Below are 70,888 nucleotides of genomic sequence, written 5' to 3'. Positions count from 1 at the left end.
CAGAGCTACAATAGGTTGTTAAAGATAACAACCCATTGTAGCTACAAACTTATAATAAAATATAATACTTTATTTCTTCTCTCCCTTCTTTTCTTTAAAAAATTATTTTTCTTTTCACTCTCTTTCTTCTCCCTCTATTTTTCTCTATTCAGTGCAATGCCATTTCTCTCTTCTTCTTCTACTTTTCTCTCTTTTCTTCTACTCTCATTCACTTCGTTCTCTCCTCTCTTCAGTGTGGGGAGTGGAGTTTTTGAGTTGTTAAAATCCAGTTGAGATAGTGGTTGATCCAGCATTTTGGATTCATGGGTTTGGTGGGTGGTGGAGTTTTGGATTCGGTTCAAATCGGCGTTGGTTTTTTGGATTTGGTTGAGATTGGCATTGGCATTGGATTTCGGCATTGCTAGGTTCATGGATTTGGTGGGTGGTGGAGGTTGTTGTTTGGTGGATTGTGGGTTTCAAGGGTTGTTTGGTGGAGACAGTGGGTTGATGTGGGTGATGGAGGCAATGGGTTGCTGTGGGTGTGTTTGTGAGTTGTGGTGGTTGGTGGAGGCAATGGTTTGCGGTGGGTGATGGTGGCAGTAGGTTGTGGTTTATTATATTTATTTTATTAGTTTGTTTATATTATTTTAATGTGGTATATGTTAAAATAGAAGCTTTGATGTTAGGTGTATTGTAAAGTGTGTTGTTAAACTAGATAAAGTAGCTTTTTAAGTTGCTAAATGCTAAAAAATTTACCTTCTTTGCTGTGAATGCTCTTAAAAGAATTAGTATTAGTGGTGTCAAATTGCTATATTGCCAAATTTAACAACCAATATAAGAAAAATAGGGATGCATCAATGGAGCTAAAGGTATAATTTTTGGCTCTTGAGCTATTATACTTAAAATATATATTTTATTTGTCCTTTTATTATTATAATGATTATTTCCTTTTGGTTGTGATTGTAGTTGCAATTATGGTTGTTTATTGTAATAGATATATTATTTTATTGTGTTATTTATATTATTTTAATGTGTTAAACGCTAAAATAAAATCATTGACATTAGGTGTTTTGTAAGGTGAAATGGTAAAATAAATAAAATAGTTTTTTGTAGTGCCAAAAGCTAAAATTTATGGCACCACCAATACTAATGCTAGCTAATTTCAAAAAATAGTCAAATTCAAATTATACAAGTGTGACTATGTACTAACTACTAACACCACTTTAGGTTTGTCCAAGACAACTGAGAACCCAACCCACCTAAAGGACCCAAGCTGAAACCAAACCGATCCAGTGAAGTGGCAACCAACGGCAAATTGGAGCCTTCAGAACTTGTTTTCCGTGGGTTGAGTCTTGGTTTCTCTCCTCCAAAATCTGATCAAATTGACCTCGCCCATTATCTAAGCAAACTCCAACTAGATCTCAACATATCCAGCAAAATCTCACCAAATCTGGTGAGCTTTCCACTGGATCTAGCAATATTTCAGCTTGTTAAGATTTCTCACTAGATTTAGGGAGATCTCACCAAATCTAATGAGATTTCTATTGAATCCGACCAGATCCGACCAAGATCAAAGAACTTTCTCCTAAATCTAATGAGTTCCAGCAAATTCTAGCAATCTTTACCATCGACCAAACTGATTGGCGTCCACCTAAGCCTTAAACTAACTTGAACCATTGGTGTAGGTGGTCAGCGACGGGTCTCTCTGCCTCCTGCCCGATGTGGGCGGGTCAGGTTTAGGTTGAGTCCAAATCTGAACCAACCTAAACTAAACTAACCCAACTCATGGACACCCTTACACCTAATTATTTAGATAGGTTAGGCTGGGTGGCGGATTGAGTTTTTTAAATCACCAAGACCCGACTCAGTCCACATATTTATACATTCATTTCTTGTTAGTCTATATATCATTTCAAATTTAAGTATTTTATTTTATTGACTCCATGATTTACATATGCTAAAATGGAAATGGTAATGGTAATATTTTTCCAACATATATATAAGCATACATAATGACATTGATATGTTTAAGATTATTTTGGGGAGAAAGTTAGAAAATTACACATACTATATGACGTATGTACTTTGATCTATGAAAAAGTGGACACTTCCTATAATTTCCTTTAATGGTTTATATTTTATTGCAAGTCCTTCAATGGTTAATAGGAAATGAATTTTAAATTATTCATAAATGATAAAATAATTTTGAAATTTAGTATATATACAACACAACTAAAATTAGCCTGTCTAATCCAACGAGTTGAAACCGCTCAAATTTTCAATCGACCTGCCATTTTTGTGGTTTGCTAGGTTGATGATGGGGTTTGGAATTTTTCCAACCTTCCAATAGTGGATTAGTTAAAAATTTTCCCCTCAACCTATCCAATCCAACCCACAAATGGTGAATAAGTTGCTGACATGTCTTTTTATTTTTTGTTTTTTTTTTTAAGATGTCATATGGTAGTGCTCCATCAGCCAAGTTATATTACTCTATATTATATAGTTTTAATAATAATCAGGATCAATTAAAAGCACCTTTGCACTCTGAGTTCTTTTGAAAACAATTTCCAAATTGTTTTAAAAACAAAAACACAAATATTCTTAGTAAGTGTGCGTTTGACATGACTTAAAAAGTCAGTTTTTTTTTATTATTTAACTTATTTTTGTTACTATTCATAGGTCTCATTGTATATTTTAGTATTATTCATGGGTCTCATTATACTATTTCAACTACCTTTTAGCTTTATCTGCAGTACTTTTAGCTTTATCTGCAGTACTTTCAGCAAAACAATTTCAGTTTTAACTAAATAAGCTGTTCCTAAACAGACACTAAATGGGCTGATATTTTTAAATACCTAATTAATCATTCATGTGTTTGTAATTTGCACACCACACTCGCATTCTTTGTTGGAGTTGCAATTTTTTTTGGGTAAATTGCAACGTATACCCCTAACGTTTGGGGATGATTGGATTTTACACCACAATGTTTGGTCCCGTTAGCAAATCACCCCCCAGTTAGTTTCTGGTGTTAACTGCCATGTCATCTTGCTGACATGTTTTTTTTTTTTTTTTTTTTTTTGCTAAATAAGCTCAAAATGACACAGTTGTAAAGGAAAATCGGCAGATGACTTGGACCATTGCTAAACGCCACCGTTTTGCCCAATAAGAAAATAATCAAAATTTTGTTTGCAACAATCCAAGAATGAACTCAAATCCTAAAAACTAAACCCACGAACCCAGCCCTTAACTAAACCCAGACCTCAATGCGGTGGTGATTAGTAATTTATTTTAATTTTTTAACAAAAGAAAGTTAATTTGGAAGTGGGTTTTTGGTTTTATGAGCCAAAACAAAAAATGCGTGAAGCACTATTGTGTGATGAGCCGAACGACATCGTATCGACCACTACGAAGAAGAAGAAATCCGACAAAGTGATATTAACAGTCGCGCATAGTCAATCCCAAGCTGGTAGCACAAGAAGGGTAACGCCAACGACCTTAACTAGCTCTCCTTCGCTAACTGCCGCCGTAAACATGGCCGTAAACTGTGGTGGAGAAGTCACTCGCAAACGGAGATTTGTACATCAGGGGTTTGTCAGGGAACATGCCGCACGGATATGGGAAGTACTTGTGGACGAATGGGTGCATGTACGAAGGCGAGTGGCGACGTGGCAAAGCGTACTGAAAGGGAAAATTCTCGTGGCCATCTAGGGCAACCTACGAGGGGGACTTTAAGTCGGGTCGGATGGAAGGGTTCGGTACTTTCATCGGATCTGACGGGGACACCTACCGCGGGTCGTGGAGCACAACTAAACAAAGAAAGGTCTGAGTTCATAAGGGTTAGGGATTTTGAGATCTGGGTTTAGTTAAGGGCTGGGTTCGTGGGTTATTTTTAGGATTTGAGTTCATTCTTGGATTGTCATAAAATAAAATTTTGATTGCTTTCTCATTGGGCAAAACGGTGCTGTTTAGCAATGGTCCAAGTCATCTGCTGATTTTCCTTAGCAACTGTGTCGTTTTGAGCTTATTTGGCAAACAAAAAAAAACACGTCAGCAAGATGACGTGGCAGTTAACACCAGAAACTAACTGGGGGTGATTTGCTAACGGGACCAAACGTTGGGGTGTAAAATCCAATCACTCCCAAAATTTAAGGGTATACTCTTCAATTTACCTTTTTTTTTTTTTACATCTTGATGGGACTGACAAAATCAACTACCGACGAGTTCAGTAGGACAAACGAGACCGCTCTCTAAGATGAGCCTAAGCAAGTATCCACGTCACCGACAAGGATATCAGGATCATTCAATGCCACCAATAATACCACAGACAGTTACAGAACCAGCTGGACAAACCGTTGAAGGCATATTAAAACCCCATTACTCAGCAAGAAGCGTTACCAAAAAAAGGCATTAACATCACAATATCAACCTCAACAGCTAGAATCCAGAGCAACATATATAAAGCCTTCACATTGCCAACAGGAGGTACGAACACAGTTACAAAATATCTCTAATCATTCTTATAGTCTATTATTATAAACTCCCTTGTACTAACTTTGGTATCGGATGCGTTGTGGCAGGCACCACACCGGTGACCATTTCGGAGAATTTCTTCTTCCGTTGCGACACAAGCAGACCTCTGGTCCCGTCTGGACGACCTCACTACAACTGACGAACCCGTGATTCATCAGTTTGGTGCCATCTGTGGGAAATGACATTTTCGTACTCAAGTTTGAAAGCGTAGTTTCTACCAACTTCGATATTCAGATGGAGACCAACCAGAATTTAGCGACCCTAGCTCAGCAAGTCCAAGCTCATGTGGCCATTATTGAAGAACTCACCAGGCAGAATCAAGAGATGAGGCAACGGCTTCAACAAGAGGAGAACCGGTCCAAAGCCGGCCAGGAGGATGAGGTGGGCAACCATGGAAGAAGTGACCGACGAAGGCCCACTACTCCGGACGAACAAGGCTCTGACCTCCTTCAAGAGATGAGGAAGGAGATGGACGAGCTGAGGAATGCCATTAAGGAGAAGATGGATCGAAGCCTAGATAGGATGGTCAGGGCAACAGACTCTCCTTTCACCACGGCGGTCTTTGAACGCCCCATACTGGCGAAATTTCGGTTGCCTCAGCTTGAGCCGTTTGACGGGCTTAAGAACCCCTAGGATCATCTTAACACCTTCAAGACAACATTAGGCCTCTAACAACCTCCTGACGAAATATTGTATCGTTCTTTTCCTACCACCCTTAAAGGAGCTACAAGAAAGTGGTTCACAAAGCTACCAACTTCGTCAATTGACAACTTCGAGCAGTTAAGTAACGCCTTTCTGCGTCACTTCGTCTGTGGGCAACGTCCTAAAAGACCAGCAGACCACCTACTCACCATTAGACAGGGAGAGAAAGAAACATTGCGATCCTATGTGAAACGCTTCACCCGAGAAACCCTGGAGGTAGATGACACTGACGACAAGGTGCAATTGACAACCTTTAAAGCAGGGCTGAAGTCTAGAGAGTTTGTGGTTTCTCTTGCAAAGAATCCACCTAAGACAATGACAGAAATGCTCCTGAAGGCACAGAAGTATATGAATGTTGAAGATGCATTAGTAGCCATAACAGATGAAGAAAAGCAAAGAAAGGAGGGAAGGAGAGAAGACGATCGTAGGGGACAAAAAAGGGAGCGTCCAGGTCATCGAAACAGTGACGGGGACAGGCGAAAGGACGACGAAGCCAAAAGATCATCAAAAATGGCTAGGTAATAAGATTCTGCCTTGACGGATGTACATTACTGACGAAGCCAAAAGATCATCGAAAATGGCTAGGTAATAAGATTCCGACTTGACGGATGTACATTACTGACGAAGCCAAAAGATCATCCGCCTTGACGGATGTACATTATTGACGAAGCCAAGAGATCATCGAAAATGGCTAGGTAATAAGATTCCGCCTTGACGGATGTACATTACTGAGGAAGCCAAAAGATCATAAAAAATGGCTAGGTAATAAGATTCCGCCTTGACGGATGTACATTACTGACGAAGCCAAAAGATCATCGAAAATGGCTAGGTAATAAGATTCCGCCTTGACGGATGTACATTACTGACGAAGCCAAAAGATCATCGAAAATGGCTAGGTAATAAGATTCTGCCTTGACGGATGTAAATTACTGACAAAGCCAAAAGATCATAAAAAAAATGGCTAGGTAATAAGATTCCACCTTGACGGATGTACATTACTGACGAAGCCTCAAAAGTGGCTAAGTAATAAGGACGGATGTACATTATTGACGTAGCCAAAAGATTATTTAAAAACAAAAAAAAAAAAAACCTTTCATCTTCTATGGTCGTCATGGCACGTCATGACGACCACAAAATCCGGAGGCATCTGATGGGACTGACGAAATCAACTACCGACGAGTTCAGTAGGACAGACGAGACCACTCTCTGAGACGAGCCTAAGCAAGTATCCACGTCACCAACGAGGATATCAGGATCATTCAATGCCACCAATAATAACACGGACGGTTACAGAACCAGCTGGACAAACCGTTGAAGGCATATTAAAACCCCATTACTCAGCAAGAAGCGTTACCAAAAAAAAGGCATTAACATCACAATATCAACCTCAACAGCTAGAATCCAGAGCAAAATATATAAAGCCTTCACATTGTCAACAGGAGGTACGAACACAGTTACAAGATATCTCTAATCATTCTTATAGTCTATTATTATAAACTCCCTTGTACTAACTTTGGCATCGGAGGTGTTGTGGCAAGCACCACACCGGTGACCATTCCGGAGAATTTCTTCTTCCGTCGCGACACAAGCAGACCTCTGGTCCCGTCTGGACGACCTCACTACAACTGACGAACCTGTGATTCATCACATCTTGTTACTGACAAAGTCCATTTATGTACAAGTCTTTCCATAAAATTCGTAGAGAAAACTTTACAATTTCGTCCAAAAATCTGTAATTAGACACTAGTTCCCCCTGAGAGAGAGAGAGAGAGAGAGAGAGAGTCGAAAACTATTAGAACACCTTACATTAGTTTCAAGTACTCTTTAAAACATTTGACTATTTTCTTATATCGGCTCTTCGGAGTTGCAATTTACCAAGTCCTATTCATGACAAAGTTATTTCATTTGCAAGACTTGTCCATAAAATTTGTAAAGAAAACATTACAATTTGATTCGAATCTCGTTGATTAGTGACGCTAGTCCTGCCATTTAATCCAAAAGGGTCAAGAATAAAGCTTATTACTATTAGTATTAGAAGGAAAGTTTATTACAATTAGACGACCCCCACCTTGAATAAAGCTTTCCCTCCAATTTCACTCCATTGATCATAACCCCAACCAACATGGCTTCCTACACCTCCAACTACCTACGTCTCCTTTCCTTCACCAAGCTTTTGTCATCACACGTGAACCAAGGTCGTCATGACCAAGCCCTTTCTCTTTTCCACCACATACAAGCCTCACTTGCCCTTGCTCTCGACCCCCATGTCTTCTCTCTCGTCCTAAAGTCCTGCGCAGCCATTCACCGCCCACAACTTGGCACCGCTATCCATGCCCATAGCGCCAAATCATCCTTCCTCTCAAACCCATTTGTCGCATCTGCTCTTGTTGACATGTATGGTAAATGCGTCTCAATTTTGCCCGCACGCAACTTGTTTGATGAAATTCCTCAGAGAAATGTTGTGGTGTGGAATGCCATGATATCTCTTTATACACATTCTAATCATGTTCCTGATGCTTTGAAATTATTCCAAGTCATGGACATTGCGCCAAGTGTGTCAACTTATAATTCAATTATAGCGGGTTTGGCAGAGTTGGATGATGGGTCATTTAAGGCGATTGCTCTTTATCGGAAAATGAGGGAAATGGGGTTGATTCCAAATGTAATTACGCTTCTTGCTCTATTACCCGCTTGCATAGGTGTGGCGGCTTTGAATTTAATTAAGGAAATTCATAGTTATGCAATTAGAAATTACATTGATTCCCATCCTCAGTTGAGTAGTGGCCTAGTAGAGGCCTATGGGCGATGTGGGTGTCTTGTAAATGCACATAGTGTGTTCTGGGGTATGAAGGAAAGAGATGTGGTTGCATGGAGCAGCATAATATCAGCATATGCACTTCATGGGAAGGCAAGAACTGCACTGGAAATGTTTCAGCAAATGGAATTGGCAAAAGTGCAGCCTGATGGAATCACTTTCCTTGGGGTATTAAAAGCTTGTAGCCATGCAGGATTAGCTGACGAAGCAATGGATTACTTTGCTAGAATGCATACAGATTATGGCGTGGAAGCAAGTAGTGATCACTATTCATGTTTAGTAGATGTGTTGAGCAGAGCCGGGAGACTATTTGAGGCATATCAGGTGATACGAGAAATGCCAGTTAAGGTGACTGCAAAAGCTTGGGGTGCTCTTCTTGGGGCATGTCGGACTTATGGAGAGTTAGAGCTTGCCGAGATTGCAGGGAAAGCTTTGTCTGAGATTGAACCTGATAATCCTGCCAACTATGTGCTGTTGGCTAGAATATATTCTAGTCAAGGGAGACATGAGGAAGCTGAAAGAATGAGAAGTGAAATGAAGGAGAAGGGAGTGAAGGCTGCCCCTGGTAGTAGTTGGATAGTTTATCAGGATTGATGACAGTGACTTTTGAACTACTTTTTTTTTCCTGCTGAAGAGGGATAAACGTGCAAGATATATTAATTACTTCACAGTTCAGACAGTGTGCAAAAGCCTCCACTTGATATAATCATGCAGAGCCGAAACCATCCCAACAATGACTATTATATGGCGTTATGGTGTGAGAATCAGTTTTGCCACAGTTTTTATGGTACCTCCTCCATCACAAATTTATTAAAATCTTACTCATCTTTTCGAAATGAATGAATTGAATTTTATCACATCATCAATAATTTTAGTTGACATTAAATAATAATAGTCACCATTTGTTCAAATATTGATGATGTAATAAAATTTAATCCACTCATTAAAATGTTGAGAGTTATCACATATGAATAATGTTATACAATAGGTACACTCAATATCATGCTACATATTTTCTAGAATACTGGTTGTCACCATGTGGTCTATGTGGTGTCATAGAAATCAGGTCACATTTGATGGTGTTTGTCTATCTTCCCAGGCTTTTGTAGATAGGGTGCGGTGTCTACAAGTAGCTTACTAGAATGCCAAGATCAAGGTGTGCAGGACAGACAAATTTTGCTTTTATCGCCAAGTCATCAAGAGAGGGTCAGCATTTTCTCGTTCACTGCTACAGCTCTCCATATCAAAATCAACAAATGAATCAATGTTTAGGGGTAAGATAAGCATTAAGGAAGGCCAAACTGCTTGGTTTGCAGGTTTATTATCCTAACTAGCAGCAAATAGGCAGAGGTTGTGCGCAAACTCCAGCATTTATGCACAACAAGGCTTACAATTTTTTGTCTATACAGCCCATAGGAAATCTTGACTGAAACATATTTGGTGGCTTATTAGTATCTGAGTCTTCGAAGAGCATTAACATTAGACTGGACCAAATTTTAGTCATGTAACCCAAAAGGAAATTTTTTCTATTTTAACTAGTCCAGTTTTTCACTTCCAGTAGACTCTATTTTTCTTTTACTACTCTACTTTTTTTTTTTTTTTCCGGTAAGGCACTATTCTACTTTAAATTTTAATACTATTCATTTATTCTATTTTATTTATTAAAAAATGTATATTTCTTATTTAACTATCAAATGCTTCAACAATTGAGCTAACTGGAACAATGAAATCCACGGCTCTAACATCTCTTAAACAAGAATCTTTACACTATTTTTAATATATCTAACATTTGGTGTACTGCATGTCTCTATTTTTTATGTTATGTATAAAAAAAAAATAGATGTTATCAATTGGTTACCAATTATTCAATTAATGAAACATCAAACGAAAGTATGGATAATTTAAAATAATAATAATAACCCCCCCCCCCCCCCTAAAAAAAAAATTACCCCCTCCCATAATTTGACAAGTTATAACAGCAGATGAAGAATTAAAACCCTAAATGTCATGGATACACCAAGAGATACCAGCCAATTGCGTTACAAGACTTTTGGTACATGTTTTATTTTACTTTACTTAAAGGATTTATCCACATAGAAAGAAGTAAATAAATAATAATAAAAAGACTTAAATGATTCCTCTGATTATCATTTTGAAACATGCTTGTAATTGCAAAGCTGAAGTGGGGAAGGGATTCTAAATTTCAAATAATGTCAAATTTTACTAGCAATTTGAGATGCGTAATGCTACATTTACAATTTTTACAATAATTTCATAACAAATATTAGATAGCAAGTTATACTGGTTATAATCTGAACTCATCACTAAAATTACATTTTTGCGTAATAGTGATAGTTAATAACAACTTGCTACCTAGCATTTATTGTGAAATTGTTGTGGATGTAACTAAATGATACCATGTTAATCCACTCTTCCTAATTAATAGAAACGTAGATTTTCAACAAGGAACCTTGTTGTTCAAGACTTCAAGTGATTGGCATCTCTTGGTGGTTTTAACTTGAGCTCATTACTAAAATTACTTTTTTGCTCAATGGTAATCTATATTACTTATAATGGAATTCTCTCTTTGATCCGGACTTTTTCTAAGGTAAAAAATATTTCATCCATTAACCAATTACTTCTCCTACATCAATAACGTCACAAGATTCCCCATAAAATTTTGTTTTGAACTTTTATATGGTTCAAAACTACCCTAACATAACTTTTAGTGGGTTCTAATTAGCTCAACTAGTAAAGTCTCTAATGGTTGTATAAGAGATCTGGGGTTCAATCCTCGCCTACACCAGAAACTGATTGGTATTTTGGTCTAATGATAAAAAACTATCATCAGAAGCGGACGCCATAGGTTGAAACTCTCTCAAAATATATACACACATACACACACATACACACACACACACATTAAAAAATAAAAAAAAACATTCACCTCACAATCCATTCGAATTCAATATTTGTGTTCTATTTGAATTCAAATACTAGGCCTAGTCCTTTTAAAAAAGCAATATTCCTCTTTATCCCAATCTTTTCTCTCTATGACTTTTATTATTATTGCAGAGGGATAAATCTATGAATTATTATTTATTATTGTAGAAAGACGGATCTATAATTTTTTCTTGCAACAAGGACAATTTTAGTGTATTTAACAAGGAAGAGAATATCGTACCGTACTGGACGCTATGTACCATACCAGTCGGTATGTATCATACCGGTATGTGCACAAGTACCAAAACTCCAATGTTTTGTATTGATTAAAATACCAGCCGATTTCAGGCATTTTGGCCGGTACCAGGCGTATTGGCCGGTACCAAAAAAAAAAAAAAAGTTTTGCAATTTTCAAAATTTTGTAAGAGCAGAATGGTAACTTACTTATATTAACTTATTTGTATTATTTGTTTTCTAAGTATGCAATGAACAATTAAGTTTTCTGTTTTTTATAGCTTTTTTTTTATTTTAGTTGATGTTAAAGTCTAAAACCATGAATAATTTGTTCTAAATTGAGGTAATATTTCATGGTAAAATTATTATTATTATTATTATTATTATTATTATTATTATTATAATATAAATAGTGATAAACCCGAAACAATACACCGATACAAATTCCAGCACGAGATTGACTCTCTTGGTATTTAACTTTCTTGGATTAATGTATCTTGATTAATTTCAATTCCAAATCTGTTGCTTCATTCTTCTAACTCGATTACACTATATAAAAAACCACTGGGTAATTCTTTTTCTTTTCTTTTCTGGGTTTGTTGGTGAAAAAGCAAATCCTTGAAGCAGTCTAACTCCAAGAAGTAATAGTATGATGAATTATAGTTTTCACATTATTAAAATCTCTTTTAATTTTTTTTTTTTTTTCAAAATTAGTTGTTTTAATGGAATGCTTCTTTGGTTATTAAAGTAAAAAAGTGTAAAAGATTTAACAAGATCGAAGGGTTTCAATACTTGGGTTGGGATTTCATAGCCGCTGATTTGCTTTGGTCATAATGGTTTTTGTTGGAGGCTGCTTGGAGACTGCACAACTATGATGGTAGAACTTGAGATTTAGACAAGGGTAGTTAATTGACGGGGTGAGTGTTTGAAGGTATGGGTTTTTTATTTTTTTTATTTTAATTCAAAGAGATTTTGTGTGTCCTTTAAAAGCGGAGTTGATAATTTCTGTCTAGAGGTTTCAATTTTAAGTTCCAATTTAACCTTTTTTTTTTGGTCATGTGTGTCACATTTTTTAATACAAAATTGAAATATATGTATTCCAGAGAAAATGAATCTCTTTGCAATAAAGAGGTTCACTTATGAGATATCAAAGTCTTTTTTCCCCCATCCACAAGCTTCAATTTTTAGATCTAAATGTTTGAATGGTGTTAAGTTGGCTCATCAGTGAAAAATTTCTTTTACTTTGATTTTACAAGCATATAAAAGTTTAGAATGTATATCTTTTTTGAAGACTTGCCCAAGAAGTGCATTGGTTGAAATAAGTTAAGAATTCAGAGGGATTGAATTAAAAAAGTAGTATAAAATAAACTTTTATCTTTCCTGTGATCCTCTCATGCAGTCATTGAAGGGATTTGTAAACAAATTTGGCTACTTTTGAAATATGCTAAAAACACCCTAGCACAATATTTAGAACCCTTAACACAAATTTGTATGGCTAAGTTGATTTTAACACTAAATTAAACAATATAGTCCAAGTGTAAGTTACTAAGCAAATTTCCAAACTAACTAACTACACTACACAAACATGGCAATATAGAAAGATAGAGGAAATAAAGGCCAAGAAAGCAAACCACACATAACACCACAAAAGCGTTATGGAAGAGGAAAACCCAAGCCACGGGCATAAAAACCTCTCCCCTGACCACCCGTCAAAAAAAATTCACTAGAATGAATAGTTGTTGACGAGCATATGAGTAAATGGTCGTTTATCAACACGGACAACTGTAAGCACATGTTGATTGTCACTATGAAGACAAAGGCAGATGCATTAAAGGCAGAAATAAACTCCTTTAAACCTACTAATAATGTAGAAACGGCAAGATAGCTGTTGCGATGGCTTTAATGAGCCGCCTGGGCATTACAGACCCTTATTCAAAGGAGGACTTCATTGCCATCAATCCCTTAACTCACTTAGGTGCAACGGGCAAGTGCATTAACCCAAGGCTAGGCTATATAAAGCCAACAAGCCCAAGTAAGTAAGATCATGAGAAATCAGATTACATAAAATATACTTGAGATTATTCAACTAAGATAAGAGAGAGAGATTATCTGACTTAAGCATCGGAGGCCCTTTGGCTGGTGCCATTTCGGTGTCTTTCACTTTTATTCTTTGTTTTCTCAACAGGAACCGAAGCTCATCCATTGGCATTGACGAGGAACATACTGATGAGGCGATTCTATGCTTTATCAATTTGGCGCCGTCTATAGGGATGACGATCTGTAATACAATACAACAAGTTAATGTATCTCTACCAACAAAGTTCCTTACGATCAATGGACTCAACTACGAGAGCACCCCCGGATCTGGTGGTAATGGCCCAACAAATTCAAGCATTAACCGCTAATGTGCAAGAGCTAATGAAGCAAAATGAGAACATGAAGCGGCATCCACAACCTGAGGGTAGCAATACTTCCCTTCCACAACACAGCCACAGCAGACACGATGATGAAGCTAATAGCCTGGAAAACAGTAGGAACGGGGATACTTCTCAACATACCAGGCAGTCCATGCATGGTAATGACCAGATGATGAAATCCTTGAGAAGGGAGATGGACGAGGTGAAGAACGCTGTAAAAGGAAAAACGGCTTTAAACCTTGATGGCTTACTCAAGAGAACAGAGTCCCCTTTCACCACTAGCGTTTTGGAGTGCCCCTTGCCTGCGAAATTCCGCCTTCCGCAGCTGGAATTCTATGACAACACAAAAGATCCCCTCGACCACATGGGGGCCTTCAAGACAATCCTGAATCTACAACAAACCCCAGACGAGGTAATATGCAGATCTTTTTTTCTTGCCACACTAAGGGGAGCTGTAAGGGTGTGATTCAGCAAGTTGCTAGCATCCTTAATCTCAAACTTCGAACAGCTAAACGACTCACTCGACCGACATTTCATTGGAGACCAGCGCCATAAAAGGCCAACTTCCTACTTGTTAACCATAAAACAACAGGAAGGAGAAAGCTTGAGAGAACACGTGAAGCATTTCAATAAGGTTGTCCTCAAGATTGACGAAGCAGACGACCAAGTCATCATGACAACCTTCCAAGCTGGATTAATTAACCCAGATCTTGTCTTCTAGTTGGGAAAAGCACCGCTGACTTCTATAATGGATTTGCTATTTAAGGCTTAGAAGTACATGAATGGGGAAAACGCTCTGAGTGCGAAGGGCTTAACTGGAAAACAAAAGAAGGAAGCAACCAACGACTCCCAAAGCAAGAAGAAGGATCAACTGTCAAAAGCCAAGCCTAGTAAGAATAGCCCAGAGTCTTCAAAGAAAAGGTTGAACTTCACTCCGCTAGTAATGCCTGCAGACAAGATCTTGATGCAGATTTAAGATGAACCTGGCTTGAAATGGCAGAAGCCATTGAGCTTGTCTTCTAAAAAAAGGGACTTGAAGAAATACTATCGTTTCCACAAAGATCACAGTCATTACACTGATGAATGTCATGATTTAAAGGAGCAAATTGAGGAATTGATCTAAAAAGGGAAACTCCAGAGGTTTGTCAAAAGAGACCACCAATCTCGATCAAGGGTAGAAGACAAGCCTCACGATGACAATAAGGATGACGGACGAGATCACCCAAAGCAGGCAGTGAAGGAAATAAGGATGATAACCTGCAGACCAGCGTCAGGAGGATCATACAAGTCCTTGAGGTGGGCCTATCAGAGACAGGTTAACAGTGTCCACGTCAAGCATCCCTCTACAAAGTACCATCGTTCAAACAACGACAACATAATCTTTTCTGAACGAGACGCTAATGGAATCAAGTAGCCATATGACGGCCCCCTCATTATCATGATAAAAATAGAAGGCTTCAACACGTGAAGGGTATTGGTTGATAATGGGAGTTTGGCAGACATCATGTACATGATGGCATACCAACAGCTGAGATTAGACTCTAAACGTCTTCGGCCTTTCAAGTCACCATTGGTTAGTTTCAGCGGAGGTCAGATTTACCCAAAGGGCATCATTTCGCTCTCAGTCACAACAGGGACGCATCCAGCTCAAATAACAAAAAAGGTGGATTTCTTGATCGTCAATTGTCCCTCATCCTACAACATGATCCTTAGATGACCAACATTAAATCGACTCAAGGCGACGACCTCCACTTACTACCTCAAAGTGAAGTTCCCAACCCCACACGGGATTGGAGAAATATATGGGGATCAGTTGTTAGCCTGGGAATGCTACCAGCCAGTGTTAGCCTCCAAAGAAAACCATGCTTGGATGGTCGAAGAGGACCTCGAAAAGCCTACCACTGCTCTAAAATATGTAGAACTGATAGAGGGAGATCCTTCGATGATCACCAAGATAGGTGGGGAACTTAACCTATCAATAAAAGAGAAGATAGAGGAATTCTTGAAGAAGAACCTAAATGTTTTCTCTTGGACCCACGAGGATATGCAAGGAATAGACGACAAGGCGATAAAGCATCGATTGAATGTCGGTCTAACAAAGAAGCCCATCCAACAAAAGCAAAGGGTCTTTACCCCTAAGAGGAATAAAGCTGTCATGGAGGAAGTAGAAAAGCTCTTAACTGCTGGCTTTATCCGAGAAGTCTTGTATCCCGAATGGCTTGCCAATGTTGTCATGGTCAAGAAATCTAATGGGAAATGGGAAATGTGCGTCAATTTCACGGACCTCAATAACGCCTGCCCAAAGGATAGTTTCCCTCTTCCAAAGATTGATCAACTGGTAGATTCCATGGCTAGTCATGAATTGCTAACTTTCATGGATGCATTTTCAGGTTATAACCAGATTCGCATGAATAAGGAAGACCAAGAGAAAACAACATTTGTCACTAGCCAGGGGCTATACTACTACAAGGTCATGCCATTTGGACTAAAAAATGCAGGGGCTACCTACCAGAGGTTGGTGAATCAGATGTTCAGCAAATAGATAAGGCAAAATATGGAAGTTTATGTGGACGACATGCTCATCAAAAGCAAGAGGGTGGATTCACATTTGGATGATCTCAGGGAAACTTTTGACACTTTGAGGAAATATCAAATGCAACTAAACCCGACAAAATGCGTGTTTGGAGTTTCGTCGAGCAAGTTTCTTAGATTCATGGTTTCCCAACAAGGAATTGAAGCCAACCCAGAGAAAGTTAAGGCCATACTCGACATGACCTCGCCTAGAAACGTGAAGGAAGTACAAAGACTTACAAGACGAGTTGCAACCCTAAATAGGTTAGTCTCCAAGGAGACAAATAAGTGCCTCCCAATTTTCAAGACACTGAAGCAGGCTTTCCAGTGGACGGAAGACTGTGAAGCGGCTTTCCAAAGCCTCAAGGAGTATCTATCTAAATCACCGCTCCTAAGTCCGTCTATCGAAGGGGAAGACCTTTTTCCTTTACTTGGTTGTATCATAAACGACCGTCAGCTCAGCCTTAATCCATGAAGAGCTCAAAGTTTAGAGACTAGATTATTATACAAGCCAGGCCTTCCAAGGTGCTAAGGCGAGATACCAGAGGATAGAGAAGATGGTTTTCTCTTTAATCGTAGCATCTAGAAAGCTTCGTCCATACTTCCAAGCTCATACCATCTTGGTCATGACGGACCAACCCATTCAAAAAGCCATGAGCAGGCTCGACGCTGCGGGAGGGATGGTCCAATGGGCCGTCGAACTGAGTCAATTTAACATCGACTACAAGCCACGAACTTCTATCAAGGCCTAGGCATTCGCTAACTTCGTCACCGAGTTCAAGATGACGGAACCTAACCCAGAGGCAGAATATTGGACACTATACGTGAATGGGTCGTCAACTATAGGTGTTGGAGGTGTAGATGTGACTCTTCTTTCTCCTGATAAGGACATTCTCAAATATGGGGTTCAGTTTCAATTTCCAGCAACAAATAATGAAGCGGAATATGAGGCGGTGCTTACCGATTTAAGGGTAGCAAAGGCCCTGGGAGTTAGAAACTTGAAGCTAAATATAGATTCAAAGTTGGTGGTCAGGCAGATAACCAACAAGTATGAAGCAAAGGAAGACAGGATGAAAAGGTACTTAAAACTGACCAGTCAACTAGTTTCTAACTTTGACGATGTTAGGATCAGTGAAGTACCAAGGGAGGAGAATTTCACAGCAGACGAAGTGGCTAGACTAGCCTTGTCCAACAGTGACGCAGAGCGATCAAGGCTATACATGGAAATACAAACCATCCCAAGCATAGAAGGGCTGGATGTGGTTTATGTCCAATCAATGAGCAGCTAGATGGACCCAATTCTTGCCTACATCAGAGATGGGAAACTCCCACTAAACCTATCAGTGGCCAGGAAGTTCAGAGTAAGGTCATCCAGATTCATGATCTTGAATGACGAGTTGTACAAGAGAGGGTTTTCCCAACCCTACTTGAAGTGCCTGGATTCTGTGGATGCCATGTACGTGCTACAAGAAATCCATGAGGGAGTCTGTGGAAATCATTCGGGCCCACAATCACTTGTTGGGAAAGTAGTTCGAGCAAGGTATTTTTGGCCGACCATGCAAAAGGATGCTATCCAAGTCGTCCAGAGATGTGTCAATTGCCAGCGGTTTGGAAATGTGCAGCATGTTCCAACAAAGCATCTAACAAATATCTCGTCCCCATGGCCATTCTCAACATGGGAGATTGACATTGTAAGCCCCTTACCACCAGGTAAAAAGCAATTCAAATTCTTGGTTATTGCTATTGATAATTTCACAAAGTGGGTGGAAGCAGAGCCTTTGGCAGTAATCACAGAAGTCAAGATACAACACTTCGTCTAGAAGAACATCATCTGTCGTTTTGGGATCCCAAGGGTGATTATCCCTGACAACGGACAACAGTTTGATAGCAATAAGTTCAGAGATTTCTATAAAGAGCTAGGGATCAAGAACAATTATTCCTCCCCATGGCACTTGCAAGCTAGCGGCCAGGCAGAAGTCAAAAATTGAACTTTGCTTAAGCTGATCAAAGCTCAACTTGAGGGGGCAAAATGAGCATGGCCTGAAGAGCTCCCAAGAGTCTTGTGGGCTTACAGAATGACGGCAAGGACACCAACAGGAGAAACACCCTTCAAACTAGCATTTAGGACTAAAGTAGTGATTCCCGTCGAAGTTGGAATGTCAAGTCTCAGAGGGATGTATTATGACGACCATAGCAACAACGAGGGATTAAAGCTAGCTTTGGATTGCCTACCTAAGGTTAGAGACGATGCAGCCCAAAGGATGGCTTTGTACCATCAAAAGATGACGAAGTACCACAACCAAAGGGTGAAGCTGAGACGATTTGATCCTGGGGATATGATACTACGAAAAATCTCACAGGCCACCAAAGATCCAGTCTAGGGAAAGTTGGGCCCCAATTGGGAAGGTCCATATAAGGTCATTCGCTACTCCAAAGGGGAAGTTATTACTTGGAGGATCTCAACGGAAAATCCATGCCTCATCCATGGAATGCAAAGCACCTTAAAAAGTATTATCAGTAAAAGTAACAGCGTCCATGGAACACCTCGTCTTACTCTCTGGCAAATAAACGAGAATTTATTTCATTCACAAGCATTCCCTATTTCTAGCACTTTTTCACTTATTGAACTGGCATTTCTTTTGTTTTGTTAAGTTTTGCCTTTGTAATACTTCTATAAGCAAAGGTGAATAAAAGCAAATAAGGAATCTCTAAGCCATTTCATTTTTAAAGATTAAGTCCATAATCTGCAACAGGTCATCCAAAGCAAGCATGTCGGCAAAAGTGCTTTAAACGTATAATCCCCTGGTAAAAATTCAGTCTACCAAATGACGAGTTTAAATCATGAAACTTGTGATAAAAACTCAGTCTAACAAATGACGAGTTTAAATCATTAAAATTGTGGTAAAAACTCAGTCTACCAAATGACAAGTTTAATCATGAAACATGTGGTAAAAACTCGGTCAACCAATGACGAGTTTAAATCATAAACCCCTTGGTAAAAGCTCAATCTATCAACGATGAGTTAAATCATAAAAATTATGGTAAAAACTCGGTCCAATAATGATGAGTTAAATCATGTGAGTCATGGTAAAAATCTTGAGACTTATGATAAAAACCTTAGACTCACCGATAAAAAAAAAATAAAAAATTAAATAAAAACAAAAAGAGAGGAAGGAAGCTGCACGAGAGGAGAAGTGAAAAATTAAGAGATCACCATGATCAAAGGTGTAAGAACTTCTACCAAAAAAAAAAAATGGGTCCAACAATGACGAGTTAAATCATGTCAGTCATGGTAAAAATCATGAGACTTATGATAAAAACCTCAGACTCACCAATTAAAAAAATAGAAAAAAATTTAAAAAAAAAAAAAAAGGAGAGGAAGGAAACTGCACTAGAAGAGAAGTGAAAAAGTAAGAGATCACCAAGATCAAAGGTGTAAGAACTTCTACAAAAAAAAAGACCTTAATCATGTGGGAAGGCACTGAAAAACAAAAAATCATGTGAGTCATGGTAAAAATCATGAGACTTATGATAAAAACCTTAGATTCACCGACAAAAAAAAATTGAAAAAATTAATAAAAAAAAGAGGAAGGAAACTGCACGAGAGGAGAAGTGAAAAACTAAGAGATCACCACGATCAAAGGTGTAAGAACTTCTACAAAAAAGACCTTAATCATGTGGGAAGGCACTAACAAACAAAAAAGCTCGACTAGAGTAAACGTTTCAAAGTGCTAAAGCATTATAAACCTCAAAACAAAGAGGTAACCATTGTTCTTAAGAAAAAAAAAAGGCCTCAAAACAGGGAGGCAACCAGTGTTTAACAAGAAAAATAGAACTATACTAAGAAGGAGGGGTAACAGCTTTGTCCCCTCGGCCTAAGTCAATCCCTCCAGTGACAATAGCATCCTTCCTTCCAACAGCGTCAACATCTGCTTCCTCCTGCTCCTTGGCCTCGTCAACAAGAATTTCAGTATCTATCTTTTCAAAATTGAGGTTAGATAAATCCACAGCAAGGCTATGGTGCTTCATTGTCCACCTCCGCAGAAGCTCAAAACCCTTGAAATACTGGATGAACTTAAGGTCAGAAAATTTCTCAGATTGCATGAACTGCTAGACGACCTTTTCTCTCTCGATGTTAGTTCTCAGGAAAGAAGCCTAAATTTCTTCGTCTTTCTGGACTACAAGCATCTTCTCCACCTACAAGGCTTCGTTGAGCTCCTTAATTTTCTCATTTGCTTTGTTGGTCTCGTCTATGGCAGCAATCAAGTCCTTCCTTAATTTTGAGCTTTCGACCTTAACGGATTCCAACTTGGAGTTGGCCACCACGACCTTCTCTTCAATACTAAGATAATCCATAGTTAAGTGCAAAGACTCCCTGAGGACCTAGGAGGAGTGAGAAGAAAGTCTTTCAAAAAAAAAATATATATATATATATATACACACAAGTACAAATGGATGCTATGGAAAGAAAGGAGTATACCTACACCAACTTGTAAATGTGGCAACAAACCAGCTCATGGGATGGAATGGATGTCAGACTCTTGAGCTCGTCATCCGTAACCACGTTGTAAGCTCAACCAAGGATAGTGGCTAGATCACCCCAAACGCTCTTCCCAACTTTGCCTTTTTCCTTTTAAGCGAGTGGTGGGGGGAGTAAAAGCTGTAACCTCAAGAGACAGGGTTGGGGAAGACGAGGCATTTTGGACAAACGGAAGTACTACAATGTCACCTTTCTCATCACTCAATTTTCATTTTTTTGAGTCTGTGGCAAGGTTAGACAGAGGTTCGTTCTTCATCCCTTTGATGCAAGCATACTTTTCCTTACTTTACCTGGTGGCCATCTTTGTTAACCAAAAGAGGAGAATGAGTAACCATATAGAATAGCGAAGAGGATCACAAGGATAAGCTTACTTTGAGAATTGCAAGGATGAACTTACTTTTCTCTTCTCGGCGAATTTTTTCTAACACATATTTCCGAAGGTTCGGGTCCTAAAGAGCAGTCAAACAAATGACGAGGGTCAACTAAATTGTCAAAATCTTCAATCTCCCGAGCGAAAGCAAGAGCTGCACGGACTCATTTATGGTACTGGCTTTCCAACTCAGGACGATTAGAGACTACAAAGATCAGGAGATAAACAGTGTTATGCAAGCAATAGTTGAATAAAAAATAGTCTAGAAAGACAATAAAAGTACGCACCAAGTGCAGGAACTTCCCATTTCCGCAGTAATCTTGGGACTTCCCCCCAGAAGTCATCAGACATGATTTCCTAACCTGTACTAGAAATGAAAAAGTATTGTGATTTCCAGTCACGAAAGGATGAGGGGAATCCAGAGATGACCCTAGATTTTCTATTCCTGGGTAAAAGCTCAAAATACCCATAATGGGTGGAAGGTTTCAAGCGGTACAAGTGCAAAAACTTGTTCAATGTTATCATATCCCCATCACTGGAAGATACCCAGATGGACATACAACTTATGATTGTCCTCCAAGCGTTAGGGATGAGTTTACCAGGGGCAATTTGGAAATTATGAAGAAGTTGCATAATAAATAGATGGACGGGAAAGTGAAGACCACACAGAAAGTCCGCTTCGTAAAAGCACACTTCTCCATGGGAAAAGCTACAAGCTTTTTCGCTAGAGCAGGGCAATTGAATGGACGTACCTTTGGGAAACTGAAATCTTTTTCTAAACCCATTCAAATTCTTTTCTTTCAAGGAACATATTTCAGAAATGACATGCAAAGGAGGTGAGGAAGAAGATGATGGCAGTTTAGACGCAACAGTGTCAACCACCTTACACAAGGACTCAACATTTGATGATAACCTTGTCTCTAACTCACTCGACCTAACGTCATCCTCCCTATACTTTATGGTGGTATCTCTAGATGGTGTTTTATCAAGGAATGGTGAATCAAGGGATAAAGGGAGAGTAAAACAGGTTTGAGTGCAGTAAAACGAGACACAAACAAACCCACCTAGGGACGCCGATCAGAAGAATACTCAAGAAAAACTCCTAATTTGGCAAAGAAAAAGGAAATCGAGGGGCACTCTTGTCTAAAGAAATCAAAATCAACCATCAAGAAAACATGAAGAGGGACCTTACCAGGAAAAAGTTTGAAATTTGAAAATCCTCTGAAGCTTGCAAAGAAAATAAGGTAGAGGGAGAGGAAACGGTTTTTTCTAAAAAAGGGAAAACTGGAATTAAGGCGCTCCAAAACCGAGAGAAACTCACACACACCACATATGGAACAGGGACACATGTTCATCATCTGGCAAGAAGGTCAAATCACATTTATTGCAATAAAAGAACTTTGGGAAGCGAATAGATGTGAATCGTCACCTCTAATCATATTCCAATTCTCGTCCATGGCATAGACGTGATAATAGGGGGCAACTGACGAGCATGTGAGAAAATGGTCATCTATCAACATGGACGATGGTAAGCGCATGTTGATCGTCACTATGAAGGCAGAGGCAGACGCATTAAATGCATAAATAAACTCCATTAATCCTACTAATAATGGAGAAATGGCAAGATAGTTGTTGCAATGGCTTTAATGAGCCGCCTGAGCGTTACAGACCCCTATTCAAAGGAGGTCAAGTGCAACAGGCAAGTGCATTAACCCAAGGCTAGGCTTTATAAAGCCAACAAGCCCAAGTAAGTAAGATCATGAGAAATCGGATTACATAAAATATACTTGAGATTATTCAGCTAAGATAAGAGAGAGATTATCTGACTTAAGCATCAGAGACACTTTGGCTGGCGCCATCCCGATGTCTTTCACTTTTATTCTTTGTTTTCTCAACAGGTACCGAAGCTCGTCCATTGGCATCGACAAGGTACAAAGTGACGAGGCGATTTTGTGCTTCATCAGTTGTAGTACATGGATAAACATAAACCCTCCAAGCCTATATTTTCCTATGTATTTAAGTCCTCCAAGCTTCAGCTAGCAACCAACTCTACGAGTCTTTTCTTCACCAGCTTCCTATCATCGATGAGCCACCAATGGAAAGCCACCAAAGGATTTGGATTTGGATAAGGCTTCTCACGTTTGTAATGTCATTCTCTCACTCACAAGGTTTGTGTTTGTGGATGAGGAAGGTTTTACAAAATCTCTAACAATAGAAGAGATGGAAATGAAAGATGGGAACTTAGGTTTTTCTCAAGGAAAAGCTCTCTCTTTTCATACAAATGCTTAGCTTCAATAATCTTTTCTCTCTTGCATATTCTAGGATTTGTTCAACCCTTATTTGAAGCCCTTTGCCATGCCTCACAAATGTGTGTGCCAGCAGATGTGTAGTGGACAAGTACATAGCAAATTACAAAGATCGTGCATCTCGCAACTTGGTCACCCCCTAAGGTCGCAAGATGGTCGCAAGGTGCACGTCAGCACTCTCATCCAAGCTAGGTCACGAGAAGGTTGCCTCCAGGTCGTGAGATCACTGGCTAATATTGCTTCAATTCTTCAAGGAAAGGCTCAAGTACTCTACCCAAAAAATAGTACATCAACATTAAAAGCATTACAAACAAAATTTTGTCACTGAATTAAGCCAATACTAAACAAAGACTTCTCAACTTTCATGAATCGATGAAAAGTACTTAATGATTCCAATTAGTTTACTGATAATCCACAAATGTTTTAATGTGTTAGTTTAGGACAAATATAAAATGAATTTGGTATTTATAGAAACTAACCTATGCAAATTTTTTCTTAGCATCCGTTTGGGATGAGCAAAAAAATTCAGCTTATCTACTCTTTTAGCTTATTTTTGTTACTATTCATAGTTTCCATTGCACTTTTTGATACTATTCATGGGTTCCACATTACTATTTAGCTTATTTTTTAACATATTTTCTACACTTTCAACAAAAAGTTTTCAGTTTCAACTAAATAAGCTATTCCCCAAATAGACACTTGATAGTGTTGAAACTTTTAGGAATGCAATTACCACTAACATAATCATGTTTTTTTGAAGATTTTGACAAATTCTTAGGAGTGTGATGAGATTTATATGTTTTTGGGTGAAAATATAATAACTTTAAATTAGATGAAAGAAAATTATTAACCTTTAGGAAATAATAACTCAGAATTATTATGATAAAAGAAAATTATTAACCTTTTGGGAAAAAAATAAAAGAACCTTTGAGCATGTGCGACAGAAAATCCCTAAGGGTGTCATGCATTTTTCAATCACCAAAATCCAATGATGAGATGTATGTGTTTATATTATGTACAACATTCCTATCCCTAGGGATTTTCGTGATTAGAAAATACATCAATCTGTAATTATAATGAGTTGAGAGTTGTCAATAACAACTTGTTATCTGTGGATTTTCGCGATTGGAAAATACATCAATCTTTAATTATAATGAGTTGAGAGTTGTCAATAACAACTTGTTATCTGTTGGATCGTAACTAAATGATACCATGTCAATCCAATGAGTATTGTTGTTCAATTGATTGACACCTCTTCATGTTTCAATTAATTGACACATCTTCATGTTTTTAACTAAATTATGATGTTTCACTAAACATTTCTATCATATCCCCTACTATTATAACTATTGACAAGTAGCATATAAATGGTCGTCTGTCACTCGCAAACCGTCCATAACAATAACGAGTAAGAGTATGGACAAGCATAAGTGCATTAATTCCAGACAGTAATCAATGATCAAGCAATGACTAGCACGGAACCGTTATCCTCGTCCTATAATGCGGAATTAAGAGTCAGTTACAAATGGAAAGAGTTGGGATTAAATGGCAATCATTGAGCATTAATCCCTCCAGCTGTAGTGTAACGTTATACTGAGTATTAAATCAGCATAAGGCTATATAAAGCCAAGAGAGACAAGTAAAAAGACACGAACAAACAATTGCTCTACAGATTATAGATTTCTAAAGAATATAAGCTAACTTAAGCATTGGAGGGTGCTTGGCAAGCCCCAAACCGATGCCACTATCTATTGAGTGCTATCTCTGACACAAGATTCCAAGTCGTCCATCGTACTAACGAGGAACATACTGACGAGATGAAATATTGCTTCATCAGTTTGGCGCCGTCTGTGGGAAACCGACCATAAGCCATTGATTTCTCTATTGACTAAGTTCCTCAGAATCGATGGACCTAGCTACGACCACACCACCAGATCTGGTGATAATGGCCCAACAAATTCAAGCACTGACGGCTAATGTGCAAGAATTGATGAAATAGAATGAAAAGTTGAAGCGGAAGGCACGTCCCAAGGCTACGAGTATATTTCAGTCTTGACACAACCATAATGACAATGACGACAAGGTCCAAAGTCTAGAGAATAGCACAAGGGAAACTTCAGAACACACCGCGCAATTAACTCGTGGTAGTGATCAAATGATGAAGAACATGAGGAAGGAGTTAGACGAAGTCAAAAACGCCATGAAGGGTAAGACAACAATAAACCTTGATGGCATGATCAAGAAGACAGACTCACCCTTCACTTCCAGTATTTTGGAGTGCCCCTTGCCTCCCAAATTTCGTCTCCCTCAGCTAGAAGTTTACGATGGCACTAAGGATCCCCTAGATCACATAGGGGCGTTCAAAACAATTCTGAGCCTCTATCAGACCCTAGATGAAGTCATTTGCAGGACATTCCCAACAATCCTTAGAGAAGCAACAAGGGTATGGTTTAGTAAATTGCCTACGACATCTATTGCAAATTTTGACCAGCTGAGTGACTCCTTCGTCCATCATATCATTGGGGGTCAACGCCATAAGAGGCCCATCTATTATCTACTAACCGTAAGACAGCAGGAAGGAGAAACCCTAAAAGAATATGTGAAGCGTTTCAACAAAGCAGTTCTAGAAATTGATGAAGCAGATGATCAGGTGATAATGACGACCTTCCAAGCTAGGTTGAACAATCCTAACCTCGTTTTCTCTCTAGGGAAGACTCCTCCAACTTCAATGACGGATCTGTTGTTCAAAGCATAAAAATACATGAATGGGGAAGACGCGCTAACTGCAAAGGAACTGACGGTCAAGCAAAAGAAGGACGAAAACACAAAGTCCCAGGGCAAGAAGAAGGAGCGCAAAGACAATCTCACGGAAGCTAAAACCAGCAAAAGTGGTCTCGACACATCATCAAAGAAAAAGCTGAATTTCACCCCTTTGCTATTGCCCGTGAACAAGATTCGCATGCAGATAAAGGACGACCTTGCACTAAAATGGCCTAAACCATTGAGCTCGTCCTCAAAACAAAGAAATACGAAGAAGTACTACCACATCCATAAGGACCATGGTCATTATACTAACAAATGCCGAGATTTGAAAAAACTAATAGAGAAGTTGATCCAGAGGGGTAAACTTCAAAAGTTTGTAATGAAAGATTATCAAGCCCACTAGCAAATGGAGGAGAAGTCTACTGACGACCATAAGGAAGAAGATCGGGAAAATCTCAAGCCAATTGTGGGAGAGATAAGGACGATCACTGGAGGACCGGTCGTTGGGGGATCATATAAGTCCCTGAGAAAGGCAGTCCAAAGGCAAGTGAACAATGTTCATATCAAACACCCAATAGCGAAACATCATCGTACTGGGAATGACGACATTGTTTTCTCCAAGTGAGATGTGAAAGGGATCAAGCAGCCACATGATGACCCCTTTGTCATTATGCTAACCATCAAAGGGTTCAACACCCGAAGAGTGTTGGTGGATAATGGAAGCTCATCAGATGTAATGTACATGACGGCTTTCCAGCAGATGAAGTTGGATCCAAAACGCCTTAGACCCTTTAAATTCCCGCTAGTCAGTTTCAATGGAGACCATGTTTATCCAAAGGGCATCATTTTATTGCAAATTACAGCAGGGACTTACCTTGCTTAAGTGATGAGGATGGTAGACTTTTTGATCATCGACTACCCTTCGTCTTACAATGTGATTCTTGGGGGAAAATCACACTTGGATTGTAGAAGAAGAACCACTCAAACCCATGGAGGAAGCGAAAAACATCAAGTTAGTGGAAGGACACCCATCCAAAACCACCAAGGTAGGAAAAGAGCTCTAACGGTCCTTGAATGACGAGTTAGTGAAGTTTTTGAAGAAGAACTTGGATGTCTTTGCATGGAGCCATGAAGATATGCCAGGGATTAATAGACAAGTAATAGAGCACAATCTCAATGTCGACCCAACAAAGAAGCTCATTCAACAGAAGAGACAAATATTCGCTCCTAAGCGAAATAAAACAGTTATGAAAGAGATGGAAAAGCTTTTAGCTGTGGATTCATTTGAGAAGTCTATTATCCCAAATGGCTTGCTAATGTGGTCATGGTAAAAAATTCCAACGAAAAAAGGAGAATGTGTGTAGATTTCACCGACCTAAATAATGCATGCCCCAAAAACAGTTTTCCCCTTCCCAAAATTAACCATCTCGTTATGCTATAAATTCATGCCGTTCAAACTAAAGGACGCATGTCACGGCCCAAATCCATGAAACATGAATTTAGATACATGACTAAGTTGCTAACCTTACCTAGCTCAATAAACATAATTTATTTAAACTTAGTTCAATAAAACTCCATATAAAAAATGCTTCTGATAAACCTCTTATAATAACTAAAATCCACAATTTATAATAATCTCCAAAATATTGTGAAGTCTAAGCGGAATAAAAAATAATAATAACTAATAATCTTTTCAAAACTCCACAAATTGAAAAGAATCTCCATTATATAAAACGTGAACTACAAAACAAAGGTAACTAAAATTTTTATGAGTCTTCAAGTAACACTAAAGCCGCCTACAACTTCCACGCTCTACCTTGCACCTCACAAAGAGATCCAAGGGTTCTATATTCCCAACTACACTTTAATCTAAAAATAGTGATTGATAGGGTGAGCCACACATCTAGTAAGTAATTATACAAAATACATAACGGAATAGAGTCAAACAAAGCACGAGTTTGATTTCACAATTTCACTCAAAATATCCAATATAGTTTTCAAAACATGTATAGAATCACTTAATACACATATAATCAAATCTTAAAGTCTTTTGGAAACACATACAAATAATTGATCAGAGCACAGTGTCACATATACACATCACATATTCTCACATACAATCCTGTGACTGGATACCAACATCTAACTCCTGCTGGTGAGGGATCAACACATATTCTCACATACAATCCTGTGAGCGAATTTACACATATATCTGATCAATTCTAAAAACACTCATTTTGAGTCACATATCACAAACAATAAAGTTTATACAACATATAATAATTTTCTCAATATTAACAATTGTTCCAACAATAAAGACATATTGAATATCACAATATCAAATTGAAACATAAATCAAAAGATGCTTGACTCTCTTAGGGAACGAATAGGAACTGAAGAGTTTATATAAATATTTTTACAATTCTTGAGTAAGTTTGAAAATCCAGTTTGCTAAAAGGAACGTCTTAAATACCGTTTGATAAACAAGAATATGACTTCGAAATCACTTGGTTTCAAACAATTTTAAAGAACAAGAATCTTTTTAGAATACTTACTTTGAAACTCAAGTATTTTCGAAAAATAGTTTAGTTTAAAAACCATCTTTTAAATGGGATTTGAACATTCAAAACGTTATTTAAAATTCGAAATTTCTCTTAAAACATTATTTAAAAGCCAATTATAATTTCTCTTTCAATAGTGTAAAAATGTTTTTTGATAAACTTTTGAAAACTTTTAACTTCTAAGAACATAAAGGACAAAACTTGTGCATATTATGCATAATTACTTACAGCACTTGAATCACTCTGAAAGTCCAACCGAAACAACCTCCAAAGAGCCTCAAAATACTCTTAAATAGGACCTATAATCAATCATGGAAATTACTTAATATCTTTCACAAAATATAAATTTTACTAAACTATACAAACTGACTCACTAGTAAAATACTTTGTTGAACTAAATGATAGCACTAATGCAAAGTATCTCTACCCAAAAATGTGTTTTCCTTGAATTTATCAAAACGCAGAGGCAGCAGCTAATACTTTAGGGTTTAAGTTGATATACATAACCCCAAACAAACCATATTATATATATATATATATATATATATATATATATATATATATGTATATATATATATATATCCACCATAGAAAACTTTACAGCTATCCTAATATATATATATAACCACACTGCCATAGCATAATCTCAAGGAAAGGTCCCAGAGGCAATGAAAATCATAGCCGCATTCTTTGACTTATATATCTATCATATATATTATATGTACTAAATAGCCGCATTCCTTGCCTTCTTATATATATTATATGTACTAAATAGCCACATTCCTTGACTTCAATCTAGGATTATATATATTCAAATCCGAAGGTGGCTTAAGCCAAAATCACATTCTCTTGCAATCCGTGGCTCATTCAAATCCAAAGGTGGCTTAAGCCAAAATCACATTCTCTTGCAATCCATGGCTCAATCTAGGATTATATATATATATATATCCTAATGAACAATCTAACATCTAATGTGGATACCCAGCGGCAAATATAAACATTAGAATATAAATTTTAGGATCAAAATCAAATTTCTAAATAACCTTATAAACTTTTAATTTTTTGTTTCTAATTGTGAGAAATCTTACCTTGAACAATCTGATTGTCTCTTCAATTGTATGTGCTCTAACTCCAAGGAAAACACCTCTTAGCCTCTTAGATAAAACCCTGACTATCTCTTCCTCTACCCTGTAGCTTGTATTATAAGATGTGGGCTTAGTGGGTAGTGGGCTGCAGTAATAATTAAAAGAAAACCTATAGCCCATCAATTATATTTTAAAGAAAACTCTTAAATAAAATTATGTGGGGTATTACAACGCAAGTGCCATCTACCAAAGATTGGTAAACCAGATGCTCAGCAAGCAAATAGGTATGGAGGTCTATGTGGATGACATGCTCGTAAAAAGCAAGGAAGCTAAAACCCACCTTGAAGACCTCCAAGAGACGTTCAATACTTTGAGAAGGTATAGAATGAAGCTCAACCCTGCGAAGTGCCTTTTTGGGTCTCATTAGGAAAATTCCTAGGCTTCATGGTATCTCAGTGAGGAATTGAGGTGAATCCAAAGAAGATCAGAGCCATACTTGACATGTCTTCTCTCAAGACAGTCAAGGAGGTGCAAAGGCTGACGGGGTGGGTGGCAGCATTAAACAAGTAGGTTTTTCATTGAACGGACGAGTGCCTCCCCTTCTTTAAAACTCATAAGTAGGTTTTTCATTGAACGGACGAGTGCAAGGCAGCCTTTTAGAACCTCAAGGAGTATTTGGCCAAGCCCCCATTATTGAACCCGTCAGTAGAAGGAGAAGATCTGTTTTTGTACTTAGTTGAATCACAAATAGCCATCAGTTTAGCATTGATCCGTAAAGAATCCAAGATACAATGGCCAGTATATTACACAAGTCAAGCTTTCCAGGGCACTAAAGCAAAGTACCCACGCATGGAGAAGATGGTCTTCTCATTAATTGTGGCTTCAAGGAAGCTTCGTCCATACTTCCAAACCCATGCCATCATGGTTATGACGGATCAACCAATCTGAAAAGCTATGAGCAAACCAGACGTTGCAGGTTGCATGGTCCAATGGGTTGTTGAGTTAAGCTAATTTGATATCGAGTACAGGCCAAGAACAACAATCAAAGCTCAAGCTTTAGCGGATTTTATTGCAGAATTCACTCTTCCAGACCTTAATCAGGAAGTGGAGTATTGAAGGATTTGCACAGATGGCTTGTCCGTTGCAGGGCTCGAAGGTGTCGGCATCATAATGACGTCACCTGAGAAGGACGTCCTTAAGTATGGGGTTTAACTCCAGTTTCCAGCAACAAACAACGAGACAGAGTATGAAGTAATCCTTGCTAGCTTGAGAATTGTAAAAGCCCTAGGGATCAAGAATTCAAGATTGAGAACTGATTTCAAGCTGATTGTTGGGCAAATAACCAACGAATACGAAGCAAAGGAATGAAGAATGAAGAAAATACCTCCAGTTGACGATCCAACTCATTGACGAATTTGATGACGTCAAATTCAAGCAAATCCCAAGGGAAGAAAATTCAGCCGTTGACAAGGTCGCTAAACTAGCGTCAACTAAAGATGCCTCAACAATGACATAATTGCTCATGGAAGTCCAAACAATCCCCAGTATCAACGGACTGCAGACCCTTTCAGTTCAACGACCAAACACCTGGATGGACCTGATCCTATCTTACATCAAAGGTGGCCAACTTCCATCTGACTCGTCAGAAGCAAAGAAGGTTAGAGTCAGAGCAGCAAGGTTCACTGTCTTGAATGGGGAACTTTACAAGAGAGGATTCTCGATGCCATACTTGAAATGCCTGACTCCTGAAAAAGCGACGTATGTGTTGTGAGAAATACACGAAGGCATATGTGGTAACCATTCAGGACCTCGATCTTTGGCAGGAAAGAATAGGGGTGTTTCGATTCAGTTTCGGTCGTTTTTTTTTTTTAACTGGCCAACCGAAACTGAAATACCGAAATAGTTGAAACACCGTCGGTTTCAGTTTGTTTCGGTTTCGGTAGGTTTTTCGGTCGGTGTTCAGTTTCAATCAACATCATAGATTCACAGTCACAAAAAGAAAAAAAACAACTCAACATCACATGGATTATCGATTTTTCAATAAGAAAATAACAACTCAAAATCACAATCACAGATTCACAGAAAATAGCAGTGATTTAGTATTAAACAAAACCCAAAATACAAAAAAGAGAGAGGGTTCAAAGCATATAAAATCACACTCAAAATCGATAAAAACCACAAGCTCAAAACTTTTCACACAGATCACTCTAAAGCAAAATCATTGTTCACTTGAAAAAAAAAATCATAGTATAAACGAAACAAAACAAACACAGCCTAAAGTGTAAAAAAACAAAATTCACCAATTATATGAGAATCTCAGATATTTGAAAGAAAAGGGAAGTAGAGATCTTTTACAGTTGGTCTTCATCGATCTGAAGCGAAGAGATGAAACTTGGAGAGAGAGAGAGAGTCAAAGAGACTGAAAATTTTGTGTGAAGAAAGCTTGAGAAAGCTTCTGCTTCCATTTTGCTCTGTGTGTGTGTGTGTGTGTCAACTAAAGCGAGAACGAGAGAAAAAGGTAGAAAGAGACAGAAAAAATTGAGAGATAAAGTTAGAGAAGGGGGCGGCTGAAGAAAAGAAAAGGGAAGAAAATAAGAGGGGGTATTTCCATCTTTACATGCTCTAAGGTTTTAAAGAATTAAATAGCTAAAAAAACCCAAGTCCCACGCAAAGGCTCAAACCTGGGATCAGGCAGGCAAACCACAAGAAGCATACCACTAAGCCACTGATCTGTTATGTTTTAAAATTACATAAATAAATATATATATTTCTGTCGGTTTGGTTCGGCTTCAGGGTAAAAAATCCAACACCGAGACTGAAATCGAAATTTCAGTTGTTTAAAAATGAAACCGAAACCAAACCGCACCGAAACCGAACTGAAATTTTGGCATCGGTTCGGTCAATTTCGGCCGGTTTTTTTGGTTCGTCGGTTTTTTGCACACCCCTAGGAAAGATGGTTAGGGCAGGCTACTTTTGACCAACTATGCAAAAGGATGCAATTGAACTTGTCAAGAAATGTGATAAGTGTCAGCGGTTCAAAACTGTGCAGCATATACCTGGATAATTACAGACAAGCATCTCCTTACCATGGCCATTTTCCACATAGGGGATTGACATCACCGGTCCACTTCCTTAGGGGAAGAAGCAAGTGAAGTTTCTGCTCGTTGCCATTGATTACTTCACCAAATGGGTCGAAGCAGAGCCACTAACAATAATCACAGAAGGCAAGATACAGACCTTTGTTTGGAAGAACATTGTCTGTAGGTTTGGAATTCCTAAGACAATCATCTCTAATAACAGTTGGTAGTTTGACAGCCGAAAATTTAGGGAGTTTTGTGTAGAGCTGGGGATACAAAACCATTATTCATCACTTGGGCACCCACAAGCTAACGGGCAGACAAAAGTAACAAATCGTACTTTGCTTAAGCTCATCAAAGCATGACTTGAGGGGGTAAAGGGTGCATGGCCCGAAGAGTTACCTAGGATGTTATGGACCTACAGGACAATAGCGAGAACACCAACAGAAGAAACTCCATTCAAATTGGCCATTGGCACTAAAGTAGTTATTCCAGCCGAAATAGAAGTATCTAGTCTTAAGCAAGCTCATTACAATGAAAGTACAAACAATGATGAGCTAAGACTCAACTTGGATTGCTTGGCTGAAGTCAAAGATGAGGTAGCCCTAAGAATGGCCTGGTATCAACAAAAAATGTAAAGGTACCACAATCAGAGGGTGAAGCTTAGAAGGTTTAACCCCGACGACATGGTGCTGCGAAAAGTCTCACAAGCTACTAGGGATCCAGTGCAAGGGAAGCTGGGGCCTACTTGGGAAGGTCCATATAAGGGCGTCCATTACTCTAGACAAGAAAGCTATTACCTGAAGGACTTGGACGACAAGCCACTACCACATCCCTGGAACATGGAACAACTCAAGAAGTACTATCAATGAGAGATATCTTGGTTTAATAAGCTCTGTCTATGAGAGCACCTCACCTAATGACGCATCAGATAAGTGAGATTTCATTGTTTTTTCTATAAGTATTTCTTTTCCTTCAAGTATTTTGATTAAGTTATTTTCAGTTATTTCCTTGTAATTCCCTTGTGTTTGAGGATGCATGAAATAATAAGGCTCCTTAAGCCATTCCTTTTTTCAATAAAGTTTGACAAAGTTTCAAGACTAAGTTCAAAGAAGTACCTAAAACCAAGCAACGAGTTCAAATCACAAACATGGTAAGAACTTGAATGGAAAAATATGGTAAAAACTCGAATGACGAGTTAAAATCATAAACGTAGTAATAACTCAAACGGCGAGTTAAAATCACAAAATATGGTAAAAATTCAAATGACGAGTTAAAATCATAACCATGGTAATAACTCAAACGATGAGTTAAAATCACAAATTATGATAAGAACTCAAATGACGAGTTAAAATCAGAAACGTGGTAATAACTCAAACGATGAGTTAAAAATCACAAAATATGGTAAAAACTCAAATGACGAGTTAAAATCATAACCATGATAATAACTCAAATGATGAGTTAAAATCACAAATTATGATAAGAACTCGAATGATGAGTTAAAATCATAAACGTGGTAATAACTCAAACGATGAGTTAAAAATCACAAAATATGATAAGAACTCAAATGACGAGTTAAAATCATAAGCATGATAATAACTCTAACGATGAGTTAAAATCACAAAAAATGATGAAAACTCAAGTGATGAGTTAAAATCATAAGTAAAATTATAAACAGTAAGCATGAATCATAAGTAAAAGAACTTCAAAGTTCAAACCATAATAAACCTAATGAGTGCATTGTTTCTAAAACAAAAGCCTCCAAATAGGAGGCACCCATCGTTTCTAAGTTAAAAGCCTCAAAACATGAGGCACCCATTGTTTTTAAGTTAAAGCAAAATAAGGTTACTTAAAACATTTCTTTCAAGGAGCACTGATGACCTCCTCAACATGGTCCACGTCCATACAAGCCTCGTCTATAACTCTACTTGCTGCAATACCACCCGTAACAGCACCATCTCCTTCAACAACACCAGTAGCTTCAAAAACAGTCTCACCTTCCTTCTCATTGGCCTCATCGGCAAGGATCTCGGTATCAATAGCTTCATAATTCAGGTAATTTGTCACCAAGCGCAAGGATTCACCAAGAACCTGAAAAACAAAGGAAGGGTTAGAACTTTTAACAAGTGTAGATACTTAATGAGCAATAAAGAGTAGTTGAGTAAAATACCTGCACCAGTTTATGAATGTGACGGCTGACCAGTTCATGAGAAGGAATAGACGAGAGACCTTTCAGCTCATCGTTAATGATGACGTTGTGAGCTTGTCCAAGGGCTATGGTAGGGTCTTCCCAGACGTTCTTGCCAACCTTACCCTTCCCTTTGGAGCATGTGGTCGGGGGAGTGAACGTCATCATCTCGACGGAAGGTGTGGGAGAAGACGAGGTTCCAAAAAGAGAGAAAGGGGCAGGAGTTTCGTCTTTCCCTTCATTAAGCTTATGTTTCTTCGATCCAAGAGTAAGCTGAGACAAAGGCTCGTTCTTCAAGTTCTTCACATGAGCATATTTGTCTTTGCTATACCTGGTCCATTTCTACAAGATAGAAGGTTAGAAAGATGAGATCCTATAAAGAAAGAGGAAATAAGAAAGAACAATGAGTTAAACCTACTTTTCTCTTCCTAGGCAATCTTTTTTTAAACAAACATAGAAGGCTCAGGTTTAAGACAACACTCGTATTAGCGACGAGGATCAACTAGGTCGTCAAAATCGTCGATTATGAGGGCAACTTGAAATCGTCCTTGATAACGCTTTTCCAATAAAGGATGATCAGAAACTGCAAAACAAGTTAGCAAGAAAAAAATCAAGGAACAGTAAAGTTAAAACAACTAGTTTAATGAAGAGGTAAAGAGACACACCAAGAGAAAAGATTTCTCATTTCCGTAGCAACCACAGGACCTTACCTCACAAGTCGTCAAACATGGTCTCCCATCCAGAAACGAAGAAATATCGTGACTTCCAGTAACGAAAGGAGGTAGGAAAGCTACGAACGAACCTAGACTCCCTATTCCAAGGAAAGAGTTCAAAATACCCATAGTGGGTAGAAGCCTTCAAACAATACAAGTGAAGAAATTCATTTAGGGCGATCATGTCCCCATCATGGACAGATACCCAGGTCAACATACAGCCAATGATCGCCCTCCATGCGTTAGGGACGAGCTAGCCAGGTGCGATATTGAGAGCAAAAAGAAGTTGCATAATAAAATGATGAATAGAGAAACAAAGGCCACATGAAAAGGTAGCTCCATAAAAACTCACCTCACCATGGGCAAAGGTACATGCTTTTTTGTTAGAACGAGGTAACCTTATAACAACCCTATCAAGGAATTGGAATCTTTTTCAGATAGATTTTAGATGTCTCATCTCTAAAAGGCAAGATTCGGAGAAAGCATGGAAAGGGATTGAGGATGAAGAAGAAGAAGAAGGTTTTGAAAAAGAGGAGGGTTTTGAAAACAATGGGGGTTTAGACACTACAATTTAAAAATCCTTATCAGTAGACTCACCACTCGATGACAGGCCAATTTCTAGTTCACTAGACCTAACGTCACTGTCTCTATACTCTATAGCAGTCATCTTCAAATGATGAGCAATCAAAGAACGACGAATCAAAGGGAAAAGGCTAGTCAAGACAGGCCTAAAAGCCCCACAATCGCGAGGTACAAATAAACCAACGTGGGAATGGTGCCTACCAGAAGACTCAAGAAATACTCCTAGCCTAGGAAAGAAGAACAAAACAGAGGGAGTTTCCTTCCTAATGAAAGCAAAATCAACCATTAATGGAATCTAGAGGAAAAGGAGTCTTACCGTACAGAAGGTGCAAAGCTTTCTTTTAGTTTCAGACCTCAAGCTCAGCGTATAATGAAGAAGAAGAATATGAGGAGTTTTTTGCTAAAAAATGAAGCAAAATCAATGCGCAGGAAACATAAGGAAAGAACACACGTGCAACCAACACGAAGAAGAAACGTGGCAATCAGCTGACGAAGATGTCGCCCCATAATAAATATGATGGGACGAGAATCTTGGCACACAAACAAAATGATCTGCCTAAGAAGGACTTTCCATATTCCTTCACTCGTCCAAACAAAGGACGACAAAGGAATAAAGGGAACAACTGACGAGTAGCATATAAATGGTCGTCTGTCACTCGCAAACCGTCCATAATAATAATGAGTAAGAGTATGGACGAGCATAAGTACATTAATTCCAAACAACAAGCAATGAATAGCACGGAACCGTTATCCACGTCCTATAATGCAAAATTAAGGGTCGGTTACAAACAGAAAGCATTAGGATTAAATGGCCATCATTGAGCATTAATTCCTCCAGCTGTAGTGTAACGTTATACTAAGTATTAACTCAGCATAAGGCTATATGAAGCCAAAAGAGACAGGTAAAAAGACACAAACACACAATTGCTCTACAGATTATAGATTTCCAAAGAATATAAGCTAACTTAAGCATTGGAGGGTCCATGGCAGGCCCCAAACCAGTGACACTATCTATTGAGTGCTATCTTTGACACAGGATTTCAGGTCATCTATTGTACTAATGAGGAACATACTAACGAGGCTTGCTTCATCAACTATCAATTTTTTCTAATTGCAGATTTTCAATTTTTATTATTGAGAATAGTTGTGGGTGCTCTACTAGTGAGTACTGAGAACAAGAATTGCATCCAAAGTCAATGCAGAAGATCCTTGAAATGGAGACTCAAGTTCTAGAAATGCCCCGTAGCAAAAATGGTTGGGTTGGAGCTGTATTGGGTTAACGTGGTTCTTTTCTAGCCAATGCGAGCGTCGATTTAGTGGCAGAGGCAGTAGAAAACAATTTGAACGTAGCACTAGAGCTAGTTAGTCTAACTACTACTAAAATAGAAAAATCCAATCTAGTTCTAATAGCTTCATAATACCTTCATAATGTATCAAAATTTTGTATTAATGTAAATAACAATTAGGTTCAATACAGAATTGGAATGTAGTGCTGTTATTTAACTCCAATCTCGTGAATGTGGAGAAGAAGCTGATGACAACAAACAATGCCTGAGTTTTTTGGCCTCTATTCCCACAACAGGTTTCTCCACAAAAAAAAAAAATATATATATATATATATATATATATATATATATATATATATACACACCCACAACAGGGTATGAGTATAGTTAAAACTCAACATATATAACAAACTGTTTAAAACTCAACATGTATAACAAACCGAACGACAATGCTATGTTCCATGAATTAGATTGCACAAACTCTAGGCAGTAACCTAGAATGAGTTTGGTTCAACTTTTTGATGCTGTGCTTTTTTAAAAAGTTACGAGATATATATATATAAAAAAGTGAGGTGATACGTCCACAACATTTTTACAACAATTTTACAACAAATCATAGGTGGTTAGTTGTTATAGGTTCAAATTTGAATCTAACACTAAGATTACTTTTTTGTCCCAACAATAACAACCAGTAACAACTTGCCACTTAGGATTTGTTGTAAAAATGTTGTGGACATATCATTTCTCTATAAGAAAAAGACAATTATTTGTTTTAATTATCAAATTTAATTAAATCTAGGCGCACAACATTTTGAAAAACATCATAGGCTAAAACACAAAACAAACAGAACAGCAATATCAAGACGGTTACATAGGTCAACAAAAGAATCAAAAAATATTACACTAAACATATATATCGCATATACTAAAACAAGGGACATAAAAAGAAAACTAATTTCACATATATTTATAGCCTCAGTTAAATCCATTAGTTTCATATTAAGTGTAGCTTCACCAAGTAGGTTCACCCTGCTAGGCAGGATCTTGGCTCCACAACACCTCAACAAGGTGGATTGGATCATCATAGTCATCTATAAAAGCATAAAAGCTAAACTATAAAATTGGTAATTGGGTTAAGATTGAAAACACAAACAAATTTCTAAATTACAAAACACAATTTTGTTTATAGAAAATATCATAATAATCCAGAAATTTCATACTATGATATAGCAGCCTCAAGTAGGTTCTCTTTGTAAAGAGGGGGCTTAAAGCTAACTAACCTCAAAAACATGGAAAAATTATCATCGAAATCTTTCAATTGGGCAATAACATATAAAAATAAAAATAAAAATTTACAAATACGAGAAACAATTTTTAAAATCCAAGGCTTTTAAAGATATTATGGATTTAATGGCTCAGATCATAAAACAGCTCTATCAATCAAGAATTTTCTGAAGCAGAACTGGCATTAATGCTGAAAATTTCATCATCACTGCCGATTTAATAGGGAGTGGGGGACTTTTGAATGGGTTTACTGAGAAAAGTCCAATTTAAATAGCTTTGAATTATTGGTCCTGTGTAAAAACTCACAAGACAAAGTGGTTTTCGTCTGAAAAGTGAGAGTGAGTCCATAACCACGAAAACGAAATGAAAAGGAATTTTTTAAGTTATTTGTTACAATACAATCTTTTTTGGGGGATTTTAATTCAAATGTTCTCATGTAATATTGTAAAACCTCAAGCCCCCATGTCCAACTCTTTCTTCTGAAAAGAAAAACAGAAAACAAAATGGTTCGTCACCTAACTGACCTTTGCAATCACAACATATATTTTGTTTATTGGGTTTGGAGGGATCAGTGAGCCAAGTTGTGTGTTCTACTTTTAAGGTAATTTTGATGGGTCTCTTTGAGATGTAACCTTCAAAGAAACCATATAAGAAAAATGGCCCACTCTCTATTCATTGGGGTTGGCTAAAGTGAGTATAGGTTCAATTGGCAGCACCAATTAAAGAGTTAAATACAGTACAACCCGAGGGAAATCAATCTATGTATGAATAAGATTAAAATCTAATAAGACCTTGCTGCCCATGTGAATGGACATATTCTGACTCATGCAAGTGCTCGATCAATCAGAAAAGCTAGACTTAAGTCATATGTTTAAATATTTGACAGTAATGAGTGAGGACAATTGATTATCAGCAATTTCTGCTCTTTTGGTCAGTGAAATTTTCCTCGTTACAATGTTATCACATCCAAGGCCATACAGCCTTGCTCAAAAAGCCAATTGTTACATATAATGACTACGTTATCCGTCTATTTTGGACCATATAAATCAGCAGTTTGGAAGTAACAACTGAATAATTGGCAAGAAACCGATTCTTCCTATAATAATTGAACAGTCCATTCACCAGTTTTATGATTGAAGAAAACCGCTTAGGAGAATTAATTTACCAAAATTTTGTATTAATGTAAATAACAGTTAGGTTCAATAGAGAATTGGAATGTAGTGCTGTTATTTAACTCCAATCTCGTAAATGGGGAGAAGAAGCTGATGACAACACACAATGTCTGAGTTTTTCAGACTCTATACCCACAACAGGGTATGAGTATAGTTAAAACTCAATATATAACAAACAGAAAGACAATTTTATGTTTCCATGAAGAAGATTTCATAAACTCTAAGCCGTAAATTAGACATTCAAAGACAATACTGAATAAGAAAACAAGGAGACAGTAATTCAACAAGCGCCTCAGTTTACAATGTTTCAGTCAAAGGAAAACGCAGATACACCAAGTAGGTTCTCCCTGTAAAACAGGGTCTTGGGATCCAACGCCCCTCAAACAAGTTGGATTGAAAAACATCATAGGCTGATTATATTTTATGAAACACAAAACTTGAAGGCAGCCTAAACGTTGTAACATTAAGTAATAAACCAAATAACAAACACAATATATTACACTAAACACATCTATCACAAATACTAAGACAAGGAACATAAAATGAAAACTAATTTCACATATAATTATAGCCTCAGTTAAATCCATTACTTTCCTATTTAGTGTAGCTTCGCCAAGTAGGTTCACCCTGCTAGGCAGGATCTTAGCTCCACAACACCTCAACAAGGTGGATTGGATCATCATAGGCATCTTTAATCTTTAAAAGCATAAAAACTAAACTAAAAAAATAGGTAATTTGGTCAAGATTGAAAAAAATTTCTAAAAAAAGTCTCAGAATAATTTAGAAATTTCATACTATGGTATAGCAACCTCAAGTACGTTCTCCCTGTAAACAGGGGCTTGAAGCAAACTAACCTCAAAAACATGGAAAAATCATCATCGAAATCTATCAACTGGGAAATAATAGATTTAAAAACAAGTCATAAAAATTTGAGAAACAGTTTCCAAACAAGATATTTTAAATGTATTATGTATTTAATGGCTCAGATCATAAAACAGCTCTATCAATCAAGAATTTTCTGAAGCAGAACTGGCATTTAAAGCTGAAATTTTCATCATCACTGCCAATTTATCAACAAACCTCACATTTTGCTAAATTCAAAAATTAATGTACATAAAAAACAAAAACACAGAAAATTAGCATTTGGGTATTTTCTAACATCAAACTTTAAACTAAAGTTGGCTCATATTAAGAAATTCAACCATTATTTTTGTTTATGCTTCATAGATTGCTCTCAGAAGCGCGGATAAAATATTAAATCATCGCCAACATTAATTCTAATTTGAAACTAATTAACTATTTCAAATCTAAAAACTAAGGAAACGAAAAAAAAAAACATTGAAATTTAAATCAGAGATTAGAGAAGAAAAAAAAAAAAAGCTATAGCGGACGTTTTTAGAGGCAAAACTATATAAGAAAGAAATGCTCCACGTGTACACCGCGACATCAATATTTGCCTCCATGACTAGCTTTGTTTTCATTAATGCATAATGAGAAAACAAGCTAAAGGTGTAGCTGAGGCAAAACATAAACTACAATAAAAACGACACCGTTTTGTGTGTAAGAAAATATACATGAAGATGTGGGCGTCATTTTGACACAGCTAAGCCGTGGAGAGAAAGTGGCGAAACTGCAACACTAGACGTCAGTGGTTTTGGCACGATGATTGGGGCTTTCATCGTCATTGTTGAATTTCAGAGAAGCCCGGGGTTGTGCATCGTGCGTGCTATATATGCCCAAAACGAAACCCTAATAATACTAGAGCGAATTTTGAAATTGAAAGAGAGTGAGAGAATTGAGAAACCTAATTCTGAAGTTGAGGCTGAGAATGAAAAATTGTGATGTTATTGAGAGAGTTGAGAGGATGGTTGCGTGAGAATTTGGAGGAGCTTGCGTTTGTTTATATAGGCGGTTCTATGATGAAAGTTATAAAAACCCTAGAAAGCTCTCGTGAGGAGGCAGTAGTACTAGTGGGCTGTTTTTTCCGGTTTCGGGCCGGGTTTTAATAAACAATGATCAGGCCCAGATAGTGCAACTTCCTGAGACACAGAGAGAGAGAGAGAGAGCAAGTCCAAGCTCACTCACATGAAGATGGGCTTTGCTCTGTACAAGTAGAACCACCCGGCCCATTACTAGCTCTAATTTCTTCACGTAAAATTGACAGAATACCTATTTTGGACTCAAAATCCACTTACATCTAGAATCCAAGTACCTTACACAGCCCATTCGCTAAGATCAGATGATGGGGAAAGCTGTAACTTTTTTTTTTTTTTTTTTTGGGGGGTTGTTAAATTGCAAACTACGCTCTAAAGTTTAAAGGCATTTAGATTTTACAGTTGATATTTTAGAGTTTTGATTTTATTCCCTACACAGTTCTATTCCATTTACATCTACAGCTTGATCCATCAAGCTTCTTTACCTCTAAGACATAAGTTGGAAGATTGAAGATCAAAAATCGAAGATGGAAAAGCCCTAAAACCATTACAAAAAGAAAGCTCAAGTAGCTAAGCCACCGTGGGCAGCACAATCGGTTTGCCTAACAACCACAAAAAATGAACAAAAATGAAAAGAACACCCCCCACCCCCCCCCCCCCCCCCATCAATTTAAAGTTTGTGCCCATCTTCATTATTCATATCCATTATTATGGGTAATAATTAATAATACAGCAAAACGAAGCAGAAATCTATTAATAAAACTCTACATTGTACCTTGAAGTTATTCATAATTCAATTTGATGGACATAAAACATATAGGGTAAAAATAAAAAATAAAAATAAAAACCCTTTATTTAGAGAGAAAATTTTGCATAGATTAAGAAAATGAAAATGATTCTCCTATGCTAGAAAATGGAAGACACAATTTTTATCAACAATTCCTTGTTTTTCTATTCCTCCTTACCATCAAGAATATCAGAAAAATAAACAAATGCTTCAAATTAAAAAAAATTCTTAAATTTGGGATTTTAATAAATAAAATTTAAATTTATGACCTAATATGAAACATGATAAGTGTGTTCCAATTAGCTCAATTAGTAAAGTTTCTAATGGTTGTGTAAGAGATATAGAATTCAATCCCCGCTTACACCAAAAACTGATTAGAGCGGACGCCATAGGTAAATTGCCGACTAGAATGTAAATACTTTTTCGTTTATTCACTAAATGCATCATGTCAAATTAAATCTCATCTGATTGTGTGCGTAAACTCTATTCAGATTTCAGCTTTCCCCATCATCGTCCCTATTAGAAACAAGACAGCCCTTATGTCTAACTTGGGGAAACTTTTTTGTGATTGAGAAAATTTCGACAGGAAACAATTTTCAATAAATACAGTTTCTAAATTATAGAAATATCTCATCAAAGTTTCCATGCAAGGAGTGCAGATCCATGGCCATCTACTGGCAGTTGAGAGAGCAGTAAAATTGTACGTTGCGGATGACTCTGAAACCATTTCTATATGCCACAAATTATCTGATTTTATCACATTTGCATAGTCTTTGAATCCTAACCAGCATGAAGGAAGAAGAAAGAAGGGGAACAACATAAGCAAGAAATTGTAGTCACCATTCTATTCTACCCATCGACATGGAAAGATTACAAAGGAATTGAAAAGAATGAAAATTATATTGATTGCCGCCACAATAATTCCTCACATAAGCCAACTCAAAAATTTACAGGGGCAACTTTCCTCAAAACCTATATTGGCACAAGTCAAGTTATCATGCTCAGACTATCTTCCATGTCAAGTGCCGGTACCCAGCCCACTTAGCAGCAAGATGAATTCCAATGGTAAAGGATGCAACCAGCAACGGCATTGGAAGCCTCCTATTTGCCATTACAACTTCCACTTCTTCCTTTCCATTGGAAAGCTTCTTTGAATGGTGAGAAATAGAAAGAGCCAGATATGAAGCTATTACCAGAACTCTGACCCATGGTTCTCCAACTGCAGCCAGCACAGCCGCAACAGGCAATGCAGATGAAACATTATCTTTCTTTTTAACAAACCGTGAGAAACCATATAGCAACAACAAAAGGGTCCAGAAGAATGGCTCCAAGATGTAACCACACACAGCTGCATACCCAATTAGGCCAGATACTGTGAGAAGATGAGTTTGGCTGTTTACAGAGTTGGGAGAAGCAACTTCTGCAATGGCAAGAACAGCTGATGCCAGTAGGATAATTGTGGTCAGCTCTGGAACAGGTGTATATGCCACTATGGCAGAATGGAGAGCTCGTATGGCATAGAGAGCAGTCTCAATACATCTAATTATTGAAGTTATGGGATCACCAATGAAGTGGAATACGAGAGCCAGGGCAAGTTTGAAGAGGTATCCCACAAAACTAACAATACCAAGTGCAGCCTTTCGCCAATTAGAAAGTTCAAACAAGACTGCCCTCCATGCATAGACAAGGAAAGCAAGGGCTGCAAAATAATCGACAGTAAGTATGAGTTAGTCAGCAGCATATACATTTTATTTCTTTGAAAACAAACAAAAAAAAAAATCACTGAATATTTTAAGCAAGTAAAACAAGTTGTTTATTTATTAATCACTAATAGAAAAAAGTTCTATTAAAAAGAAGAGAAACATGCTTCCAATGTACATAGGCAGTATACTAGGGCAACTACAAAAAAACATCTAAAATTACATAAATCTAAACTCCTCAAGTAAAGCAAATGAATGATCAATCAAATCAGCCATCCAATTGTACAAGGAACACAACAAAAATAACCCAAGTAGTTTCGTTCTCTCCAAAAACTCCACAACACATAGTGGAGATGCCCCTCAAAAATCCGCCAGATGACATCTACCAGACCTGGCCCTTCCAACAAGCAACAAACCCACTACTTGCTTAAGCATAACCCAAGTGAGGCTCTTGGCCTCTATCTAAGAGTGAGTCCATGACTCTGTGTTTGTACACAAATGCATGCAAGCTTGGCAGCCTCTTTTACTACAATGTCAAGGAAAACATTCTTTAAAGAATAATTTATTGTGGAAAAAAAATTTGGTTGGCAAGTTACACACATGCACCAGTGGGTTTTGAACCCACGAACCACCCTCCACCTTGGTCTTACAAAAGGAGGAGATATTATTTTGAGCTAGAACTCATTGGCAGTTTATATCAAACAGAAATTATCCAAAACAGCTCATGAGCACTTGGAAAATTTACACCTTTAGAGATTTCAGCAAAACAGGAACCTCATCAGTTCTAGTGCATTTAAATAAAATAATTCAAATCATACAATTCCACAAAGATATGTAGGAAATAGAATCATGAAAATGGTAATTAGGTGCAGGAATCTCCCTCACAAAAACACTTCTCTTCAATTACATTTCTTCCATCTCTCTACAAAAAGCATGCAGTTTATCAGTTACAAACTTCTTCCCATAATCTCTTAGGTGAAATTGGCTTATTGTTTTCCACTTTTGCTTACAAAATGTTTGATTTCAATATTGAAATTTTACTTGACTTTCAAAAAAAAAAGCCTCCATTCTGAGTACTCATAGCATGTAAAGAACCATGATGACACACAATTAATAAAAAGGAGTAATGAAATAGACACATTTATCCAGTACAAAACAATCGTATTACTATAAAATAATCCTTAATACTCAGCTACGATATTGATTCCAATTTTTCCACAATTAGTTCATGCACAAGTATAATACACTAAAAGCCACACTACATGAAAAATAATAAACAAACTTGAAACTTCTTTCCTTCCTTTCCTTTTCATTCATTTCTCCACAAACAAATAAAGCACAGAGTAAATTTCCAAACATGTTTATAAGCTAAGACAGTCGGGCAAATTACTAAAAAAAAAACGAAAATCGAGCTTTATGTCGGTCAACAAGTATAGATAATGGAAAACCCAACTCAACCCAAGATCAATACTTGGATCAGACCCAGATTTTCTTTTTCTTTTTTATTGTTAAATTACACACGCGCCAAGCTGAACAGGACCCAATTGAGAAAGAAAGAAAGAAAGCGAAAGAGTAAGAATTTACCTACAAACCAAGGCCATCTGAGTGGTGGGTCAGGAGCTTCTTTGGTCAAGTACCTGAACCGCTCTGGCATAGTGCTTTCCCCTCGAGCCTCTTTCTTAGCTTCTTCATCATCTTCAGCGCCAACACTACCATTCCCTGCACTTGCACTAACCTTTAAGTCCAGCTTTTTCTCAAAAACAAAACCCAGTCGTTTCCCGTAAAACCCATGAAAATTTTGGCTTGGTATGGGGCCAAAACATGGGGATTTTGTTGGTAATGAGCGAAATGGAATGGCTTGGACATGGCTTTTAATTCTGAGGTGAGAAAAGGGAGCGATTTTGAGTGAGGCATTTGGAGACGAGAGTGTGGGAAGAGTCATTGACATGGTGGATTGGGACTACAGAGAGGGTTTTTGCCATTATCTAAGGACGAACAGGGGTTCGGAGAATTCGGATCTTGACCCGATAAATGTAATCGGATCCTACCAATACCCATTTTAATTTTAGTTTTTTTTTTTTTATATATATAAGATAATTTTTAGTTTTAGTTTTTTGTTTTGTTTTATTTTACGTTTTTGAGCTGAAAATTTTGGAAAAAATGACTGTATGACACAATATTTCATCCTACTTAGAAAGAAGTTTTGGATTTTAATTTTTCTTATTATTTTTAAGTTTTTAGTTTAAATGATTTTAAAGTATAAAGTAACAATTCTTTAAGGGGTAATGTAAGAGCACAAAAATGGCCCCCGGCCACACTTAGAATAGTAGTATCAGGTATTTCTGGTCCAACACAATTAATTTATAAGAGAGCGAGCTTCCTAAGTCAATTATAATGCTTTGCATGATCCAAGTATGAAATCAATGAAGTTGTGACTCTTAATACGATGAAATTAAACACAAAACAAGTATAAACTCTTCCTCGAGCTTGTCCAATGATGCAATGTTCATATATTATCTACTCAAATCTTGATACAAGTTGATACTCTCTTCCCTCTTGTTTAAGTTCTATTATTCCAACCTCCTTTCTAAAGGGGCCCCTTCCCTTATATAGTCTCTTCTAATGCATCTAAGCTCTCTACCTATACGTCTATGGATAGTAATTGGGATGCTTGTCCCATCAAGACTTTGCTGGAGGCGGTAGAGAGTGTTGTGAGCTGTGGAACTACTGTTCAGGTGTCTTTTTCTCATTAATGAGGCCAACTAAGTTGATACAGTGCATTGAATGTGGAGGTGATGGCTACCTTCCCTAAATATTTCCTCCCTTCTTTACTTACACATCTTTGATGTCTTCCACAGTGCTTTGTCTTTTGGTGCAAGTGGTCAAATGAGGCAATCCTGAGGTGCATTTGTTCCTCAAGCTCCTCAGACGATGGGTTTGTTCATTTTCCACCCTTGAACCTTTGTCCACAAGTCAAGTCTAGATCAGTGTGGTCTCTCTGTCTTCCTTCCTCGGACTTTAGTCCACGTGTCTAGCCCGGATTGGGGCATGAATAGGCCTTTGCCCATCCTTGGACTAGCCCCACAGGCTCTAGATTGTGTTCAGATCCTTCCTTCCCACAAGTAAAATGTAAAACACATCCTAAATTTTTGAATATATAGGGATATTTTGAGAGTTTTAGTAAAAAAAATTCATTAAATCTAATTTCATTCCCTCTCATTCCTCTCAATTTCAAAGGGAATTAAAATTTGAGGTTTTAAGGGAATAGAGGAATAAGTGTTCCCTCACACTCATTTCATTCTCTCCCACTTAAACTCCTAAACAAGAGAACAAAAATTTCATTCCTTCCATTAAAACTCTCAAACAAAGAGATGAAAGAATATTCTTTTTTTTTTTTTTTGGAGAAATGGTAGAAACTTTTATTAAGCAAAAAGAGTACACGTAAAGCTAGCAACAATTGAAACTAGCACAAGAGGGGCAATACCATGGTTGTCAAAATCGCGATTTAGATCATAGGATCGCACGATTTTACGTTCATAGTTCACAAAAACGTTTAGGATCGCACTAGGATCATAAAAATGGTAGGATCGTATGTAGGATCATATGGGATCCTACCAAAACATCAGTTTTTGTGTTTTTTTTTTTTTTTTGATAAATTTTTGGTTTTGATAAAGTTTTAAGGATTTTTATTTTTTTATGTTGTGATGGTATGACTTTATATATATATATATATATATATATATATATATATATATATATATATATATATATATATATATATATATTAACTTAAGCAAATTTTTTCTAGTTTCTAGTTCACTTGTAATCAAAATGAAAGAATACTTCATCATTTCTAAATGAAGAATTTATATTGGTTTTACTATCTTTTAAGCTAAAATATTGTTAAATTTGTTTGATCAATATACTAATTTGTGTTCTAATATCACCGAAATATTTTTCTTATACATAACTTTATTAGTGTGCTTGTATTTGTATATTAATTTATTGATTTTTTTTTTAGCATGCTCTATAATTGTTACTGAGTGGTATAACTTGAATAGTGCTAGGGGTGAAAAAGTTTTCCTTTCAACAAATAAGATTTACGTTAGGTCGGGGGCCTAAACCAAAACTCGACGATGAGCTCGATGCACGGCCCAAAGGCTATCGGCGAAGATCCAAAGAGTTCACTGTATTTTTATGCCTTGGGCCTAGATTGAGACTAACAAAAACGGCCCATAAACAATCCCTACAGCAGACACGTTAGTGTGGTTAAAAAGCATACTGTAAGAAATAGCCTAGTAGTAAAATGTTTCTACAGAAAAGTAACCCAATGGTAAAGTGTTTCTGCAGAAAAGTAGCCCAGGAGTAAAGTAAGACGAAATAAACTTCCATCTGTTAGGTATTTCATAGATTAAAGAAAACATCTACATTTTCAGACTCATCATCCGTTAGCTCTAGAGAAAAGTCTTCTAATACAATAATATGAGGGAAAAATTATATGGTAACAGTTACATCATAACCATCAATAGTAAATGAATAAGTAAATATCATGGGTTCCATAATAATGAATAATGAGGAAAGCTTAGTGTGAGATAAAGGGAGAGAAAGAGATCCCAGTTAGTGCAGCAAGATCATTATAGCGCTAAGACATGCTCATGGATATAGTATATGTAGTGAGTAGAGAGAGTCATTTGTGAGTAGTATGAATAATGAGTGAAAGTGTAGAGTAAGGCTACTGGGACTTTCTGCTGGGGATAGCTAAGTGTTTTTATGTGAAAGTCTAAGGGGTGTTTTTGAGCTATGAGCTGAAGAACTCAGTTTCTATGCTTGAAGCTGAGAGCTTAGTGACTTAGAACTATGCTGGAGTTTTGAGAAAGCTAAACAGAAGAGTTGAGTAAGAGTTCTTCTCTATGAGTGTATTTCTTAGTGTATTCTCTTGTCCTTTTGAAGCATTAATGGAGAGTTCCATTTGTAGTTGGGTTTTAGGGGGTAATTAGCAAATAATTTCTGCTAAATCTTTCTCAATCTTCAGAAAATCCTTAGAGAATCGTTCCTAGGATTTTAGCTAAGAGTGGTAAGCTCAACTTTTAGAAGGTTCTTGTTGTTTTGGGTAATAATAGTTGAGATTTTGACTTAGTATTGAATGCTGATTAGCCTTGGCTGATGGGATTAGAGCATGCATTAGGCTAATGATCTTGGTTATGCTCCCACTAGATTCAGAGCTCCCTAGGGCAGATTATATCACCCCAAGCCAGGTGTCAATCTTGGAGCCCTTGCTGGGAACTCTAATGGGATCTCCTTAGTGCCCTCCAAACCACATTTCTCTAAGTTTTCCTATTTGGGGTTCATGTGCTTGGTCCATGAACCAAAGAATACACATTTTAGCATGAAAATGAGCTAATTTCAAGTTGTTTCAAGAACTTTAATGGCCTGGTTATGGCTGCTCTTGTTTCTTGACCGAATGGGCTAGAAAAGAAAGAAGGGACAGCTGACTGAAGCTTCCCAGCTTTCTGTCATGTCACCTTTAGCTTTATGTCACATGAAAAATAATGAGATTTCAGCTTGTGAAGGAAGGGTTCAACCCCTGTTAGACACGTGTCTTCTTCTAATCTGATTGGACAAGTTGGAACTTGATGGTAGTGGGCTCCAGCTGTTAAGTTTTACTAAGTTTTGACTGATCAGCTTACGTGAGCTTCAGCTGCTTGGATTTGTGTTTAAGCTGGCTGGCTCAACTGGGCTTTGTAGCTGGGCTGGCTCAACTGGGCTTTGTAGTTAAGCTTCTTTGAGCTTGGTTATCCTATAAAATGAAGAGTTTTGCCATGAGTGATATACATAGGCTTTTATAAATTTTGTAAGAGATGTATTTCTTGAAGTATGAGTATTTATATTTCCCATTAGTAAGGGATTTAGTATATGTAAAAAAAGTGTTAAGATAATATTTGAGTTTTGTAAATATGTGCCAAAATAATATTTGGAATTTATGAAATAGTTGCCAAAATAATATTTGGGCTTTGTAAAATAAGTGCCAAAATTAATATTTTGGGTTTTGTAAAATAGTGCCAAATTAATATTTAGGCTTTATGAAATACTGTCAAATTAATATTTAGGCTTTGTAAGATAGTGCCAAATTAATATTTTGGGCTTTATAAAATAATTGCCAAAATGATATTGGGCTTTTAGAAATAGTTGCCAAAATAATATTTGGGCTTTATGAGATAATGTCAAATTAATATTTGGGCTTTTTGAAATAGTGCCAAATTAATATTTAGACTTTGTAAAACAGTTGCCAAAATGATATTGGGCTTTTAGAAATAGTTGTCAAATTAATATTTGGGTTTTGTAAAATAATTTTCAAATTAGTATTTGGATTTTGTAAAATAGTTTGAGATTTTGTAAAAATATTGCCGTGTAACAACGGACTTAGTAAGATTGCCGTATAGCAATGGGTTTTAGAGGTGCAGTGTAGCAACGGGCTTAGTAAGAGTGTCGTGTAGTAACGGACTTTGTAAAGGTGCCATGTAGCAACGAACTTAGCAAAGGTGCCGTGTAGCAACGGGCTTTGTAAAGGGTTTTGTTGGGCTTTTTGGGTCTTACCCACAAGTTATATGATTTTGGTCTTTTTTGTGGAGGAAGTATAATTTTGTGGCCCAATGTTGATAGCAATGTGATGGGCATTTTTGTAAAAACCCAAGTTGGATAATATGTGGAATATAATGGGTAATATTTGTGAGAGGACCCAAGGTAATTTGCGGGACTTATATATAGAGAATATTTGTAGGAGCCCAATAACATGGAGAATATTTGAGTAATATGTGGGAAATATTCATGTGGGCTTCAAAATAATTATTGGGCTTGTGTGGGTATTTTTGTGAGTGGGCTAAAGAAATTAGGGCCCAAAAATTTGCACCTCAACAAATAGTTGAGTGTGAAGTTCTATCATGATCTCTTTTGTAGTATACAATAGCTACGTAAATGATGAATTGGATGATGATGATTAGAATAGTGGTTATAAGAACCCTAGAATGGGAATATGTTCACTTCACCTTAATATTCATCTTGCTTTTGGATTTCATATTTTAGTTAACTAGTTTCCATTTGATAACTTATTTTGGATTTTAAACTTGGAACTTGGAACTTGGAAAATATTTTCATATATGTTGATAGATATTTTGGTATTTGGTTGCCAATTAAACATTTATTGAATTTTTTAGATACATTGGGTCAACACATAGATATATTTGTTTCGTTAGTATAGACGTAACGATGCATGACATGCAAATTGCATCATATGATGCAATTTTTTTTTTTTTTATGGATAAAATCACAATTTATACGATTATTCAACATACAAAGTCACTGTCAATGTGTTTTTTGCTTTAAATTTGAAAAAATGTAGAATCTTACGATTCACGATCCGATCCTACGATCCATAATCTCACTTACCTCCCACGATCCTACATAGAATCTCGATTTTGACAACCTTAAGCAACTCCAACTAAACAATGGTGTCGCCAAAACGAGGGCTATATGTATAATGACTATACTATTTTGATTAGCAGCCCCTCTATCACTTAAGTGTTGATGTGTCCATTAAGTGCCACATCAACTTGCCATATATGTTAGTTGATCTAATAAAAATATGGCATGTGTATAACAGTATAACACTATCATATATAATTAAAACAAATGCTCTAAAATTCAAAGATTACATAAACTTTTAATAAAAAGGTGCATAAAATATTTTTTCTTTTAAAATATTTTTGATCTTCAGGACATTCAACATCTTCCCAAATATATCAAAAAAATCCCAAATAAACACTAAAAAATTACAAATCAAAACACAAACCAATCTTGAGCAATCCAAAGCACCCAAACCAATCTCTAGTAAATCAAATCATTGTTTTCCATGGGTTTGGATCCATTTTCTACCATTCCAATAATTTAGTGTAAAAACCCCCCATCCACCTCCCTTGAAAGTTGAAACCAAAATATCTTAAACTAGCCTTTTTTGCCAAATAACATAATTTTAGGAAAAAATATCTTGCCAAACTTATTTAGTTATGTAACACTTTTTTGGAACTCGAGTTTCAAGTATTATGGTAACTGATCAAACAATACTTGGAAATTGAGTTTGGTAAACTCAATTTTTGCTTGGAACTTGAGTTTGACAAGCTTGAGTTTTGAAAAAGTGCCACATAAGAGCATTCATAGTAATGGAACTAAAAAATTTAGTTTTTAGCAACTCAAAAATTACTTTACAACCCACTTTATAACATTCCCAACATCAATGGTTCTATATTTTTACCACTTTCATTTAAATATTATTTATTTATTATTGTTTTATTCTTTCTCTTTTCTTCCATCTCTCTCTCTTTCTATGAAGCATGAACAAACCCACATCCTCTACCAACCACTACCAACCCCACCACCACCAAAAAACTCAAAACCACCACCAGTACTGCCACCCACAACCCCCAAAAATCGAAATCCCAGCCAAAACCAAATCACAAACCCACAACCCCCATATCACAACTATCAATCCAACCATGCCACAACCACCCACTGCCACAACCAACCACCAACACTTTTATCCTAAATATTTTCTAAATTTATGCTATTTGGCAAAATTATCCTCCTAAACCCACTAAACAAAACACAAATCTTCTCTCTTAAACAAAGCAACTGCTACTCTCTCTCTCTCTCTCTCCGTGAAAACCTTCAACAACAAAAAATGGGTGAATGAAACTAGGCAATCTAAACTCTAAACACGACTAGGTTTACTAGGTGACCGAACACTTGACAAATCCAACAAGGAGAAGAAAGACTTAAATCCCAAAAGGAACAAGCCGAGGAAGATAAATCAAAAGTCAACAATCTTAGAAGCTTTATTTTTTTCACCCAAATATTTCTCTTTTAGGTAAGCTCAGGGGCTCAACTTAACAAGTTTCATGTACAACTATCAATAACATGGTAAACAAAAAAGTTTTTAGATCTCATAAGCATTATCCCACTTTACTAAGGAGGGAGTTAGATGATGCTTTATTTATTATTATTTTTTTTTAGGGGAAAAAAACTATCATTCACAAAGAGAAGCAATTACATCAAAGAACAAAGCCATTATTAAGGCAGGAGAAGGAGGATCCTCCATTCAAGTTACATCATTAAAGATAGATTTAACAAACATAGCTAAAAGGTGCACCATTGAGTTACCAAATGATGCTTTATTTAAGCAATTTTAAGTCAAATTATTTCTTTAAGAGTGAGCTTGAGGCATATACTTAATGAACCCCAACAACAAAGCTAGTACGGCATTCTTTGCAATGTCTCATGTCTATAATTTGAATCCCATACCCCCTCCCATTTTCAACAAAAAGCAAAATATATATATATATATATATATATATATATATATATATATATATATTAAGTTTTGTGAGAGACTTTGAAAGTGCCTCTAAAAAAAAAAAGATTTTTGGAGTGCTTTTTAGGGCACCTCTCTTTTTGGGTAAGTAGTATGGAGTCCCCACTTATTTTTTATACAAATTAGGAAGAAAAAAAATACATATTGGAAAAATTGAAAATTACATGGCTTTGAGTCCTAGTTACAAACTACCAAAGATATATGCCTTTTTGTCCTAGTTACAATCTACCAAAAAATGAAAGCAAAGATAAAGTCTAGGTCCGCCTATCCAAAAGCACTAAATTCAGAGGCTAGATTACGGAATAAGAAGGTGTTAGACATTCATTTCGCCCAAACAAAGTCTGGTCTTCTAGACTCTTGTGACCAATGTATCACTTTTATGCGTGCTATGAATGACATATTGTGCATATAAACAACATTAAATCATGTGAATGTATTTATGAATGCATCCTCTTCTTTGTAAAAAATTCAAATATGTTTTTGTGATAAAAAAAAATTGAATTGGGTTTAGAAAAATCAGATCAATTTTTGAGAACTAAAAAAAAAGGTTTTAAATTTGTAAAAATCCAGATCTATTTTGTAATGAGAAAATTAGTTTTGTAGAGACTTAAAAAGAATCAGATCTGTTTTTATATGTTCAAAAAATATGAAAAAGATTTCTTGAGAAGATAATTTCATTCATGAAATAAATTCATACTACATGTATTAAATAAAACAAACACAACTAACATAACCATTCATGATTCTTTTTTATTTCCAAAAATCTATTATGTTAAAAAAAGTCAAATATGTATCTAATAAAGATACAAATCAATTTTTACTTTAAGAAAAATTCAGATCTACATCTAATGAAGACGTAGACCTGTTTTTATTTGAGAAAAATTCAAATCTATACCTAAAAAAGATGTATATCCATTTTTATTTTGAGAAAAATTCAGATTTACAACTAATGAAGATGTAAATCCATTTTTATTTTGAGAAAAATTGAGGAAAATTTAGATCTGCACCTAATGAAGATGTAGATTTTTTTTTTTGAGAAAAAATTCAGATTTACATCTAATGAAGACATCTAAGGATTCTCTTGCTTGGGCTTTCTCTAAGGATGGTAGTTTCTCTGTTAAGTCTGCCTACCTTCTAGCTAGAGATTCAAATCCTTTGAACCCGAGGACTGACAATGTGTCGTGGGTGTGGAAATTGGATGGCCCTCCCAAAATCCAATTCTTTCTTTGGCTGTGTCTACATAACAGCATTCCCACCTGTGAAGTCTTGGGTTCAAGGGGTTTAAACCTCAGCCCTGCATGTCCCATTTGTAATGTTGGTAATGAATCCATAGAGCATTTGCTCCAGGGTTGCATTTCAGCTTCTCAGCTTTGGCAGAAACTGGAGTTTCCCCTCTGCCTTGTGGACTCCTTTAACAAACCAGTAGCGGAGTGGTTGCAAGTGAATTGCAAGTCTGATATTTGTTCAAAGTTTTTGGGTATTCCGTGGAGGATAGTTTTCATCATGAGCATCTGGCAGATATGGATCCACAGGAATGAGTTTGTGTTTAGAACAGGGAGAGCCAATAAGAACCTTGAAAGGAATTGCATCCAAAGCAGTGCTGAATTTTTTTACATTGGTATGAAGACCAAAGTCCCCCTTTCCAAGACCTGTATTCCTGTCTCTTGGCAGAAACCTCCTAGTGGTTGGGCTAAATTAAACTCAGATGGGTCTGCATTAGGAAATCCGGGCAGAGCAGGTGGAGGAGGGGTGATTCGGGACCACTCAGGCCACTGGATTAAAGGCTACAGTCGTGCCTTGGGAACTACTAACAGTTTTATTGCTGAATTATGGGCGCTTAGAGATGGTTTAATCATTGCTAAGGAACTGAGACTTAACAATCTGATTGTTGAACTAGATGCATTAAGTGTAGTACAAATGTTTAATAGTGATACTCCAAATCTGTTAATGGAGCCTCTATTGTCTGATTGCAGGAGCCTTTACAGAGAAATTCCTAATAGACGGATACAACACGTGTACCGAGAAGCTAATCGTTGTGCTGATGCTTTAGCTAAGTTGGGTTCAAGTGTAGTCTCTTCTTTTGCTATTTTTGTTGTACCGCCGCCTGTGGTGGTCAATTTGCTAGCCTCTGATGCGGCTGGATTTTGTTGTAACAGATTAATCAATATCTAATCTAAGTATCCTTCCTTTTTCACCAAAAAAAAGAAGAAGACATAAATCCGTTTTAATTTGAGAAAAAGTTAGATCTACATCTAATGAAGATATAGATCCGTTTTATTTGAGAAAAAGAAGTGGTAACATGCAGAATTTTGAAACTAAGAAAGGGATCATGCAATAACAAAAAAAAATTAAGGACATGTTTCAACAAAACTAATCAACAATTCATGATATGAATATTCAAAACTAATAAACTAAAAAAAATATAAACATGCATCATCAAAAAAAAGAGAAACACAAGAAGAAAGGGTTAATGGAAAACAACCTCATGCATGGAGCGCTCTTTTCCTTGAGAGGATATTCTAGGGTATTTGAAACCTAAAAACCCTAGTTTTAAGAGAAAGAATATCAGAAAGGGGAGTCAAAAATATGAGTAATTTGAGAGTGTAAAAACATGTCTCTCTTGAGAGCGTAAAAAAGTGTGCTAAATTTTAAGATACAATCCTTATTTATAGAGGCGGGAATGCTTAAAAAAATAAGCAATGAGGCTTAAAATGCGAATCGGGACGCATCCTTCTACGAAAAGGTCAAAAATGGTGTGCCTTATCGTCACCCGAAGAGAGTTGGGCCAAAGCCCAAAAGAGTGCAACTCGACACTTTTAAAGTGCCGATCACACTTTCGTGTTTTGGTGCCTTTTGGACTCATTTTTTAGGGTTTTCCAGCATCGGGACATGTACTTAGATGCGTTCTCAATCTGTATTCTAATTTTTGAACTCTTTTCTGGACAACTCAGGTCTTTTCAATAACAATTATCTTGTAGATAAATATCCTAAAATAAATTTTGATAAGATTCAGATTATCCACAATTTTATTGTTATCAAATTATCCCCTTTGTTCCTATGCAAGTAATCCTATTAAACACTAATTATCAACCAATCACAAAATTATTTAACTAATTTTAATTTTTTAACCAATTCGAATTAATTTAAATTAACCATGCGTGGTCGACTCTACCTAGACACAATGTATGCTGACCATGCAAACTTGATCATGTGATATCTTTCAATTTGGCAATCCGATTTAGAAACTGGACATATCTCGCAACTGTTAGAATCTTAAGATCATTTTTATGATATGCAATGAATGAATTAATGCATGCAATGCAATCATGATTTTTGGGGTACATGGATGATCATTCCAGTCATCTTCCTTAATTAAATCAACAATTTTTTTTTTATTGGGTTTGATAGCAAAAAAGTTAATTCATCTTTAAAAAAAAAATATATATATATATATATATATAGAATTTATTGAGGAGACATATTATGATTTGTATACAATAAAACTGATATTATGATTTGTATACAATAAAACTGGTATTAATGATAGGTTTATCCAAAAAGTAATATTGAATTAATGATTAAACAACTGGTTATCTCAGTAGACATAGTTTAACATAAGGGGAAAAAAATTTATTCATACCTTTAAAAAGTGATTAAAAAAAAAGCTAATAATAAGACCTCAAATTCTTAATGTAACAATTTACTCTCATTCATAAAAATTTGTGTAATAAACAATAACATGTAGGGATAATTATACATAATAACATAATATATGTAAGTTGTACTTGGTGTCTATTTAATGATTAAAAATATTTTTATTCATAAGTGAAAATTTAAACTTGAAAAAATAATCAGAAAATGGAATAATCATGCAAAAAATCTTTAAAGATAAACAAATGTAAGGAATATTCTATATTTTTTGGGTTTTCTTACATTAAAATATCAGTTTATTTTTCTTTTAGAAACAAAATACCAGTTAAGGTAGACATAAATAACTTTTATATTTCATATTAGTTGAAAATAGGCCAAAAATGCATAACTTCTCCTCTAGGTTTGAGTTTTGTTATTTCAATTTTTAAGCTTCATTCATTCCCAATTAAATCTCCCTTTAATATGCTGTGCTGTTATTTTCTGCCGTGAACTTACCAAAATGAGTCACTTGAGACCTTAATTAATATTTATTTTTTATTTATTACTTAATTTTATAAAAAAAAAATTTAATTAAAAAAAAAATAGAAATCCAATTAGAGGAACAAGTCGTCCCACCCGCACATGAATAACATTTCAAACCCATCTTTGAAACTCTCCAACCTCATATACCCATCAACCATAGTGCTCCAAGAAACCACATCTCTTTCCATCATACCCTCAAAAACTCGACCCACCATGATGTGAGGCTTGACTAGTGCTGGGTCCATGCCTGTTGGCCTTCAACATAGAGATCCGAAGCTAGGTGCTACGATGTGAGTTTTGGGTATGGTGGGTTACATTTCTATTTTATTTTTATTTTTTTAAATAGACCACCTTGCAACGATGAAGGTTTGGAAAGGACTGGGTTACTTTTGATTTGAGTATCCATTTGCAGAAATTGAAGGAAAGTTTTGTAATTTTTATTTGGTTTTATGACATGAGTTTCAACCTCTTCATCTGTAATAATATCATCAATGTCATAATATCTTGCCATCCTTGACACCTCTGCTTGCCGCTCTTACAGTGTCTCTTCACTCATTAAAAGAAAGATTAATGAGGACCCAATTGCTGTTTTTTGAGCTCAGAATCATATAGCTACTGCCAAAGACTCTTTTCATTGAATCTGTGAAAAACTGCAAAGGCGAAACATTGCCAACATTATAACCAGAAAAAATCAAAATCAAAATCAAAATTAACATGTATTCTCCAATCAAAACAGAAAATCATTAAATGGAGTCATGAATGATTAACAAATTTTTTTTTTTTAAAAAAAAATTACAAACCAATTTCACTTTCAAGTCGTTTCAATTTTCTAGCATTGCAAAATTCATAGAATACCCAAATCCACAAAAAAGACTCCGAATTGAATTCTGAAACAGGTTTTGGCATGGATCTAAAAGACATGGGATTCACCAAATTTTGACCAATCACATACACAAAGATTTGAAATTTTAACAAAATTACAAAATTCTTAAGTGAGGACGAGTTCTCCCCGTGTCGATTGATCAAAAAATTATCCTCATCAATAGTATTGCTCAAAAAATAAAAATGTGTGGACAACGCGTCATTAACGCAGAAGCAAGAGTGGGTACCTGGGGAAATAGAAGTATGAGACACGTTGTATTAAGAAAATGACACCTAGTGGTCCAAACTTCTAAATTTGTATTTTTGTGATTATAATGGACGGCGACATGTTTTTGACAATAGGCTTGCAAGTAATTAGAGACCAACAATTTAGCCTTGTATTGTGCCTCCAACTTAGGTTCAATGCTTAGCGTACGTTTGGATTGGCCTTTTTACCCAATTCGCACGTTGAGCTTTTTTTAGTTTGTCCAGTATGTATTATTTACGTACCACCAAACTCACTTTTTTACAAATTTTTAGGTAAATTTAAGTCTTACAGTACTATTTACACTTTTAATAATTATTTTGCTATAACATTTGTAGTAATAAGTTTTTAATTTTTAGCAAATAAATAGTATTCAAACACATTTTTAAGTGGTTTCTTTAAGTTTATATTATTATTGTGTATTTTTTATGTGATAGCCACCTACAAATATAAGTATACGTAGGTTGTTGAGTAAAAGACCGGACTTAAAAGTCTTTAGAAAGGGGACCCTCACACATATATGTTTTTTTTTTTATTTTAATAAAAAGATCAAATTAGACGTTAGGCTCTGTCAATACGGATGTAGAACATTAGCATACAGGTTGTCAGTAAAAGTACACAACTTTTTTCTTTTTATTTGACTTGTTGGGACGATAATGTGAATATTTGATCCCTAAATTGTACTCAAACTTTACCCAAAAAGGTCTACTACACGTTACGCCTCTTGTGCTGTCTTAACCAGAAATAGACAGATCGAAAAATTAAAATGAGAACATTTAATGGGATAAATTGTGCCACAGCCGCACATGGTTCCATTAAGGTTAAGGGAGAGGTAGGGCTTATTTGCCATTTGATTTTATTTTATGGTTGATGCAGACGTATTCTATTTGTCTTCTGTTCACTCTGATCTCTGTAGTCTAACCTACTATTTTATAAGGTAATCAATAAAATAGATCTGGCAAAGTTTTATTTTATTTTTTTATTTTAGAATAAGGGATCTGTGATTTAAATCACATTTATCCTAAAATTGATTTGTGTTCTGACTTGTTAAGTAAGAGTAACAATAATGGAGCGAACACATAGAGTTGAAATTCTATATATATATATATATATATATATATATATATATATATATAGAATTAATTAATTAATTTAAGAAGAAAAATATTGATATTTGTCAATGTCAGTTATGTTTTTTATACATATTTATTCAACACAATTGTATATGTATTAGGGATGACAATTTTTTCCTGCCTTGTAAAAGTGGTGGCCGAGGATGGAGCAAGATTTTTTTTTTCTCACACCCCAAGGTGGGGTGGGGATAGGCTTTTTAGCCCCACCCCCTCTATTAGTGTTAAAAACTTAATTTGTACTACTAAGTATTTAAATGTATGAATATAAAGATTTTTTGCTTTATTATGATACTGTCCTGTTAAACACTTTGGACAATATTATTTGGTTCTTACTAAAAATTAATTTAATTTGATGTGATAAATGTAATTGTAATTTCAAGTATATCTGTATTAATGAAATATGTTATATATATATATATATATATATATATATATATATATATATATATAAAAATTGTAATAGTTGTGGGGTGGAGTGTGACGGTAGATTAATACAAAGTAAATTTTTGCAGATTAGGACAAAGTCTACTAAAGCCCTAAGGAGCGAGAATGAGGCAAGAAATTTGCCCTACCATGCAGGATATGGCGAGAATGAGGTAAGACAAAACAATGAGGGATGGAGATGAAAACCCCATCCTTTGGCGTCGCCTCACCCCGTTACCATCCCTGTTACACACATTTTGCATTGAAATATTTCCAAGTCTCAATATCAGCTTTCCACTACACTTATTCTTAGGGTCTGTTTGACATTAGCTTCTATTATCAACTTTTAACTTTTAACTTTTATGTACAGTTTTTTAAAACTTTACTTTTTTTTAATACTTTTTCTTACTTTTTTCAAGTTACAAGTATACTTTAGTATACTTTTAGTAAAAATTCTTTAGTAAAAAACTAGATAAGTGGGTATTGTCCCATATTGCTTAAGTGTAACTCTTTCTCGTTGTTTAGTATACTACAAAAGTTAGACTATTTTGTAATGATACTTTGGGTTAAGTAATGAGTTTGAGCTTGATGAGAGAGTGTAATTAAGTGCGTGTGACAACTCTCAAGCATGGACCAACTAAATTATTAAGCACAATGCACATGAATAACCTATATATTTTTTACATAACAACAAATAAAAAGTGAATGATCACCACCGCTCACCCTTGATGTGGTGGTCACTCCACAAATATAAATGCTTATGGGGTGTGGGGGACAAGGTCCGAGATTCAAGTCTCTAGGAGGGAGTTGCAAAAACATTTACACTTAGATTAGGCTAGAGTAGAAATTATATCATGTAAAAAAAAAAAAAAAAAGTGAATGATCAATCCCATAATTCAATCATACATGATTACAAAAGTTGCAATAAACTTTATCTCTATCCGATTCTTGGATTTTTTTAAATCTCTATCTAATTATGCATATGCAATTTTTGTCACAACTTATTAAGAGAATCGTTAATAAATACTCTAAAAACATTAGTTTAAAAAATATTTTTAGATACTTTTTATATAAAATGAAAAAATTATTAACTTTTAACTTTTTATATTTTTCTCAAAAAAAAAAACTTTCTATATTAATTTTTTTAAAATTTTATATTTTTCATTGAAGTGATATTATTAATAAATATCTTTAAGAGCACTCCTTATCAATACAAAACGGCGTCCTCCTCCCTGATTTTCAAATAGACACTCATAAGCCATAGGTCATAACTCCAATTTTTCAATGGAGGAAGCATCAGCCATTATCTTTTAAAAAAGGTGTCTCCAATCAAAATGCACCGTGTTAAACCATAAAATCAATTTAATTATATTTACTAGTGTCATTACATGCGCAAAGCATTGCAATAAGACTTTTTTTTTTTTTTTTAGCGGTTCTATTTTATAGAAAAAAATTTGTGTTTTTTATTTTTTATTTTATATATATAATTTTTATTTTGAAAATCGAATTTATAAGTGAATAAAGTAATCTAAAAATTAATAAGAAAGTTATCATATTTTTTAGTTAATGTTTTAGTGGGAGTTAGAGTTGCATTTTTACTAAATTATCTTTTAATTTTATCTTTACTTAAACATAGGTTATAGGGCAATTTTAAATTAAAAAATTAAAAATTCAAACAAGAAAAATCTATTAAATAATAGTATAGGTCTTGATCCGCATATATATATAATGACATAATAATACTCTTACAACCAAAAATTTATGGGAATCTGCAAATGAAAGATGATCCTACACTACCATTGGCGTTCAGCCGTACAGGTGTCCTTTTTAGTGCTACAGATCTCGTAACTTCGGTCCGAGAATACCCATCTCCCAGCAAAAGTATCAATAAATTATAGCCACGTGTACACGGTGAGCAGTTGAAACTAAAAAGAAAAAGTGATTCTAATTCTACATAACTATGTCAACCCAAACAAGAAACAGACTCATCTGACAAAGAGTCTGATCTCTCTCTTACTGCTAGTGGCTCTTCTTCTTCTTTGATTTGAGCTCTCAAATCCAAGAATTTGGGTAAACATGGCGATTCTCTCATTCCTTGGTAGAGCTTCAAGAACCATCAAAGGCTACCCTAAACTTCTGGTCCTCTGTACTCTGAGTCTCAGGTTTCTCTTTCCCTTACCATGTTTTCTTTCTCACTCTGCACTGCTAGATTAGATTGACACTACTTCATTGTTTGTTTTGTTTCTTGTTTGGTTTCTGAGAAACTTTAGGTAATGAAAAGAAATGGGTAATTTGAAAGTTGGTTTTTTGTTGCACAGGACCTGAGAAACCAAGGCCTCTGTTCAATTGTGCCTAGTATTTGTTCTGTTGTTTTTGTATAACTGTACATCTAGGAAACCATAATGGCATTTTTTTTTTTATTAACTATCTATATACAGTAACTGAAAAAAAAAAAAAAAACCCAGAAATGTTCACTCCACTGAGCTAAATCTCCACAAAATCTTATTTTATATCTGCGGCTATCAGAACGAAGGAAATTGGTTTAACAATTATGGTTACTTTTTAATGTGACAAATTATCATGGGAATCATTGTTAAAGCATCTAAATTCTAATCCAAAAGCTTGAGCTAATTTAGGTGGTCTAAATCCAATGACCCACTGAAAATTGAAATAACGACAAAAAGGGGCATATGGAATCTGAGAATAAACAAATCAGGCTTTGTTGCGGTGTTACCACATAAAGTATCTAACTTGAAGCTTTTTTTTTTTTTTTTTTTTTTTTTTTTCTTTTTTTTTTTTGAGAAAATCTAAAAGCTTAAACTTTTGGGTGAAGACTGAACAGGCAAACAACTAAACTACATATACGAATAGCCAAGCAGCCACCACCAATGTTGGATTCCTTAACAATCATAAGCTCTTGATTACGTTCTAATTTTGTAGTTTGTATATATACAACATTCTGTTTCATTGAATCCACCCATCCTCGCCCATATTGTTGTAATTATCAAATATTATATATATATATATATATATATATATATATATATATATATATATATATATATATATAATAGGGGCAAAACTTAGGTACAATACTTTTATATTGTTACTTAGGTTTCCACTTAAAATTCCGCAACATGATTGTACTTAATTAAAAATACACTTTTATTTATGAGAAAAAATTCATATGACTGAATTTTAAAAAGAGAACCTAATGAACATAACATAAGTGGCTGAATCTCAGTCTTGTCCATAATAATAATAATTTTACCCATCCCCATTGACCATATGCATCTTTTTATGTGGATTATTGCTTTTTTTGGCCGCCTTCAATGTTTTTAATATCCTTATTATGTATAGTTTTTGTATAACTAAAAGGTATTCTTTTATTTATTTTTTTATAGGTTAAATTACAAAATGCACCTTTTTGACCTGTTTTACTTTAAAAAAAAAATTTGACTTATTTTCAATTCAATTCTTTAAGTTTCATTTTTTTTTTCTTTCCGTCATTTAACTTTAATTTGTTTGCAATTTAGTCATTTTATTAGTTGCATTCGATCTTGCCATTAGTTTTAATATTTTAACTTTCCAAAACTACATTGTTTTGGTGGACATAATAGCATGGATTGGATGGAAGGATTACATTCGATATAAATGGAAGTTAAGGATTGAAATGAAAAAAAGAAAAAAATTTTAAAAATTGAATTGGAACATATCAAAGTTAGAGGTAATAATTTGTAATTTAACCTTTTTATTATTATTATTTACATTTATCTCTATTTTAAGTTCTATTTTTTTTAGATCTCTTTTAAAACCAAGTGTTGATGATTTGCCTTTTAGATTATAAATGTCATTATAAATCTAAATAAATAATATGTTATTATATGTGTCACGGACTTATCAATTTATAGATATAAAACCGCTTAATTATAATGCTTTAGTTATAAAATCATGTTCACATACCTTTCACAACTCCTTTTTAACCATTTAAATATATATATATATATATATATATATATATATATATATATATATATATATATATATATATATATCAACAAATGCAAGACTGGGGTTTCCAATTTGTGAGTTAAATATTTATGATAATGATGTGTATTTATGTGAGGTCGCTACCTTAAAACTATATAAATTAACATAATGTTTGTTAATTTCCTGTTTGTACGATATTTGCATAAGATTAAATCAGCTTTTGAATATTATTGCCTTGTCAATAGACTGTGAATTATCTGGACATATTTCTAATATATATTCTCTCTTTAACCAAAAAAAAAAAAGAATTATCTAGATATATTGTTATTTAGTTACTAACTCTAAAATTTTCAAATCTCTATATAATCATGGCCCCCTTAAATTTTTTTTTTTTTTGGCTTCACTACTATATTGCAGTAGTGGAGGCCTTGTGGCTTACTCAGAATCACAACCTGACACTAGAGCTCCTCATGTTGACCCTAAAGAAAAGGAGCCCAAGAAAAAAAGAGTGGTGGTGCTTGGAGCGGGATGGGCTGGTACTAGTTTACTTAAGGACCTGGATGCTTCATTATATGATGTTCAGGTTGTCTCACCCAGGAATTATTTCGCTTTTACCCCTTTGTTGCCTAGTGTTACATGTGGAACAGTTGAAGCTCGAAGCATTGTGGAGCCAATTCGAAATATTGTGAAGAAGGTAAGACAAAACAAGAGATGGAAGAATTTATATATGGGTTGTGTTAACAGGTACTGTAAGGTGCCCATTAACAACACACTTTACTAATTTTTTGGGTAACTTTTTCAGTTTTTGGCAATTTTTTAAAATCTCTTTTGGCAATTTTTTTAGCAACTTTTTTCCTTTTTTTAAGTGAAACACAAAAAAGGAAACCTTAACAAGCACCACCCATTGCTTGTTAACATTTCCAATCATGTTACTCTTGGTGTAACCCTTTGTGATGTTACACTGCTACATAAAATCTAATCAAATGAGTATTTTAACAAATCAACTGTAGGTGGGTAATGGAGGTGGATGTATTCAATTTCATCATATAATATGTATGTATGTATTTATGTATGTACACATCATATGCACATACATACATGTGAGTTATGTGACAAAAAGCTGGATATAACTCTTTTTATCTTGAGATTGCATTTATGACACTTCAATTAGAAGCAAAATTAAATAAATCAAATTGATTGCTCTTGAAAATTCTTTTGATGTGGCTGTGGCAAGTAAAAATATCTTTATCATCCTTTATGACAGAGAAAAGGAGAAGTTAAAATTTGGGAGGCAGAATGTGTCAAGATTGATGCTGCAAACAACAAAATTGTCTGTAGGTCTAATATTGAGAACAACTTGGTGGGTAATAGAGAATTCTCTCTGGAATATGACTACTTGGTCATTGGAGTAGGAGCACAAGTAAATACTTTTAACACACCCGGTGTCATGGAAAATTGCCACTTTCTGAAGGTAAAGTCTTTCAAATAGAATGGAGCCATACATGATACAACATTAGTCTCCGGTTGCTTCCTAATGACCCTGAGATTCTTAGATGATTGCATTTTCTGAACAGTCAAAAGTTATTACTGTAATCAACTTAGGGCCCATTTGGATGGAGGGGGGAAAGAGGGGGAGTGGAGGGGAGTAGAGTAGAGTTGGCTAGAAATAGGCTAATTTTGAGTCAAATCTACTCTACTCTACTCTCCCTCCCTCTCCCTCAATCCAAACAGACCATTAGTCTCAACAAAACTAAATCTTCTGTTATCAATTAATTAGAAACAGTGACATCTCATGCAGGAAGTAGAGGATGCTCAGAAGATCCGAAGGAGTGTTATAGATTGTTTTGAAACGGCTATCCTTCCTGGTCTTAGTGAAGAAGAGCGAAGAACAAATCTTCACTTTATAATTGTTGGAGGGGGCCCTACTGGTGTGGAATTTGCAGCTGAATTGCATGACTTTTTGGAAGAAGATTTAGTCAAATTATATCCTGCGGTCAAAGATCTAGTGAGAATAACAGTGATCCAATCAGGAGATCATATCTTGAACACGTAAGAAAAAATGTAGCTGTCAGATTTTATTAATCCTGATGCTAATCAACATATTTCTCATGCCTGTATTTGTCATAAGTGAAATATTGGGTCCAATTCTGTATACCATAGGGAGATTTCTTCTGTTAGTCATCCCAATCTTTTATCAAAGCAGCTTAGACTTATTGTTGAATTTATTTGTGCACAAATATTCACGTGAGTTCAATTCCAAAAGTCTTTAGTCATATTCTGTACTTGCCCTGCACCATATATACATTTGAGTTTGGGTTCATATTTAAAATAATTGAAGAGTCTTTTATGCCAGTTAAATCATTCAAGACCACAGCTTGAAAGTTTATAAAATTTCATATTTTCTCTGTAGATTTGATGAAAGAATTAGTTCATTTGCTGAGAAGAAGTTTAGAAGAGATGGCATTGATGTTCAAACAGGATGCCGTGTTGTCAATGTTTCTGATAAGGATATTACAATGAAGGTGAAGTCAAAGGAAGAGGTTTGCACCATACCTCATGGATTAGTTGTCTGGTCTACTGGAATTGGGACTCGTCCAGTTGTAAGGGACTTTATGGAGCAAGTTGGGCAGGTGTGTTACATAATTTTAATGCCCTTGCACTTATGAAAAAAAATAAGTACATAAATGAAAGAAAAAGCACTTGTGGTAAATGAGTAATGTGAAATTTCCAGATAGTTGAATGGTGTTTTTGGAGCCTAATTTCAAGTTAGATTTTCATGTAGTCCTTGCTATATGCAGGCTAAGAGACGTGTTCTTGCAACTGATGAATGGCTGCGAGTAAAGGGATGTGAAAATGTCTATGCCATTGGTGATTGTGCTACAATAGATCAACGTAAAGTCATGGTAAGTGAAGCCTTTAACTGTTTGATTTTACTTTTTAGAACTGCAGTAGTCCTTCTTCATTATTCATGTAATGTGTCATTTTACAGCAGCTTGTCCTAGCCATCAGAGATTTAAGTATTTGGTGATGATACCAAGCCCCTTGTGCCAGTAATTTGTTGAAGTTGTGGGTTACTTGGTCACATTAGCACCAATTTATTTTGTATTCACCTTGGATACTCGTTAATTAAGCTATACAGTTTCTAAATTGTTGTTTTTGCTTCTTGAGATGGAGTTAGAGAAAGATATATTTGCCAGGTTTACACTGATATTTGTAATCTACAGTAATATTACATTTTTTATATCATTATGTTTTTAGGAAGATATCTTGAACATATTTGAAGCTGCAGACAAAGACAATTCTGGTACCTTAACTGTTGAAGAATTCAAAGATGTGGTAGATGACATCCTCATTAGGTACCCTCAAGTGGATCACTATCTAAAAAGCCAGCGGCACCTGAGGGCTGTGACAGATCTGTTGAAAGATCCCCAGGGGAATGATTGGCAGGAAGTGAATATTGAACAATTTAAGTTAGCCCTATCTCACGTGGATTCGCAGATGAAGAGTCTGCCCGCAACTGCACAGGTATATGTCTTTCCTCTAATGGTTAAGCCATCTGGATAAATTTGATGTAGATTTTTGAATGTTTGATATCCAAATAATGGGACACAAATTTACTCCATCTTTGGGTATTCAGGTCGCTGCTCAACAGGGTGCATATCTTTCTAGGTGCCTTAACCACAGAATTCAGTGTGAAGAGAAACCAGAGGGTCCTCGGCGTTTTAGAGGCTCTGGGCGTCATCAGTTTCGTCCTTTTCAGTAAGCCATATAGTTTAACATGCTCACTATCTTACCTCATTATATGGGTCATCTAGAACATGCAATTGCACTATAATCTTCTATGAATTTTTAAGCAAAAAAATATGTAAAAATTCTTTCAGGTTGCATTTGGATGTGAGGATTTGAAATCTAGGGATTTGAAGAACAAATGTTATTATTTGCATGATATGAATTTCACAATACAAGGTAGTTTGAGCTTTGGGAAGTTCGCTGTGACAAAAAAATTTGTGATAAAGCTTTGGGGATTTATCTCTAATTTATTATCGATTTGAAATGACATTTTATGTCTAATCATTTCAAATCCATCCATAAATTTCATCAATAGAAAAAAAAATTACTTTCTCCTTTATTCAAGCCATTTAAACCAAAAAAAAAAACTTTAAAATATATGCAGCTAGAAGCATTTAAGAGGAGAAAAGACAGATACTTCTAGAAGATCCCTTCTTTTAAATACTTTGATCAAATCAAACCATTAAGGCAATACAATTATTATTTTGGAAAGGGAGATCCATTCAAATTGTTTAATTGGCCTCATTTCCTAGTTAGTTGTTAGCCATTGTATGATATAGCAACTACCATGACAAATATTCAAAAATTGTTAGCACAATCCAATAAGTTTCTGAACTGAAGTATTGTAACAATTCAATGGAGCCTTTTCCTAGACATCCAAAAAAACCCTACGTGCAATGATCAACTCAACAGTTTTGTAAACAGAAATTGTTTAGCCAATTCCAGAGACTAAGGTCTGTTTGGTTTGGCAAAAGTGACATATACAAACTGTATCATTTTAATTGGACATGGTAATCTTCCTCTCCTCCCCTCCCCACCCTGTCTCACTGTTTTTCCTTCAACAAGCAAACAACCGTTTTTTGACGAGTGCATTTGAAGAAAGGTAAGTAAATTATCTTTCAGGATTGCATGACTGGATCATGGTACCAGCAAGCAATTAATTAAGAAATCTAGTTCCTAAATTGATCTTTGAAACTATCTGGCATGCAAGATATTCGCATGTTGTTGGTATATATTAAGAAGTAGCCAATTACAGAGTAGCTGAATCCCCCACCCTCACTCTCCAGGGTGCAAAATGATCTTTTTTCTTCCCAATCAGTTCTCATGTGTCATTTTGTAGTCATCACTTGTGAATGGAATATCTATCGAGTAACATTTCAAGGTTATCAGGTGAAAGTTTTCAGGATGGTTGAAGATTCTTTGACAAAGATATCAAGTAAAGCATGTGCTGATATTAACCACAGTCTAGATTCTCCAAAAAAATAAAAAATAAAAACCAGTCTTAAGAAAATTTTGCTTTTGTGATTTTCTTCATTTGTCTCTCACAGAAAAACTTTAGAAATATTTGAATGCCCTCTAAACATGGATCCCAGCTATAGTGAACAACTCTATATCTATTGACAAAATGTTGCAAATGTTTTTAGCTGCCATTTTTTTATGTGTGCCCTTCCTAACTAATGAGGTGTTGGCAATTTGTTGACACAAGGTACAAGCATTTTGGGCAATTTGCTCCCTTAGGAGGAGAGCAGGCAGCTGCAGAGCTACCTGGAGACTGGGTTTCAATAGGTCACAGTACTCAGTGGCTTTGGTATTCTGTATATGCAAGGTGATTATCTTCTGCTTCTGGTGTTTTATGTGTTTGCCTTTTGAGATAGTAATAGTGTGTGCATTGTTGTATCTGATTTGGTATAATTGTTTCTCACGTTTAGCAAGCAAGTGAGCTGGCGTACAAGGATACTAGTTGTATCTGATTGGACAAGAAGATTCATTTTTGGGAGAGATTCAAGCCGAATTTGAGACAACATTTGGGAGGCCCTTAAATTATCGAGTTGTATTGGTTCTTGCAAATGCAGTCTTTGCACCTATGAAGCTATCACATTATTGTCTATAATTTTTCTGTAATTTTTGTTCCCATTATATTTGGGATAGATATACTTTATCCTTCTTGATAAATGAACACTTCCACAAAATGTTTAAATTTTCAAGCAATGTTGATTTCAATCTAACTCCGAAAATTTTGGATTAAGGCCTGGTTGTTGCCAATTTATGATGAACTTGCAGATGGCACATGACAACTCAAAAATTTTCAAACTAAATTATTGTTTAGTGGGGTTAACCTCTTAATAGTTTTCGTGGGGGCTGAGGGTTGGGTGGATATGATGTTAAATTGTCTCTCTTAGAGGCTTATGGTTTTATTACTACTGGGATACTGGTGGCTGCCTTTACAAAAATGGAGTAATGATGGCTACACAGACATGCACCTATCGGAAAATCTGGTGCAACCATGCAATTTC

At 36.0% G+C, this 70,888-nt stretch overlaps 6 protein-coding genes and 10 non-coding genes across 17 annotated transcripts; 4 read left to right on the top strand and 12 right to left on the bottom strand.

Moving 5' to 3' along the window:
- The first annotated feature begins 7,215 nt into the window (after positions 1 to 7,215).
- LOC142641168 (putative pentatricopeptide repeat-containing protein At1g03510) lies at positions 7,216 to 9,570 on the top strand. Its single transcript, XM_075815565.1, has 2 exons — positions 7,216 to 8,813; positions 9,126 to 9,570. Exon 1 carries the CDS (start codon positions 7,334 to 7,336, stop codon positions 8,618 to 8,620), a length of 1,287 nt encoding a protein of 428 aa, XP_075671680.1. The 5' UTR covers positions 7,216 to 7,333; the 3' UTR covers positions 8,621 to 8,813; positions 9,126 to 9,570.
- Positions 9,571 to 16,973: 7,403 nt separating this feature from the next.
- LOC142639861 (uncharacterized) lies at positions 16,974 to 17,480 on the top strand. The gene has a single exon (XM_075813998.1). The coding sequence runs from the start codon at positions 16,974 to 16,976 to the stop codon at positions 17,478 to 17,480; it is 507 nt and encodes a 168-aa protein (XP_075670113.1).
- Positions 17,481 to 18,011, top strand: LOC142639860 (uncharacterized). The gene has a single exon (XM_075813997.1). The coding sequence runs from the start codon at positions 17,481 to 17,483 to the stop codon at positions 18,009 to 18,011; it is 531 nt and encodes a 176-aa protein (XP_075670112.1).
- Positions 18,012 to 34,711: 16,700 nt separating this feature from the next.
- On the bottom strand, positions 34,712 to 36,922 carry LOC142638028 (uncharacterized). Of its 2 annotated transcripts, XM_075812018.1 has the most exons (4): positions 35,792 to 36,922; positions 35,500 to 35,664; positions 35,064 to 35,423; positions 34,712 to 34,984 (listed from the first exon to the last, which is right to left on the bottom strand). In XM_075812018.1, exons 3-4 carry the CDS (start codon positions 35,247 to 35,249, stop codon positions 34,757 to 34,759), a joined length of 414 nt encoding a protein of 137 aa, XP_075668133.1. In that variant the 5' UTR covers positions 35,250 to 35,423; positions 35,500 to 35,664; positions 35,792 to 36,922; the 3' UTR covers positions 34,712 to 34,756. The 2 variants fall into 2 exon arrangements, with proteins under 2 accessions (XP_075668133.1, XP_075668134.1); XM_075812019.1 differs by having other exon boundaries at positions 35,064 to 35,664.
- A 936-nt stretch (positions 36,923 to 37,858) lies between these two features.
- Positions 37,859 to 37,961, bottom strand: LOC142641819 (small nucleolar RNA snoR97). The gene has a single exon (XR_012845498.1). It is a non-coding gene; the product is annotated as a small nucleolar RNA snoR97 (small nucleolar RNA).
- A 673-nt stretch (positions 37,962 to 38,634) lies between these two features.
- LOC142641796 (small nucleolar RNA Z278) lies at positions 38,635 to 38,751 on the bottom strand. The gene has a single exon (XR_012845473.1). It is a non-coding gene; the product is annotated as a small nucleolar RNA Z278 (small nucleolar RNA).
- Positions 38,752 to 39,070: 319 nt separating this feature from the next.
- Positions 39,071 to 39,163, bottom strand: LOC142641881 (small nucleolar RNA Z223). The gene has a single exon (XR_012845553.1). It is a non-coding gene; the product is annotated as a small nucleolar RNA Z223 (small nucleolar RNA).
- A 996-nt stretch (positions 39,164 to 40,159) lies between these two features.
- LOC142641818 (small nucleolar RNA snoR97) lies at positions 40,160 to 40,262 on the bottom strand. The gene has a single exon (XR_012845497.1). It is a non-coding gene; the product is annotated as a small nucleolar RNA snoR97 (small nucleolar RNA).
- Positions 40,263 to 40,407: 145 nt separating this feature from the next.
- LOC142641798 (small nucleolar RNA Z278) lies at positions 40,408 to 40,529 on the bottom strand. Its single transcript, XR_012845475.1, has one exon. It is a non-coding gene; the product is annotated as a small nucleolar RNA Z278 (small nucleolar RNA).
- A 159-nt stretch (positions 40,530 to 40,688) lies between these two features.
- Positions 40,689 to 40,805, bottom strand: LOC142641795 (small nucleolar RNA Z278). The gene has a single exon (XR_012845472.1). It is a non-coding gene; the product is annotated as a small nucleolar RNA Z278 (small nucleolar RNA).
- Positions 40,806 to 40,885: 80 nt separating this feature from the next.
- LOC142641797 (small nucleolar RNA Z278) lies at positions 40,886 to 41,001 on the bottom strand. Its single transcript, XR_012845474.1, has one exon. It is a non-coding gene; the product is annotated as a small nucleolar RNA Z278 (small nucleolar RNA).
- Positions 41,002 to 41,093: 92 nt separating this feature from the next.
- LOC142641880 (small nucleolar RNA Z223) lies at positions 41,094 to 41,187 on the bottom strand. The gene has a single exon (XR_012845552.1). It is a non-coding gene; the product is annotated as a small nucleolar RNA Z223 (small nucleolar RNA).
- A 110-nt stretch (positions 41,188 to 41,297) lies between these two features.
- On the bottom strand, positions 41,298 to 41,386 carry LOC142641828 (small nucleolar RNA U36a). Its single transcript, XR_012845505.1, has one exon. It is a non-coding gene; the product is annotated as a small nucleolar RNA U36a (small nucleolar RNA).
- Positions 41,387 to 41,696: 310 nt separating this feature from the next.
- LOC142641830 (small nucleolar RNA snoR134) lies at positions 41,697 to 41,843 on the bottom strand. The gene has a single exon (XR_012845507.1). It is a non-coding gene; the product is annotated as a small nucleolar RNA snoR134 (small nucleolar RNA).
- A 1,811-nt stretch (positions 41,844 to 43,654) lies between these two features.
- Positions 43,655 to 46,551, bottom strand: LOC142638297 (uncharacterized). The gene is made up of 2 exons (XM_075812318.1): positions 46,124 to 46,551; positions 43,655 to 44,538 (listed from the first exon to the last, which is right to left on the bottom strand). The coding sequence occupies exons 1-2, from the start codon at positions 46,485 to 46,487 to the stop codon at positions 43,841 to 43,843; spliced, it is 1,062 nt and encodes a 353-aa protein (XP_075668433.1). The 5' UTR covers positions 46,488 to 46,551; the 3' UTR covers positions 43,655 to 43,840.
- A 16,181-nt stretch (positions 46,552 to 62,732) lies between these two features.
- Positions 62,733 to 70,579, top strand: LOC142641722 (external alternative NAD(P)H-ubiquinone oxidoreductase B1, mitochondrial-like). The gene is made up of 10 exons (XM_075816199.1): positions 62,733 to 62,977; positions 65,223 to 65,499; positions 66,070 to 66,276; positions 66,604 to 66,854; positions 67,216 to 67,435; positions 67,604 to 67,708; positions 68,064 to 68,330; positions 68,443 to 68,564; positions 70,081 to 70,200; positions 70,304 to 70,579. Exons 1-10 carry the CDS (start codon positions 62,892 to 62,894, stop codon positions 70,389 to 70,391), a joined length of 1,743 nt encoding a protein of 580 aa, XP_075672314.1. The 5' UTR covers positions 62,733 to 62,891; the 3' UTR covers positions 70,392 to 70,579.
- Positions 70,580 to 70,888: the final 309 nt, after the last annotated feature.

Source organism: Castanea sativa, chromosome 6, assembly GCF_040712315.1.
Source record: "Castanea sativa cultivar Marrone di Chiusa Pesio chromosome 6, ASM4071231v1".
NCBI classification, from domain to species: Eukaryota; Viridiplantae; Streptophyta; class Magnoliopsida; order Fagales; family Fagaceae; genus Castanea; species Castanea sativa.
Note: the sequence above shows the minus strand (reverse complement) of the source record. Positions and strands in the feature narration are given on the sequence as shown.

Excerpts from the sequence above, each read along its gene's own strand:
- LOC142641168 (XM_075815565.1), top strand. The coding sequence starts at position 7,334 with ATGGCTTCCTACACCTCCAACTACCTACGTCTCCTTTCCTTCACCAAG.
- LOC142639861 (XM_075813998.1), top strand. The coding sequence starts at position 16,974 with ATGACGGAACCTAACCCAGAGGCAGAATATTGGACACTATACGTGAAT.
- LOC142639860 (XM_075813997.1), top strand. The coding sequence starts at position 17,481 with ATGGACCCAATTCTTGCCTACATCAGAGATGGGAAACTCCCACTAAAC.
- LOC142638028 (XM_075812019.1), bottom strand. The coding sequence starts at position 35,249 with ATGATGACGTTCACTCCCCCGACCACATGCTCCAAAGGGAAGGGTAAG. Across the intron at positions 34,985-35,063 it reads ACATTCATAAACTGGTGCAG|GTTCTTGGTGAATCCTTGCG; the intron begins GTATTTTACTCA and ends TTTGTTTTTCAG.
- LOC142638297 (XM_075812318.1), bottom strand. The coding sequence starts at position 46,487 with ATGTCAATGACTCTTCCCACACTCTCGTCTCCAAATGCCTCACTCAAA. Across the intron at positions 44,539-46,123 it reads CAGATGGCCTTGGTTTGTAG|CCCTTGCTTTCCTTGTCTAT; the intron begins GTAAATTCTTAC and ends ATTATTTTGCAG.
- LOC142641722 (XM_075816199.1), top strand. The coding sequence starts at position 62,892 with ATGGCGATTCTCTCATTCCTTGGTAGAGCTTCAAGAACCATCAAAGGC. Across the intron at positions 66,277-66,603 it reads AAAATTGCCACTTTCTGAAG|GAAGTAGAGGATGCTCAGAA; the intron begins GTAAAGTCTTTC and ends CATCTCATGCAG. Across the intron at positions 66,855-67,215 it reads GGAGATCATATCTTGAACAC|ATTTGATGAAAGAATTAGTT; the intron begins GTAAGAAAAAAT and ends TTTTCTCTGTAG.